Consider the following 54,022-nt stretch of genomic DNA (forward strand, 5'->3'; position numbering starts at 1 on the left):
AATTGGTTAGTGTTAAGGGGGAAATGAAACCCCATCTATTTGCTGATAGTAAAAATAACTAATAATTGGTGTCAGAACTGAGATTTGCTAGACTGGCCCTGGCTCACAGAAATATGTGGTTGGGGAAGAGAAAGGATAAGAAAGTGGGAGATGAGGAAACTTTGATACCTGAGTGGCCACGTGGTCATCCACAGCATGGAAAGCAGCTGTGCTGCCGTTACTAAGGATAAAGGTCCTCAGTGGATAGTTAGAGTTGGATTCAACTCCCAGGAAGGAGTTTCACTAGATGCATAAGGCAATGCAAACCAACGGGGCAAAAAGTGAAATATACAACCCCATGATTCGCTCAGTTATTATCTGTAATGGTACGAATGAAATTTTAAAAGAGTTCTGGTTTGGACGTTGATGCTACACTAAGGTCAGATTTGGGTCAGTCTGAGTTTTGGCCACTAGCCTCAAAGCTATCCACAAAGAGTGAAAAATTACGCTAGAACAGAAAGTATCTCTAAGGCCTCTGTGGTCACCAAGGTTGTCAGTACGGGAGGAGGACAAAACCAACAAACTAACGAAACCAGGAATCGAGTTGTGAAGGAGTTGCTTCATTTTGTGGATTGGTATCATCAGCTTGTTGAAGAACTTCTACTAAAATGGCTTCTGAGAGTGACTAATTTAGGGGCAATATCTGTGTTTGTAAATTCTGCGGGGCAGAAGAGCATATTTGGGTTGATACAGGGTCCACAGTTCCCTATTAAACAGTCACAGGTGGATGTCCATCATTCAGACACACAGTTTATTCCTGGGGAATAATCCTGAAGCTACACAGGGGCCCACCAAGAGTCACCTCGTTAGCATCAACCCAGATGTAGTTGAAAGGAGCTTTTTATGAGTAACAAAAGACACTCCTCTCACCCCTGCCACTTAGGAAATTCCAAGGGCTTCACAAGCTTTTTAGCCAGGAACCTGGGACAAAGACCAAATATATATTTCTTATTATATCACAATATAACCCCCCCCAGCTTTTTCCCAGAGCATTTTCAAGCACACCCCAGACATCAGTTATCTCACTCATATGTATCTATAAGTAATAAGGGCTTTAAAAAACGAACCACCATGCCAGTAATATCATAACCAATAAAATGAACAATTGTTCTTTAATTTCATAATACCCACTTCATATTCATGTCTTCTCAATTATCTCAAAGATGCTTTTTACAGGTGGCTTTTTCCAATTAAGAAATAAATAAGATCCACACATGGCTTTTGGTTGTCATACCTTTCTCTTAAGTCTCTTTTTTTCCATAACAGACCTCCTTCCCTTTTCTGTTTTTATTTTCAACCCACTGATTCAACGAGAAACTAAATCATTTGTCCTGTAGAATGTTCCTCATTCTGGCTGATTATTTTCCTCAGGGTGTTTTCTTTTTTAATATGTTCATCCATATTTAGTTCCTGTCAACTGGCAGTTAGAGCTAGATGGCAAGGCCCTTTTCATGTGGCCCCTTGCCAGCCTCCCCAGGCTGATCTCACACCACTTCCTGCCCCCCCTCTATCCTGGAGCCAGAGCTGGGAATGAAGACACCATACCCTCTCAGTGTGGAACTTCCCTGTTTGATTGCACAACTGAATCCTTATCAGCCTAAAGGTCATTTCCTTTGTTGGGGAGGACTTCCTTGATCCCAGATGAGGGTACACACCCCTGCTAAGCCTTCCTAGTGCCCTGCATGCCCAGTACAGTCACAAAAGGGCAGCCTAGGTCCCTGATGGATTGAGGGGAAATAGAACTTTTCACCACTCTCTTGGCCCGAAAATAACCTCCCTCATTTCCTGCCCTCTCCTTCATAAAACTATGAAAGCACATTGTGATCTCTGAGTGGTGGGATTACTCAGGGTTTGTTTATTTGTTTTATTTAGCTGTCCTGCTCATTTTTCTTCCAGGAACACACAGCACTTTAGTAATACAAATGTTTAATTCACAAATTGTATTCTTTACTAATTCACTTACTAAATATTGATTGAATGCACACATGGCTTTGAGTTAGACTTGCAATGGGGAAGAGACAAGAGAGTGGTCCCTGCCAACATGAAGTTTACCATCTACTGCAGGGGTCAGTAAACTATAGCCTCTGGCCAAATCCAGCCCACCACCTGTTTTTGTGTGGCCTCAAGCCAAGAAATCAAAAGAGGAAATTCAAATAGCAGTATCCATAAATTTATATTGAAATAGACCTACAGCCATTTCTTTATGAATGGTCTATGGCTCCTTTCATGTGGCTACTCAAACAGCAGGGTCTGAGTGCTGTACTTGTGACAGAAACTATTTGGCCAACAAAGCCTAAAATATTGACTAATAGGCTCATCATAGGTTTGCTAAAACAAAACAAAACAAAACAAAAACCAAACAACAGAAAATTAGCAACAAGAAACACATTTAAAAATCCCAACAATATGAAAATAAATATATATATGACTGAAGCACTGTGCTGTACACCAGAAATCGACACAAAATTGTAAACTGAGTATATTTCAAAAAAAAAACCAACAAAACTTCATAAAAATTAGTCAAGCTGTAAAAAAAAAGAAAAGAAAAGAAAAAGAAAAAAAAGAAAAAGTTTTGCTGACTCCTGGTTCAAGACAAGATTTTCAAAATGCAGGTTTATGAGATTTTTGTGGGGGACATAAAATCAACTTAGTGGGCCTCAAACAACATTCTCTTTTTATTGAAATAAAATTAAAAAGATTAGGTGTGTCACATGTAGTAAGAGCAAATATTGTTTTGTGAAACATTTGTTCCACTTATACACACAATACATGCTTCTATGTGTGTATGTGTTGCATCACGATATAAGATATATTTCCTACATACCATGGTCAAAACATCTGAAAGTCACTGGCTTGGAGGGAGGCCTAGAAGAAACAGAGAAGTAACAGGAAAATTACACTACAGTATGACTGGGTGATGATGAAAGACTCTTGGAGACACAGAGGAGGCAGATAAGACAGCCCTAGGATATCAGGGAAGGCTTCCTGGAAGAAATTATATCTCAGCCCTGAAGGACAAGTAGAGTTAGCTAGGTAAAGAAGAGATAAAAATAGTAATAGCCTGTGCAAAGCCCCTGAGGCAAAGGTAAGCAAGGCACTTGGGAGAAACTACATGATGTTCAATATGGTTGGAGCTTCGAATGAGATGGGACTTGCTATTCCCATCACTTTCCATCACATTATTCTTTCATTTTCTTTGAGCACTTATCACAGTTATTTTATTATGTCATTCATTTATGTATGTTTATTACCCCTCCTCCTCCAACACACGCTCACAAGTAAATCCCATGAAAGGGGAGACCTTGTCTGTCTGGTTATAACTGTGTCCTAGCACAGTGCTAGGATGTAACAGCCACTCAGTATTTACTACAGAAATTTTAGAAAGATATTCCTACTATGCTGGAGGGAAAATGGACTAAGAGAGGGTAAGACTTGAGACAGATCAGCCAGGAGTTTTTAGTTATAATACAGGCAGGAGCTGATGCTGCCTTGATATTGGAGAGAAACAGGTAAGTCCTAGGGCTAATGATGAAGCAGAAATAACAGGTGATGATCAATGAATTGGAGGCAAAGGGAAGGCCAAGTGGAGGTGACGGAATAAAGGATGGCTCGTTGGTTCCTGGCCAGGGCAACTGGAGAGAAGGAAGTGGGGACCCTGGAAGAGGAGGGGGTAGAGTTAGAGTGGTCGGAAGGGGTGGGAGTGGAAGGTATTGAATTCAGGGTGGGACTTGTTAAGTTTGAAATGCTTGTGGGATCTCCTGGTGGAGATTCTGGTAGGCAGTGGACAGGGGACTCATAGAACTAGGAGAGTGAATGAGGGGCCTAGAGAGGAGAGACCTTAAAAACAGAATCCTGGTGAACATAAAGATGATCAGAGAAAGGGGAGCCAGCCAGGAGAGGGAGAAGTGCTGAGGGAAGCAAGAAAACTGGGTAGCAGAAACAAGAAAGGGTGGTCAGATTCAGTTGGGAAGCCCCATAGAAAAGACCAGCAGGACCCCCAAGCAGGGCCACTACTCTCCTGCCAGCACCATCAGGTTCCCTGGCCCAGCAGCTCTCTCACTTTTTGCCTCTGAAAAGGCTTACTTCTAGGAAAGTGGAACTTACCCCTAGAATTCTATTCGTCCATTTCCCTCAGTCCTGATTGGTCCATTCGTAGTACTTCATTTGCATGGGGCTCACTCCTAATTGGTTGTTTCTCTCACTCCTGATTGGTACAATTCCCTCACTCCTGATTGGTACATTTCCCTCATTCTTGATTGGTTATTTCTCTCCCTCCTGACTGGTCCATTTCTACAAAGCTTGTTCCTAATTAGTCAACTTTTGTTATACCTTATTTGCATATAATCCTGCAAAGTGTAAACCGGCAGCCTATAAAGCCTGTGTAAACCCACAGATACTGTCCAGAGCTTGGGGTGTTAATTCCTTTGTGTCTGCTGGTGTAGTAAACCTGAGTTCTCCACCTCTGTGAGTGCTGCTTGGTCTCTCGCCTGGATCTAGGATCCTGTCACAACTGAGCTGTAACACGTCTTTCTGCAGCAAGATCAGGGTGAAGAAGGGTACCCAGTACTTCACGAAAAAGACATGAGAGTATTCAATTGCATGGGGGTGGCCAACTTGAGAGGATAGATAAGTGAGAGAGAGGCAAACTGGACGCAACAATTGGGCAACTTACAAAATACAGAAAATACTAAAACGAAAGTTCAAATGACGCTCAATCCCAACACCCAGCGATAACCACCGTTGCCATTTTGGTGTGTTTACTGTCTCTTTCATTAGAATGTACATAGTTTTACAAACTTTAATCATACTGTACATCATGCTAACTAGTTTGCATTTTTTCTTTTTTGGGGGGTGGGTAATTAGATTTGTTGGTTTATTATTTTTAAGAGAGGTACTGGGGATTGAACCCAGGACTTTGTGCATGCTAAGCACACACTCTAGCACTGAATTCTACTCTCCCCCTACTTTGCTTTTTTCCTTTATATGCTTTTTTTTTTAATTGAAGTATAGTTCATTTGCAGTGTTGTGTTAGTTTCTGGTGTACAGCATAGTGGTTCCATTATGCATACATATATTCTTTTTCATTATAGGTTATTACAAGATATTGAACATAGTTTCCTGTCCTCTATGATAGGACCTTGTTTATATATTTTATATATAGTAGTTTGTAAAGCTCGCTTTTTTAATAAAACAGTTACATAAAAAAATTTTTTTAAATAAAAAGATAAAAAATATGTCAGGAACAGCTTTACATGTCATTAGACAGTCTCTTTTCATGGATGGCTGTGTATTAGTCTACTCTGTGAATGTGACATGTCCCCGTGGGACATTTAGGCAGTTCCTAATTTTTCTCTATTATAAATGAAGGAGGAAGTAGAAGGTATCCAAGTTTGGGACCCAAGACTTCCTGGGCCTGCCTGTTGGTGGGGAGTTGACATGCCTGAGATACTTCGCATGGAGGTTCCAGCCAAGGAAGAGGGAAGGCAGATTGTCGGGACTTGGGTAGAAGCGTAGGACGAGGGAGGCAACATGGGTCTGTGTGGAATGGTAGTCCCATCCCAGCGTGACGAACTCAGATCTGAGGCCTAGAAGAGAGGGACCACAGGAAGAGGCCAAAGGAGCCGCTGGAAAACCATGGGGCACGAACCTCACAGCACCTAGAGCCCAGGAAGCAAAGTCACACATGGAAGGGGCTCCTCTCACTTCTCTGGGAACACAATGTGGCTTTGGGGGGCATTGAGAACCCCAAAGAACCCCAAAAATGGCACTGGCACATGGATGACTGGCAGGTTTAGAAGCTGTCAGTTTCACACTGGGAGCATCACACAGGTGAGACAAGGACCAGTAAGCTACAGGTTGTTGCCCACAACGGCCCTCGTTGGTACCGACCAGCTAGTGAGCCCATGGGTTTGTTTACTTTCCAAGTGTTTGGAGACTTTCCTGTTATCCTTCTGTCAGTGATTTCTAGTTTGAGTCCATCGTGGTCAGAAAACACACTATGGTTTCAATTCTTTTAAAATTATTAGGGTTCATTTTGTAGCCTAGGACAGGGTCTATCTTGACATATGTTACATGAGTTCTTGAAAAGAATATGTATTCTGCTGTTGTTGGGTGGAGTAATTGACCAGTCAGTATCAGCTACATCCTGTCGGTTGATGGTGTGTTGAATTCTTCTATATCCTTGCTAATTTTCTCTCTAGCTGCTCAATCAGTTGCGGAGAGATAGACCATGGGTGACCAATTTGGACAAAGCTGGTTCGAACCCAGGCAGATTCAGATCCAGAACCCTGGAGAAGCCCTTCTGAGATCGACGCTATATTGGCCTAGCATGAAAAACGCAGCAGCAAATACTGATATAGTGTTTACTCTGTGCCAGGCAGTATTCTAAGAACTTTGTATCAATTTAATTCTCCCAACAAAACTGCACATTCTTATTATCATTATCCCCCATTTCACAGATGAGGAAATTGAGGCCCAGGGAGACTAAGCACCTTAACCAAGGTCAAGTAGGGTGGCCTGGAAACAAACCTAGGCAATCTGGCTCCAGAATATGCAGTTCCAACCTCTATACCCTACGGCTTCTTGGCAAACGACATCATTTCCTAGGACAGATAGAAAGGCTCATTATGAAAGCTCTTTTTCCCTTGATGATTGACCATGCAAAGAATCAGACACACCCAAATTTTCTTTAAGATACATGGAGGAATTTAAGGGGACCACAAAGACAGATCCACGATTTCCTGGTAAGATCACTATTCCGCATTCAGACAGCCTGAGTTTAAATCCAGGCCCCCCACTTACGACCTTCATGACCTTGAGCAATTGACCAACCTCAACGTGTCTGTTTCCCTTTAAAATGGGGATAGTAATAGGGTTCTCATGAGGATGAAGGAAATAAATGCACGTGCTCAGAAGACTCCTCAGCATAGTTAAGTATTCAGTAGATGCTGTATGTTGTTACCATTATTGCAAACTGCCTAAAAGTTCAACCCCGAGACAGAGACTACAAACAACTAACTACATTTCACAAAGAGACATTGTGCCATAAATCTCCTTTGACTGTAGGCACGTCGGAAGTCCACACTTATCAGGGCACCCATTGTCACCTTGACTTATCCCCAGATGACTCTGTTCATCCCTTCTTGGGTTCAGTCTCCTACCTCTTCCCTTTCTTGCCCCAGATCCTTTTGTTGGACCCTCTGGGACTTAAGATCAACAAGATCCCCCAAATAATCAACCTCTTCTCTTAGTTTTCCCTTTGCCTTTTTGGGCTTATTAACATAGCTCTCCTCCGAAGCCACTCTTCTCTGGCAACCCTTTGAAGGGGTACTTGTTTGTTTGTTTTCCCACATTCCACAGACGCTGAGGTGAGGCAGTTGTCTTTCTTACCCACTGTTTTTGCTTCCAAAAAATTTCTCCTCCCTTCAAAACGCCAGCCCCTTTGAAGTACGTGCCAACAGACCATGCCCGTCCTTGTTGCAGTCATCTTCCAGCATCTACCGGCATCATCAAGGGCTTAAGTATTTGGCTTATGTTTATGTCTCCATCATTAAGCATTGTCTTCGTCTGTGTAACTCAGACATCCACCCAGACAATCCACCCAACACCCCCACCTCTTGGTTCCTTGTACTCTTCTCTTCCATCCCACCTCAGCCACACCCTCCAAACGCCAAACCCTCGAGCCCTGTCATTGTCAGTAACTGTACCACTTCCAATCTTCTGATTCCCCAGCATCAATCCTTCAAACTTTTGGGTTCTTTAGCCCTTTGACCTCTCCACATTTTCACTGTCCATCACACTTTTCATGTCTTCACATTCCCACATCATCCAGTTTAGATCCAATTGTCCATGGCTATAATGATTCCTTTGCATACACTCTCAATTCTCTTGTCCTTCTCCTGCCATCTTACTTGCAAAACTGCAAGAAGAGTCAAACCAAACTCCACCAACAGTGAGACTTTCCCTGAGCTACTGAGCATGGCTGGGGATAAACAACTGTGCTGATAAATCTCCCCTTGAATGTGTAATGATAGATCACAAGTAGGCTCTTGGTATCCCCAACAGTCCTATGGTTTCCCTGCTCAATACGCTCTTCTGCCCTCTGAAATACCCTCTCTTGCCTCAGATGGCAACACTGCAACCCCCATCCTTAGCTCGTGATCTTAATTCTTATTTTACAGAGAAAAGAGAAGCAATCAGAAAAGAACTTCCTCATCTTTCCACCAGTGCTTCTTACAATGTCTATTACCCACAATTTCCTCTTTCTGTTTGTTTCTTGGTCTTTCTTGTTAAATGCATTCCTCAAATGTCTGGTTATACTTTCCTCTTATTCACATCCCAACCATTCTGATGAAAGGATACTTATGGAGATAAAGCACAACCAAATGGTCAGTACTCACCCTCTTAGTGGCATTTAACAGAGTTGTTAGATGCACCCCCTCCTTGAAGCACTGTGTTGGCTTCCAGGTCATCACACTCTCCTCGTTTTCCTCCCAGCTTGCTTGGGGGTCTTTTGCTGTCTCCTGCTCCTCTTGCATGTCTCTCCCTGCTTTACTCTCTTTTCTCTGAGTACACTCCCTCTCCCACCCCTGCCCCCCAACATCTGTCTTCCCCATGCTTCCTTGTGTTTATAAATGGCCCCACTTCTTCCATCACTGGGTCCAAATCTTAGAGTTCCTCCATGCACGCAACCCCTCAGCAGATCCCAATGGCTTTACGTTCAAACTCTACCCCAAATCTGATCACTCTTCCCCACCTCTGCCTTTACCCCACAGTTCAAGCCATCACTATCCTTCACCTGGGCTACTACAGTAAGCTCTTCACTCATCTCCTGACTTCCTATCTTGCCTTCCTTCAATCCATTCTCCTGTAACAAAGGGTAACAGTAAAACCTGAACCAGATCACATCAATCCCTGCTCCAGACTCTCCGGGGGGCTGCCCCATCACACCTACGACAGCCCTCAAACTCTTAACAGTGACCAAGTGGGCTAGAGCCCCGCCTCCCCTCTACAGCTCTTCCCCACTTCCCGAGCTCCAACGACTCTGGTGTTCTTTGCTGAGCCTATAGTATATTAAGTTTTCTTCCTTAGGGCCTTTGCACTTGCCATTGCCATCACTGGATCACTCTTCCTCCCAAATCTCACTTCCTTGTTGAAGGTCACTGCCTCGGAGAGACCTTCCCTGACCTCCCTAACTACACTAGCCCTCCAGACAGTATGAATGTTCCTTAAAAAACTAAAAATAAACTTACCATCTGATCCAGCAGTCCCACTCCTGGGCAAAAAAACACATGCACCTCACTGTTCATAGTAGCACTATTTACAATAGCCAAGAATAGCCAAGACATGGAAACAACCTCAATGTCCATCAACAGATGACTGGATAAAGAACATGTGTGTGTATAGAAAATGGAATATACTCAGTCATTAAAAGAATGAAATAATGCCACTTGCAGCAACATGGATGGACCCAGAGATTATCACATTGAGTGAAGTAAGTCTGACAGAGAAAGACAAATATCATATAATATCACTTATATGTGTAATCTGAAAAAAAAAGATACAAATTCTATTTACAAACCAAAAACAGACTCATAGACATAGAAAAAAAGACCTGTGGTTACCAAGGGGGAAAGGGTGAGGAGGTGTTTAGGGGATTAGGGGTTGAGTATTAACAGATACACACTACTATATATAAAACAGACAAACAACAAGGACGCACTGTATTGCACAGGGAACCATATTCAATTTCTTGCAACAAAATATAATGGAAAAGAATCTGAAAAGAAAATATATATGTGTATATATATAACTGAAGCACTTTGTTGTAAGCCTGAAACTAACAGTGTAAACCAACTACACTTCAATAAAAATTTTTTTAAAATAAAATAAATAAAATCAATATTTAAATAGCTCTCCATACTTGTCCATCTATCTCCTTATCTTGTTTTCTTTTTCTTCATAACCCTTACTGCTCCCTACAGTTGTACTTCTGCGGAAAACAAAACCCCACAAAGTCTTAGTGACTTACAAAGACAAGCATTTACTTCACCCAAACGTATATGGATTTGTTGAAAGTCACTTGATGTGGGCTGGGATCTGATCAGGGGCTTTTCCTTGTACTTTATGCCTTCCTTTTACCAGTGGGCTAACTCGGGCATGTTTCTCCATTGCAACGATGGGGCACAAGATGTCAAGTAGCAACACACAAAGCCTCTTGAGACTGAGGCCCAGAACAGGAATATTGCCAATTCTGCCCACCTTCCACTGTGCCCATAGGGTGGGAGGTAGAATATACCTCTAGTGGGAGAGGCTACAAAATGATATAGCAAAGGGCAGGAGGGATTTATGAATTGGAGCAAATAGTTCAATCTTTATCACAGGATCAGATGGTCAGGTTGCCATAAGCCATAAAGCTAAGCATCATAAACCATCTGTACAAAACCCCTCAAAGAAGGCTTCTGGGATGACAGGCAGTCTGAGGTTTCTCAGAAAGAGGCAAGGTGACAAGTTAAAGAATATTTTTGCGACACTTACAAGCAACCACTACCAGGATTTAAACCATGCCATCTAAAACACAGAAGGGATAGGAAGGGATAAATTGGGAGTTCAAGATTTGCACATACTAACTACTATATATAAAATAGATACACAAGAAGTGTCTTCTGTATAGCACAGGGAACTGTATTCAATGTCTTGTAGTAATCTGTAATGAAAAAGAGTATGAAAATGAATACATGTCTATGTATGACTGAGGCATGACGCTGTACACCAGAAACTGATACAACATTATAAACTGACTGTACTCCAATAAAAAAAATAAAATAAATAAAACACAGGAGGATGTAAAAACTTTCATAAAAAGAGAGAGAAAATTTAATGGAAAGAGACATCAGAAACAACATGGAAGAAAATATAAAACACTAAACGATACAACAGGGAGGATCAGGGAGATGCCAAGCATTTCCTTTTTTCAGATATCCTCTGATTCAAGGAATAACTTCCTCGTAGATTTTTCTGTCCGGCTCCTCTGTCTTATCAACAGGAGGAGTCCCTCCCAGATTTTGGCACTCAATTTGAGCTGTAAGCACTCACCGTTTTCCATGTCTCTGTAGCCATTTGAGAGGGCTGCTGGGACAAGCTACCTCAGAGGCCACTACCTGGACATCACTTCCTGCGTGATACCCTCATCACGTGCTCTCTGAAGCCCCCCAGAACTTCCTGCCACCCTCATCTCTCCAAGGGCACCACTATCCTACATCCTACTTGGGCCTTCCCTCTCTTTTTTGCTCCCGAACCCCATATATGAGTCCCATGCATGCAACTGTGAATCCCTATACTCTCCAGCACGAGGCCCTGTCCACAGCAAGGGCTTAATGACCTCATCTCTGTATCAGAAAAGACTTTTTATATTGCAGTTGACGGAAACACAAAGTGAGTCCCATCATCAAAACTTTCCAAGGAACAATCAGGCTTCAGGCACAGCTGGATCTACAAGTTCGATGACGTCATCAAGACTTAGTCCCTCTCCCAAGTTTCGATCGTTCTTTCCTCTGGATGGACTTCACTCTCCAGCAGGCAGGCAACACTATGCCACCAGCAACGGCAGCACCACGACAAAACACAGGACTTCAACCTCACATTGCCAACAACAAAAACCAGAAATTGGTTCTCACGGGATTGGCTTGGATCACGTGGCCATCACTGAATCAAATATGGAAGCCAGGGAGATGGATGCTTTAATCAATCAGACCTCAGTCGAGAGCCTGCCTGAGAGACAGAGGGTGGCCTCAAAAGGAGGAGGGTGCAATAAGACCAAGGAGAAACGGAAGGACGACAAAAGTCCACCACTATTTTTTTAGTCATTTTCCAGGAGGAACCTTCCCTATGGGACTAACAGAGATGATGAGGCCACAGTACATCTGCTTAGGGCATCCTTGTTTACAAAATGCTTCTCTCCATGTCCCATTTAATCCTCACCACCAACCGAGAGCCAAGGGGCATCAGATGAGGCAACGGAGTCTGAGAGACTTGGCTAAGTCTCAGAGCAGGTAAGGAGCAGACAGAGGGCCTGTGGAGAGGCGTGTGTGCAGAAAAAGAGGAAGAACACACTAACACCAGGCAACTTCCTCTGGGTGTCTCGCTCCCCCACCTCCTCCCCTTTGCCTGTGTCTTTGCAGCAGCCCCGGGTTGTCTGGTGCCTCTGTCCCTTATCATCAGCTCCTGCCAGCTGCGCGCACCTCCTCCCCGACCTTTGCTCGAGGCTTGTTTTCCTCTGGGTCCCGGGGAGCTCGGGCTCACTTTCACTCACGGCCTGTCCTGACCAGACGCTCCGCCATGTGCACGGGGAAGTGTGCCCGCTTTGTGGGGCTCTCCCTCGTCTCCCTCTCCCTGATCTGCATCACGGCCAACGCTCTCCTGCTGGTGCCCAACGGGAGGACCACCTGGACCAAGGATCACATCAGCTTGCAAGTCTGGCTCATGGCCGGCTTCATCGGCGGGGGCCTGATGGTGAGAGGGCCGGCCTGAGAGCACAGGCCAGGGGCCTGGGTGCCGTTCTCCAGGGTTCTGAACAGGAGGGAGAGGGAGAGAGGGAAAAGGATAGCTGCCAGATGGCAGTGGCTTGCTGGGGACCTGGAGCCTGTCCAGTCTGCCCCCAAACACTGAGCGCTCTGTAAGGGAGGTTCTGGAGGAGCCCCGGGGTCCTGAGCTGAATGTCTGAGGGGAAGGAGCCTCGCTGCTCTAAACAGTTACCTCCAGGGTACGGAGTATGTCCTACCTGCACCCACCCCACCCCAAGCCCCGTCCCCCATCCCCACTGCCTGGCAGATGCTGGGAACACTGGCTACCAGCGTTGAGGCAGAAGGAGCAGCTGATTGTGTGGGAGGTTGTCGGGGCAAGATAATGATGGGCTTGGCGGCGGAGGGCAGGTGCATGACAGTATCTGGAGCCAGGGAGCGATGTCACAGATCAGCTTGGTGTCACCTCCCCCGCCCCCATGTCCATTCGTTCTCAGCACACGTTCCCGATGCCCACTCTGCACTGGGCGCCATGGATAAACTCAGAACCTGGGTCCAGATGGTGGAGAAGGGTGGGTCCTGGCGGCTTCCTGGAGACTAGAATCTGTCAGCAGGAGTGGGGGACGGGGACACCCAGATTTCCTGGACTTCCTAACCCCCATTCGCCACCCCCTCCCCATTTAGGGGAACTTTTGGGAAGGTCCAGAGAATTTAATATCTTCATGGCATGAAGACAAAAAATCAACCCAGTACAGTTCCCTACTCCTCAGGATGGTTGGCTGATGAACTTCTCCGGGGGATGCCTCACCTGCGTCTCTTTTGCTGGCCACACCTTCCTTAGCTAAATGGGGAGACCTCTTCTCCGTCACTCAGCAGTCCCCTCTCACCCGTCCGTCCGTCCGTCCGTCTGTCCGGGTCTTCTCTCCCACTCCCCCTCCCGCACGGCGTTATGGCCGTTGGACTCCACTCCATGGCTCTGACTTCAACTGTCTATGAGACGTCACACTCCTCCCAGGCTGACACACTCACGCTCCGTCACATCACACCCCTTCTCCAGCCTCAGTCTAAAGCGCCACAATCTTATCAGCCTGCCTCTGGGGAGATTCCCAACAATGCCCTCTCCACTTGCTCACTCCCAGCAACCCTCTTGCTGCCACCCTTGAGAATGCTGTGTCAAATGTAGTCACATGGTCTGTGCTACCCCACAGGGACACAGGCGAGGTCCCCGCTCTCCCTGAAGCCGGTGAGCCCACTAGGGAAACACACAGCAGGAAGCGAGACCGTAAGCCCTGCTTGTTGTGTTGGCTGCTGCGCGCCTAGGCTAGTGCCTTAACCTGCGCTCTGTTAACACTGTGCAAAGACACGAGCAAGGGCCCATCTAGAAGACAAAGCAGGATGTGCTCATAAAGAACTTTGAGGGCAAGGTGGGGGCCACTTTTTATAGCATTTTCAAGAAAGGCCTAGATGACATGATGTCTGAACTGAGATCCAAATGACAAAAAGCAGGACTCGGCGTAGCAGACAGGGGGACTGGTGCAAAAGCCTGAGGCAGAAACAGGCTCTCGCAGCGACAACCAGACAGGCGGCCAGGGCAGCTGAGGTCTAATGAGACGAGATCTCAGGTGGGCAGAGGCCACAGCACCCCTGAAAGGCACAGTGAGGAACTGGAATTTTATTATAAGTACCCAGAAAACTACTGATGGACTTTTTACCTTTTTTTTTTTTTTGAACTTCTTAAACTGTGGGGGGAACTTTTTATTTACGTCATACAGACAAATGCCTAGCTCCTTCATGTACTGCTCAGCCAATTTTTACAAAGGGAACACACCCATGTACTTGGCACTCAGATCAAGACAGGGGTCATTACCAGAATCCCAGACATGCCTCCCACCAGGCCTGAACGCCCCACCAACAACGACTTCACTATCCTGACGTCTACATCGTTGATTAGTTTCACCTGTAAAGCACTTTATATAAACGGAAGCGTGCAGCATGGACACTTCTGGGTCTGGCTTCTTGAGCTCAATATTATGTTTGTAAGATTCATCCACATTATTACATATAGTCGTGGTTTATGATTTCTTATGCGTTCCATTGTGTGAATAGATCACAATTTACTTTAACATTCTACTGTTGAGGGACACTTGGAGAGATCCCAGTGTGGGTTTATTACAAATAATGCTCTCGAAACATTCCTGTAAATGTCTCTAGGTGAATGCACAATTGCATTTCTGTTGAATATATACCTAGGAGGAAAACTGTTGATTCTGAAGGTATGCAAATGTTCAGCGCTCAGAGACATCGCCAAACAGTTGTCTGAAGTGCTTATATTAATTGCATTCCCATCAGCCAAGTCTGAGTTCTAGTTAGTCCCTTTTCTATTGGACTTAAGAAGATCTCTCTGGCTACTGGGTGGAGAATGGACAGCAGGAGGTCAGCAGTGGACCCAGAATGAGGTCACTGCAGTTGCCCAGGGGAGATGTTAGTGGCTTTGGACTAGGCCAACAGCCATGGAGATGGAGAAAAGTAAACAGATTTGAGCTATAAACTCAGTGTTTCTGTTACGGAAATGACAGGCCAGCAAGAAACAAGCACCACTCAGAGTTGGAGTACTCAGACTTATTATGCCGGCAGGCTTAGAGGGGCTTGTACTCAGAAGCTCTCAGCACCTCCAAGATGTGTGCGTGAGGTTTTATAGGATTAATTACAAGCTTGGGGTATTCGGCCAATAGGCGTGGAACAGCTTTAGCAGCATCATTATCACAAAAGTAGAGGCAGGGAGGAAGCAAACCAACATTTCAAGGCCAGATATGTCTCTTTGAGAATCCAGCTGGCTAGCAAAAAAAAAAAAAAAACAAACAACATGAACAGGGAAGCAGCAAACCGCCACCAATAACTTAGATTTAGGAGTTCGCCCAGCAGAACTTAGATCAGTAATCCGACACTTGTTGCACTTGGATTTGTGAGTTAGCTTATTAGCCCAGCCCGGCTTTTCCTTCACATTTCCTCTTGCGTTTTCAATGATCCTTCTCTTTTCGATCAGAGGAGATCACAGAAAGCGAGAAAGAAATGTAAACAAGAGGAGACAAACCCTTTGACTAGAGAAGTAAACATCTCCAATGCGGAGGTCATTCAACATTGGTGAATCCAAAAGGTAACTCCAAATACCAGGGATTTCTGGATCCAGGAACTTCCGAGTAAGTGCCAGAGAGGCTCAGCAAGGAGGCCAGCACTGACCCTAGATCTGCCGTCAGACATGTGAGAGCAGGGAGCATCTGGTGGAAAATTCATTCAGTTCTGCAGGTGTTTCTGTAATGCTGCTGTGGACGCTATTATGGAATTAAACTCACTCAGCTCAGACTCAGACAAGGCACCCAAGGAAGCAAAGATCCAAACAGCTGTGGAATTTCAGAGAACTTGGCCTGGGATAACAAAGATAAGGCTGGAGCCAAAGTCAGGAGCCTTGAATTCCTGCCTCAAATTCAGTCTTGATGGGTTCCTCTTTGAGGAGACCCTAAGGGATTGGATTTGGGAAAGATCAGTTGAAAACTAAGTTTAATCTGATGGTAGTAATGTAGGATGGAGTGGCGGGGGAGCACAGGGCAAGAGCTACAGGAACCTAGTATGGAGGTTGAGCACATCATTCTCATGGGAGGCGATTAGGGATTGACGGTGGGGAAGAAGAAAGGACTGACAGATTCAAGACCCACTGAAGGAAAGGAATGTCTTTCAGGCAGGTTTGAATTTGGAGGCATCGACTTATGAGGGAACTTCTGTTACAGGGAACAGCTGATGTCCTAAGAGGGGCGGGGCTATAGGAGAAAGAAAGACAAAGAGGATCAGGGCTGTACCTTGGGGATTCCTACACTTCCCAGCAGTCTTCACTATCATGCTCCTCCACCCTCCCCCATAACCCCAACTCACCAGACACTCCAACACCACTATTCCTACCTGCTGTTGAGGGACTTTATAGTTACTGAGCATTTACCCTTAGCCCATCTTGACATCGTCAACCTGTTATTCCGTTAAGATCTTGAGAACAGCCCTGGGAGGTAGGTCTTGCAGACCCATTTTACAGAGGACAAAACTGAGGCCCCCAGAGGTGAATCAATTCATGGAGTATGCAGTGAGCACAAGGTTGGCATTAAACTCAGGCCTCCTGACTCCCGTTCCGTTGGCACCTACTGAACGTTTATAGGGGCTATAATGATATTGGGCCCTACCCTCCTAGAGGCTACAATCTGGACAGATATAAATAGGCACAGAAATAAAGAAAAATTAAAGCAGAGCTCGACAGTGCCCCAGAGATACGGCCTTCCTGCAGTCCAAAGGGCTGAGGCCATCACAGGCAGCTTCCTGGAGGCGGTAAGAACGGATACAAGTTGGGGACGTGGGGGGCTCGCTATCACATTGACTCTTCTCTCATAGATACTGTGTCCGGGAATTGCTGCCGTCCGCGCAGGGGGCAAAGGCTGTTGTGGTGCAGGCTGCTGTGGAAATCGCTGCAGGGTAAGATCCAGGTTCAGACTATCTATACGTAAAGCCACGGCCCGTCTACAGAATTCCTAGCTTCCCGAGTTCCTCTGCAGACTCCTAGGCTCTACCTCACTCCTCCCTCGCACCTGCAAATCTTAGGCTTCAGCGGGCCTGCCCAGAGGGGACTACAATCCCCATGAACCTCCGCGGCCGCTGGCTCCTAGGGTGAGCACAACTCCAAGCCCCGGGGTTTGACGAGAAATGTATTTTTATCGTGACTGGAGACGAGCGCGGTTATAAGAGGGACGGAGCCAGGTGCGGTCTAGACACGAGTGGAGAGGGGGCTACTCACTCCTCCTCGTATTCTGCATCCAGATGCTGCGCTCGATCTTTTGCTCCGCGTTCGGGTTGCTTGGTGGCATCTACTGCCTCTCGGTATCAGGAACTGCGCTCCGAATTGGACCCAAATGCTTAATGAATGACACCTGGGATTACCACTTCAAAGAGACCTTGTAAGGCTTGGCCTGTATTCGAGCCCCGTCCCTCCCATTCTCTACCTCTGCCTACTTGCCTTTCCCACGTGGGCCTGGAAACCTAGGCAGGACTCGGCTTCGAGAGAGCTTCCTCCACGTGGGCCAAAACAGCCCTTTCCATATCTGCCTCAGCGCGTGCGCGGGGCGGGGGGCGGGGGCACTCCGCCTGACCTCCTCTCACGGGGCCCCGCCCCGCCCGCAGGGGCTCTTATCTGTACAACCGCACGCAGTGGAGCTTGTGCGTGCAGCCGCCTGGTATTGTCTACTGGAACGTGACTCTCTTCTCGCTGCTGGTGGCCGCCTCGTGCCTGGAGATCTTGCTGTGTGGGCTGCAGCTGGTGAACGCGACCATTGGTGTCTTCTGTGGCGATTGCAGGAAGAAAGAGGTGGGACGGCGTGGGATGGAGCTGTCTAGGAAACCTGTTTGCTCCCTAGCTGCGTCCTCACTTTCTGTTTTCCGCAGGGCGCCCCCCACTGAGGCTCCACCGACCTGGTCCGTCGCTCCTGGACGCCCGCCTGGCCCTCCCCCGTCCCTGGAATAAACTATTTAGAGCCCTCCTCCCGGTCTCAGACTGTGCTCTATACAAGGAATGCTGGAAGGCCTCCAGATACATCGGGGCTTGGAGCTCTCTTGTTTGGGGCCCTTACACCCCGCTTGTTATTTTCTTAATAAATAGTTACTGCGCTATTGGTGCGCTGGAAATACAGTGTAAACAAGACAAGCAAGTTCTGAGCTCTTAAAAGAATTTAACATTCCAGGTGTGGAAGATGGGCAATTTTTAAAAGAAGCAATAGAGTATTTCAGTTGGTGATAAGCACTTTTTAAATGATGAGTGCACTTTTTTAAAATAAGATAAAGTCCGAGAATGTGAAATTGAAGCTGAACTCTGGTGGATGGGCTAGCTATCTGGACAGCCGGGTCAGGAAGAGAGAACAGCAAGGACAAAGGCCCTAAATGGGACTCAGTATATAGAAAAGCTACTGAGTTGTGTAGGGGGCAAAAGGAAAACTATGGGAAAGACATGTTAGCCTCTTATGCTCTAGAAAATGAAGACTTACGACTTTATAGTATTGTCACTTCCTAATTTGGTAGAAGTTTCTTAATGTAAGGTCACTGGTGGTTCAGAAAGGAAAGAGCCTGGACTCTTATTGGAGACGACATGTCTGCAGAGACTTCTTGAACTTGTACACAAAATTGTGCTTAAGTGTGTATTTTCTGAACTATGGGTTGGTAACTTTCAGGAGGCTGCTACGGACTCCTGAGACCAAACCCGAATGTGGGCCTGGCCCAGTGCTAGGTTAGGAAGACGGAGAGACGCAGTTTCCCACCCCTAGCACAAGCCAGACCAAAGCCAAGACAGAGAAGCTTTAATACCAGAGGTAAGACTAGGCTTGGGAGGGAGAGGGGGGCAATGGTATCAACTGCGGCAGCAGAAAAAGCGCGCGTCGTTTAGGGCGGTGTCATCAAGGAGGCCTTCGGGCCGCTGGATCTTGGTCTGCAAGCCGCACAAGCCTTTAGGGCACGGCTCACTCCAGCCTCCAAATTTGCCCCAGGTCAGGCCGGGCCCCTGCAGCTCCGTGCCGTCGGAGCAGCGGAAGCGCACGTTGTTCGCAGCCGTGTTGTCCCCGGGGGTCACAGGGACCTCCACGCGGAGCGAGAAAGCCACGAGGAAGCCGCCGCCGGGACACCACAGGGGCTCCCTCCACGCGCCCCACCTGCGAGGGGAGCAAAGACGAGCGGGCTCCGCGGGCGCCCCCTGCCCACCTCCAGCTGGACCCAGACCTCGGGGCTTCCCACCAGGTGCTCCAGTCACCTGACCTCCCCCGGGGTGCGGAGGGGAGGTCTTCCACCCGCTTCCCAGGTCTGAACTGCCCCACAGCTCTGGGGGAACCTGCCTGCCAGGAGGGGGTGTGTGGCGGAGGGTAAGGGGCGTACCCCCACCCTAGAGGATCCTCGGCCCCGGCCCCCCACCTTCCAGACTCCGATTCCACCACGTGAGTGTCGAGCGCCGCATTCCGCCCCACGCAGTGCAGCCGGATCCCGTTCAGAGCGGTGTCGTCTCCAAGAGCGCCTTGTGGGGGCTCCACCTGGGCGTCGGCAAGAAGAGGAGTGAGGACGAGTCAGAAGACCACATCCTCGGCTCTGAGGTCTCCTCCGAGACCTAGGCCCGAGCCCCTACCTTGAGTGAGAAGCCTCTGGCGAAGAATCCCTCAGGACACATCTCGGGCCAGGCCCAGTCGCCCCAGGGGCCCCCGTTGGTCACCCTGATGACCGACGTGTAGCCGCCCAGACCATCTGCGCTAGCATGTCTGCGGCATGTCGCCCACAGCAGCAGCAGCAGCAGCTTGGCTCCCGCACCCAGCTCCATCCCGCAGCCTCTGTGAGCCCCGGCCTCTTGTGCAGGTGTGTGCAAGGGACTCTGATTACGGAAGGGCCACCCGGATTAAGTGACGCCCAAAACTAATCCGCTCCGGAAGCCTACAGACTTGTTCTCACCTCAGGGAGACGGAGGCTCCCAGCGCCAGAGGAGGAGGGGCTGTGAGAACCGAAGACTGGAAGTAACCACAACTTAACAGAACACTTACTAGCTATAGGGCACGAATCGTGGTGTCTTGCAGGCATGTTTTGTTTAACCCTCAACAATTTTCAGGGGTGGGAATTACCCTTCCTACGCTGCAGATGAGGGAACTGGGGCTGTAGTGGCAAGCGATTTGCCCAAGGTCACAGTCAGCAAGCTGGGAAACATCCAAACATTGGGAAGCAGGGAGCCCAAGGCTAGGGATGGAAGTGATGGCTCCCAAATCCCACCGGACACAATGGGTTAGGAGCAACCCTAGGGACCTCCAAGATGTGAGGGAGCATCAGAGTGAGAGACAGGACAAGAATCCATGAACTGTGGGAGCTGGGAAGCATGTGGTGAGCGACTGGGGCCGTGACTCATTCAGAATCTGGGACACCTTTCCCCCTCAAAAGAAAATATACACAGAGACTGGAATGATTCTAAAAAGTTTATGGACAGGGGACTGAGAACAGGAGATGCTGTTTCTTTCATTGCTTCCTGTATCCTTTCCCTGAATGTTTTTCCCCCCATGACCACCAGGTGGACTCCTAATTTGGGGAGATAAAAAAAACGGGCTCAAATTTGTCATGGGGCGTTCCACCCCTGATTTGCCTGCCACCATACACATCCGTTAGTTTATTCAATATATATTTATTTAGCAATAATGTGTTTTGGCTCAGTCAATATTCTAAGTGTTGTAAATAGAAGAGTCCTGTAAAAAGAAAAGTCCCTTGTCTTCATCAGAGCTCACATTCTGGGATAGGATAGGGAATTTAGAAATGAGTGTTCCCTGGATCCAGGTGCCCCGTGCTTGAACTTAATAGGTTAAGATTTATGGAGCAATTGTGGTATTCATTTCCACTGACTGTGTTGCACATGCAATATCATTGTATGATGACTGCAAACGTACCTATTAGTATCCTCAGTGTACAGTGGAGGGAACTCAAGCCCAGAGTTAACTTGAGGCCCCCAGCACTGCTCAGAGGGGGAGCTGGTTCTGACCTCAGCGTCTCTCCCCAGTCCTCAGGCTGCCTCTTACTACAACCTCGCCATACCGGGAAGGGAAATGTAAAGACGTGTCATTGCTACAGAATCTCCCAAATCCTCTTCATCCAGTCCCTCACCCCTCAGATGCTGCCCTCTGGGGCAAAGGGCACAGGGGAAGGGGACTTCCTAGGTTAATTATTAACCCTTTGCACCCTCAGGGCTTCTCTCCCCTCCTAAAGGCAGAGGGACAAGCACTGGCTAGGGGCCGGTGAGGGGGCGGTGGTCCCCTCAGCAGTCATGGGGGTCGCACTCCCTCCGCAGGTCCCGAGGCTCTGCTTGCGTCATGCAATTCCTCTCGCTATCTTCGCGCTTCTGCTTCTTTATCTCTGGACTCGGAGCCTTCGTGAGTGGTCCCTTCCCTCACCTGCTCCGGGAGGAACCCAGGAATCCGGGCTCTGGGGACCGAAGACTCCTCCTAGAGCCCTCAATTCTTTGTCTCGTCTCTCCCCAGGCGCCCTCTCAGGCTGTGGATCGGGGACGCAGACCTGCATTGCCGAGGGACCGCCGCCTTTACAGGTACGCTCCAGGCAGGACTGGGACTGGGAGCTCCAGGTGGGAGCAGGGGCAAGTAGGCTAGGCAGAGGAGCTGGTGAAGGGCCGATCCTCCTCCTCCTCCTCCTCTCCACTCTCCCGCCTCCTGCTGAGAGTTCGGCAGGAGGGACACCAGCTAGACCCTAGGAACAATTTCTTCAGTCCGACTGGGCTGCTTGGCCAAAGAGGCCCAGCGGGCTAGGGATTCGGCTCCCCCCTTGCCCTCATATCTAACCCCCAGGTCCGGAAACAGCCGGGACCCCTGGAGGGCCTGGAAAGGGAAGAGTCTCAGTGTCTGGGCCCCCAGGGGATGCTGGGCCGCATGGTGAGGCCGTTCCACGCCAGTATGACCCCCGAAGGGGATGTGGAGTTGTCGCAGTATCTGGCAGGATGGAGGGAGCTAGTCAGGTGAGTGGTCTCCCTCCCCCAATCCAGTCCCCGCCTCTTTGTGGCTCCGTCGCTCTTTCACAAACCTTCCCACCCTTCCCACCATCACACACACAGGTTCCTAATTCCCCTCGGCTCCATCTACGCCTTCGCCACCAGTGAGGCCTTCGCCAAAGTCACTGCCCTCGAGGCTCTGGTGCATGTTCCCAGCCTAACAGCAACTCGGGGCCGCGTCTCCCTCTCTCATTCCCAGACGGGCTCCGGAGCCTGACGTCCAGACCGTTTCTCAAGGGCTTTCGCTTCCTTCTCCCGCTGGGCCGGAGACTCCGGGGCGGGGGGGGGGGGGGGGGGGTGGAGACCACGGCCGTCCGTCAGCGCCAGAGGCCCGGCAGAGGCGGGGCGCGAGGCGGCTCCGCCTCCCTGCCGGGGGTCCCACCGTCTCGAAGGGACAGTGCGGTCAGTACTGTCGAAGCCGCGTGATCGCGGGCCTCCGGCGGCCAGGAAACTCCGGGAGGCGGAGCTCCTCCGTCTACGCCCCCGCGCCCAGGCCCGAGCCTCGTCGAGGGGGCGGCCAGGAGCGTGGGAAAACGGAGAAGGAAAGCGAAAGACAGTCCCTTGGGCTTATCTAGCTCGGCGCGGGGATGCCAGCTCCCCCCGCCCTCCGCAGGTCAGTTGGCTGGACCTCCTCCCTGAGAGGCTCTCCCTTTCCTCGCCGGGGTCAGTCACACGGCCGGGGCGATCGCTGCAGGCAAGTCCGCGCGCCCCGCTGCGCAGACACTGGCCGGGGCCGCGCGGGACACGCGGGGGCGTGGCCACCCGGGAGCGGGCCGGGGTCTCGGGAGCCTGACGTCACGCCCCACCCCGAGGTATTTACCTTTGAAAGTGGTGGCGGCTACAGGTACCGGAGTAGAGGAGCGGCGGGGAGGGGCTCACCGCCAAGCCGATCCAAGCCCAAGGGATGCCCTGGCTCCTACACCCTTCTCCCACAGCCCACGGGACTCTTCCCTCCTCACCAAACCCTTTCCCATAGGGTTAGCTCTCCTCACCTCCATCCTCAGTTCAAACCCTACCTCTGACGGCTTGAGCCTCAAATTTGCAGCCTCAAATACCATCTCCTTTCTGACGACTCATCCTTAACCCTAATGACCCACTTTCAAGTCTGGCCCCCATTTCATCCCAAACTCCCATCCTCAGCCCTGAAAACTCCTTTCTCACTCCGAACACTCACCCATAGATTCCACCCTAAGGGACCCTCAAACACAGCCCGCCCCCATTTTGTGACCCAGCCCTAAACTCTCACCAGGATCTCTCCCTCACTATTTATCCCTTCCTCAGCCCAGTGTGGGCCCAGGCGCTGTGCCCCTGAGGACATGGAATTTGTGTCTGGATACCGGGATGAGTTCCTTGATTTCACCGCCCTCCTCTTTGGCTGGTACCGCAAGTTTGTGGCAGAGCGTGGGGCTGGGCGGACCAGCCTCGAGGGTCGCTGGCGACAGCTGGAGGCTCAGATCAGAAGGCTGCCCCAGGACCCTGCCCTCTGGGTGCTCCACGTCTTGCCCAACCGTAGTGTGGGCATCAGCCTGGGACGAGGGGCAGAGCCAGGCCCTGGACCTGGCCTGGGAGCTGCTCGGCTCCTGGGAGATGAGCTCCTACTCCACCTGCGAGATCTAAGCCCCTATGTCAGCTTTGTCAGCCTGGAGGAAGGAGAGGAAGGGGAGGAGGAGCGAGAGAATGGAGAGGAGGGTGTGGGCATGGAGAAGGCAGAAACAGAGGATGGGGAGCCAGCCCCCACCAGCAGGGAGTCTCCCCAGGAAGCAAGTCCTGGAGGGGAGCCAGAGGAGGCTGAGCAGGAGGCAGGAGGTGGCGAAGATGGCTGCCGAGAGGACAGGGCAGAGATGGAGCCGGGGCCTGAGAGGAGGAAGGGACGGACAAGTGGTAAGAACCCAGGGCTGGCCCTGCCCTGTGCCCTGCCCAACCCTCCTGCACCCCTCAGAATCCAGCTAGGAGTCACAAATGGGTGGCCCTCAGGCCAGTCTGGCCTGAAAAGGATTTTTTCATTGATCCACAAGGCTGTTTTTTAATTTGAGCCAACCTTTAAACATTCAAAGAAACAAAAATTTCAGAAGTCTGCAGTTCTACCTTCGCAAGAAGATGTAAAGTTCCGACTGCAGGCCCGCATTTCTACCTGGCAGCAGATGCTGGGCCTGCTTAGCAGCTGTCCCCTTCAGATGAGGCTTGTCCCCTTCACTCAGTTTCCTAGCCTCTTGCAGGCATTTGATTTGATGCCCCTGACCCCGACCATCTTTGCTGCCACCCACCCCCAACTTTTCCCTTCTTCCCCAGAGGCTGCACCCCTGCACCTTTCCTGCCTCCTACTGGTGACAGATAAACATGGCACCATCTTGGGCATTGATCTGCTAATGGATGGAGCCCAGGGGACTGCAGGCAGGGGCTCAGGGACAGAGAACCTGGCTCCCCGGGCCTATGCTCTCCTCTGCCACAGCATGGCCTGCCCCATGGGCTCTGGAGACCCCCGAAAGCCCCGACAGCTTACGGTGGGAGATGCCCAGCTGCATAAGTATGGAAACCTGGTAAAGGGTGGGGAGGCCTGGGGCCTGAAGTCCTGAGCCCCCCAGCCTGATGCTGTCTCCACCCCCACTCAGAGAGCTAGAGAATCTGGTCCCCAGACTGGGAGTGAAATTAGCCAAGACTCCAATGCGGACATGGGGTCCCCAGCCAGGCTTCACTTTTGCCTCCCTTCGGGCTCGAACCTGCCACGTTTGTCACAGACACAGCTTTGAAGTGAAGCTGACACCCTGGTGAGTAGCCTGCAGAGATGCAGTGGGAGGAAGAGCCCAAGTCAGGCAAACAGAGAGACAGCAGGCCGCTGCGGGACCTTGTGGACAGATAGGGTGAAGGACAGGGGAAAAAGATGAAAAAAGAAAACCAAACCAAGCTGTTATAGGCAGAGAGAGAACAAACAGACCAAGTGACGTACAGGCAGCTGTGGGACAGTGGCACAGCAGACAGGGGACCTACAGAGACGGACCCTGGATGTCCACCACCCACTGTGACCCCAGCCCCCAGTGTGGTGCTGTCTTGTACTGTGGAGAGGCTTGTCTCCAGACCGACTGGAAGCGGTGCCCAGATGATGTGAGTCACCAATTTTGGTGCCCAAGGCTTGCAGCCTTCATGGAGCGGGCCGGAGAACTGGCGACTCTGCCTTTTACCTACACCGCAGGTACCATAAGGAAGTCAGGATGGGGAGGGGGGAAGTGGGGCCAGATCCTTGGAACTGGGGCCCCAGGTGCCTGGGAACAGGGTCCTGGGGCTGGAGTCTAGATCCCTGGAATAATGGCTGGGTATTTGGGGCTGGGGGCTAGACCCCTGGGGCTGGAGACAGCATCTCTGGAGCTGAGGACTGAATGTGTAGGCCCCTGAGAGAGCTTAGAGGATTCGGGAGGAGGTATCAAGTACTTGCTTCTCCATTCCACCACTAACTGGTGACCTTAAATCACTTTCCTTCTTAGAGACTCAGTTTCCTCATCTGTAAAATGGGCAGACTAACAAATGTTAAAACCCATGGAACTGTTACATGGCTTCTGTGGGCTATACTGTAAACACTCGGAACTGTCAGTTCTCTCCCCGACTGAAACCAGACTCAGACCCAGGGTCCTGGGGAGAGGCTGAGGAGAGCCAAAGTCTGGAATCCTGCCCACCGGGCCCTCAACCGCTCCCCTCATCCTTCTCCAGAGGTGACCAGTGAAACCTTTAACAAGGAGGCCTTCCTGGCCTCGCGGGGCCTCACTCGTGGCTACTGGATGCAGCTCAGCATGCTGATATCAGGCCCTGGCACCCCCAGGCACCCCCGGGGCAGCATGCCATCCCTCAGCCTTCTTCTCCGTGGTACATGGGGCCTCTCTCCAGGCATGGGCCCCTCAGACTAGAGGGAAGGATGGGAAAGCAAAAAGTTGTCCAGTCCTAGATGACCCCTCCACGTAGGCACCAAATCCCACCGCTAGCCCCAGGGCTGTTTCGGGCCTTTCCCTAACCCTCAGAGAAGTCACTCCTACCCACCCCATCCAGGAGCCCCATCGCGAGGCAGCCCCCTAGTCCTCTTGCTGCTGCCCCAGGCCCTCTCACAGGGAACAGAACTCCTTTAAAAGAAGAAGAGGCAGGTGTGGATCTCCCTGACACCAGGCTCGTCTTCTTTCATCCTCTCAGGAGATCCCTACCAGCTTCTCCAGGGGGACGGGCCTGCCCTGATGCCTCCTGTGCCCCCAGATCCACCCAGGGGCCTCTTTGGTGAGCTGGAAGGGCCCTGAGGGAGCTAGGGGTAGGGAAAGGGACTGCAGGGCCAGCAGTCTGGGTGGCTGAGAAGGGGGCTATTAGACTGGAGGGCTTGGGGTCCAGGCCTGGGGCCAGGTCCCCAGTAACCCACTCTTCCCAGGCTCATGGCAGGACTACTACACATGGCGGGGCCTCAGCTTCGACTCCCCCATGGCCGTGCTTCTCACCTACCCACTGACGGTGTACTATGTCATCACCCACCTGGTGCCCCAGTCCTGTAAGCAGAGCCGAGGCCCGGGGAGGAGTGCATGGAGCAGGGGGGACGGGGAGCTGGTAGGGAACAGCAGGTGGCGGGGAGGAGACCATATTCTGAAATGGCTAGCTTGTCACCCAGTCCCTGAGCTGAACATCCAGAACAAACAGTCACTGAAAATCCATGTAGTGGAGGCCGGGAAGGAGTTTGACCTTGTCATGGTGTTTTGGGTAAGTCTCTCCGGGCTTGAAGGTTGGGCCTTTGGGTGTGGAGATGGACGAAGGGTGGGACCCAGATCTGTCCTGTCTGTCCTTCAGGAGCTCCTGGTCTTGCTCCCTCACGTGGCCTTGGAGCTGCAGTTTGTGGGTGACGGCCTGCCCCCCGAGAGTGACCAGCAGCATTTTACCCTGCAGAGGGTAAGGGCTGAGGGGGGCCCTGCTCTTCAGCTCCCTGCCTCCCCTCCCCTGTCTCACCTGTCGCATCCTCCAGTACCCTAACTTCCAGTGGCTTCCCCACCCCACTTAACTCCCCAGGATGGCCCCGAAGTACCTGTCCGCTCTGGTTCTGGGGTATCAGCACGGCTCAACTCTGGGACTAAGGAGAAGGGGGGCCGCAGAGACCTGCACATCAAGGTGTCTGCACGGCCCTACCACCTGCTCCAGGGGCCCAAGCCTGACTTGGTTATTGGTAAGAGCCTGGGGCAGAAGTGTGGGGAGGGTGGGAGAGAGGCCACAGGATCCAGCTGCTCCCTGCTCTCCCTCTGCCCACAGGATATAACTCCGGCTTTGGTCTAAAGGACACTTGGCTGAGCTTGCTGCCCCGGTTACAGGTGGGGGACGGGACAAAGAGGATCTTCTCTCACCCCCTGCCCAGTCCCTCCTCCTTTTCTGAAAGTCTCTTCTTCCCCATTATCTGTTCCACAGACCTGGGTTGAGCCCACGGGTCCTCCTGCCCCTCTCTGTGGCTGCCTCGTGCCTCCCCGGCTCCCGGCCCTCCTGGGTCCTCAGTTTTCAACCGGGGTGGCGATCCTTGTTGCTCGGGATGTCCGTGGGGGTGGGAGCCTATACCGAGAGTGTCTGACGTCCCGCACCCACCCCAGTCCCTCCGAGTGCCGGCCTTCTTCACTGAGAGCAGCGAGTACGGCTGTGTGATGGATGACCAGACCATGGCGGTGGCCACAGGAGGGGGGACCAGCCCTCCACAGCCCAACCCTTTCCGCTCCCCCTTTCGCCTCAGAGCGGCCGACAACTGCATGCCCTGGTAAGGCCTTCTTACTCCCTGGCTGTGCATCCTAAAAGGCCCACCACCTCTACCGTCGTCTCTGCTGCTTGTCTCTGCTGTCCTGGGACCGTCCTGGCCCCAGCCCCGCACTCCTCACCACCCCTCTACAGGGTCTCCACGTCGTCCAAACACCCCTCTTAAGAGCCGGCTCACAAAATTTCTCCGACTCCTGGCCCACCCCTCAAAAGTTCCTGCTGTCCTATGATTGGCCGAGCCCTAGCTCTAGCCCCACCCCCTAGAACTCAGAGCCCACAAGCCCCGCCCCTTGGGAAATCGCGGCCTCTTGGCCCCGCCCCTGACGGCGCCACGCCCCCCTCAGGTACTGCAACGCCTTCATCTTCCACCTGGTCTACAAGCCTCCGCAAGGGGGCGCGGCCCGCCCGGCGCCCGGGCCCGCGCCCCCCGCCCCGACTCCTGCGGCTCCTCCCGCCCCAGCCCGCAGGCGCCGAGGAGAAAAGAAACCGGGGCGGGGGTCCCGCAGGCGGAGCTGAGTCCGGAGAGGTAGCAGGCCGCCCCCTCTCCCAACACGTAACAGGCGAGGCCGAGGGGGAGGATGGTTGGCGGAACACAAAAAGGTAAATAAAATTACTTGTTTGAAACCACTGAGACAAACGGTCTTAATTGGGTCCTTCAACGGGGAGAGGAGAAAAGGATTTAGGGATAACATTTTCCTCCAGCTCTTTTTCAGCTCCTTGACGGCTGCCCCCTCTCTTTCTTGGGATTCCGACCCTCCTTGGTAATCCCACACTTCTTCTAACCTGTAAATTGATTTGTCAGGGACCCGACCGGAGGCAAGGCAAGACCAAGAAACAAAAAGTGGCTTCTCCCTTGGGGGCAGGGGAGGTATCCAGCTTCCTGGGAGCACACAGAAGCCTTGGCTTAGATTCAGTGAAAGAGCTCAGCCACTCAGGTGTCCAAGTTAGAAATCTCGTGGCCATCCTTGACTTCACCTTCTCCGTCCTTCACCTTCCAATAAAGAACCAACTCCAACTGACTGCTGGTCGCTCACATCCACCACTTTATGTCCAGTCCCACTGCAAACTCCACCATGTCTTGTCACCACATTTCAACAAGAATAGTGCTTCTAAAACACACGTTCAAAACATTACTCCCTGCTTAAAACCCTTCAGTGACTTTCCCCTGATTTTAAAATCCCCTTGACTGTAGACCGGGCTTAATGACTCTTGTCACAAGGTATAGAAAGGGAAACAGTGGAGAAACCTGGCAGGTACCACGTGGACCAAGTGACTAAGGCTTCGAAGAAATAAGAAGTCATGTTGACCTCATGCTCCCTGACATGATGCAGTGAGATGGCCACATCACCTCTGTAGTATTTGTCCCCAAAGCCCATAGTCTCAGTCTAATCATGAGAATGTATCAGACACATTCAAATTATGGGACAGTCTACAAAACACCTAACTGCTATTCTTCAAAAGTATCAAAGTCACAGAAGGCAAAGGCCAGAAACAGATTGGAAGAGATTCAGGGTACATGACAACTAAATGTGATGGATTGGATCCCAGAACAGGGAAAACAACGAAAAAGGAAAAACTGGACAAATTTGATAAAGTTTGCAGTTTAGGTAATGGTATTATATCAATGCTAATTTCTAACTTTTGATAAACGTGCCATGTTATATAAGATGTAACACTAAAGGAAGATGGGTGAAGAGTATTTGGAAACACTACTATCTTTGCAACTCACCTATAAATCTAAAACTATTTCAAAGTAAAAAGTTAAAAATCAAGTTCAGACTCCTTAGTATGGCATATAAGGTGCCTCTCTTTCTGTCATCCTCTTTTATTATAAACATTTTATTATCTAAGTTTCCAAATATACACAAAAGCCCAGAAGATTTAGCATAATGAATCTCTATGTACCCATCAGTCAGCTTCAACAGTTACCAACATTTTCCCAATTTCATTATTACTCCCTGTGATAGTGTGATTTTATAAGACATATATTTGGTCTGCATCCCCCATTCCTGGCACAAGAGCTTCTATAAACTGAGAGATAGACGTGAAGAGGGACAGCTTATTCATAATGAGCCCCTTTCAGCATTACCTGAGGTTATTTTAATAAGGTGACTCTAGGTGGGCTCTTACTTAACTTCAGGCTGGAGGCTGGATACTAGAGGAACCAACCATGTGATTAGAGGGCTGAAACATTCAGCCCCACTCCTTGGCCTCCAGGTAGAAGAAGAGGGGTGTGCTGGAGATTAAGTTAATCACCAAGCAACCTCCATAAAAATTCCTAAATGATGAGATTCAGAGAGCTTCGGGGTTGGTGAACACACTGAGGTACTCAGGGTAGCATACCTGGAGAGAGCGTGAACGCTCCAGGCCACCCCCAGCACACCTTGCCCTGTACATCCCTTCCATGTGGCAGCTCCGGAGTTGTGTCCTTTATAATAAACCAGTAATAATAAGTAAACTGTTTTCCTGAGTTCTGTGAGCCATTTTAGTAAATTATGGAACCTGAGAAGGAGGTCATGCGATAGCTCAATTTATACTCAGTTGGTCAGAGTTGCTCAGGACTTGCCATTAGTATCTGAAGTGGGGGCAGTCTTGTAGGATCAAGCCCTTAACCTGTAGGGCTTCTGCTCACTCCGGGTATTTACTGTCAGAACTGATTGAATTGTAGGACACTCAGTTGGTGTCAGGATATTTGGAGAATTGGTTAGTGTTAAGGGGGAAATGAAACCCCATCTATTTGCTGATAGTAAAAATAACTAATAATTGGTGTCAGAACTGAGATTTGCTAGACTGGCCCTGGCTCACAGAAATATGTGGTTGGGGAAGAGAAAGGATAAGAAAGTGGGAGATGAGGAAACTTTGATACCTGAGTGGCCACGTGGTCATCCACAGCATGGAAAGCAGCTGTGCTGCCGTTACTAAGGATAAAGGTCCTCAGTGGATAGTTAGAGTTGGATTCAACTCCCAGGAAGGAGTTTCACTAGATGCATAAGGCAATGCAAACCAACGGGGCAAAAAGTGAAATATACAACCCCATGATTCGCTCAGTTATTATCTGTAATGGTACGAATGAAATTTTAAAAGAGTTCTGGTTTGGACGTTGATGCTACACTAAGGTCAGATTTGGGTCAGTCTGAGTTTTGGCCACTAGCCTCAAAGCTATCCACAAAGAGTGAAAAATTACGCTAGAACAGAAAGTATCTCTAAGGCCTCTGTGGTCACCAAGGTTGTCAGTACGGGAGGAGGACAAAACCAACAAACTAACGAAACCAGGAATCGAGTTGTGAAGGAGTTGCTTCATTTTGTGGATTGGTATCATCAGCTTGTTGAAGAACTTCTACTAAAATGGCTTCTGAGAGTGACTAATTTAGGGGCAATATCTGTGTTTGTAAATTCTGCGGGGCAGAAGAGCATATTTGGGTTGATACAGGGTCCACAGTTCCCTATTAAACAGTCACAGGTGGATGTCCATCATTCAGACACACAGTTTATTCCTGGGGAATAATCCTGAAGCTACACAGGGGCCCACCAAGAGTCACCTCGTTAGCATCAACCCAGATGTAGTTGAAAGGAGCTTTTTATGAGTAACAAAAGACACTCCTCTCACCCCTGCCACTTAGGAAATTCCAAGGGCTTCACAAGCTTTTTAGCCAGGAACCTGGGACAAAGACCAAATATATATTTCTTATTATATCACAATATAACCCCCCCCAGCTTTTTCCCAGAGCATTTTCAAGCACACCCCAGACATCAGTTATCTCACTCATATGTATCTATAAGTAATAAGGGCTTTAAAAAACGAACCACCATGCCAGTAATATCATAACCAATAAAATGAACAATTGTTCTTTAATTTCATAATACCCACTTCATATTCATGTCTTCTCAATTATCTCAAAGATGCTTTTTACAGGTGGCTTTTTCCAATTAAGAAATAAATAAGATCCACACATGGCTTTTGGTTGTCATACCTTTCTCTTAAGTCTCTTTTTTTCCATAACAGACCTCCTTCCCTTTTCTGTTTTTATTTTCAACCCACTGATTCAACGAGAAACTAAATCATTTGTCCTGTAGAATGTTCCTCATTCTGGCTGATTATTTTCCTCAGGGTGTTTTCTTTTTTAATATGTTCATCCATATTTAGTTCCTGTCAACTGGCAGTTAGAGCTAGATGGCAAGGCCCTTTTCATGTGGCCCCTTGCCAGCCTCCCCAGGCTGATCTCACACCACTTCCTGCCCCCCCTCTATCCTGGAGCCAGAGCTGGGAATGAAGACACCATACCCTCTCAGTGTGGAACTTCCCTGTTTGATTGCACAACTGAATCCTTATCAGCCTAAAGGTCATTTCCTTTGTTGGGGAGGACTTCCTTGATCCCAGATGAGGGTACACACCCCTGCTAAGCCTTCCTAGTGCCCTGCATGCCCAGTACAGTCACAAAAGGGCAGCCTAGGTCCCTGATGGATTGAGGGGAAATAGAACTTTTCACCACTCTCTTGGCCCGAAAATAACCTCCCTCATTTCCTGCCCTCTCCTTCATAAAACTATGAAAGCACATTGTGATCTCTGAGTGGTGGGATTACTCAGGGTTTGTTTATTTGTTTTATTTAGCTGTCCTGCTCATTTTTCTTCCAGGAACACACAGCACTTTAGTAATACAAATGTTTAATTCACAAATTGTATTCTTTACTAATTCACTTACTAAATATTGATTGAATGCACACATGGCTTTGAGTTAGACTTGCAATGGGGAAGAGACAAGAGAGTGGTCCCTGCCAACATGAAGTTTACCATCTACTGCAGGGGTCAGTAAACTATAGCCTCTGGCCAAATCCAGCCCACCACCTGTTTTTGTGTGGCCTCAAGCCAAGAAATCAAAAGAGGAAATTCAAATAGCAGTATCCATAAATTTATATTGAAATAGACCTACAGCCATTTCTTTATGAATGGTCTATGGCTCCTTTCATGTGGCTACTCAAACAGCAGGGTCTGAGTGCTGTACTTGTGACAGAAACTATTTGGCCAACAAAGCCTAAAATATTGACTAATAGGCTCATCATAGGTTTGCTAAAACAAAACAAAACAAAACAAAAACCAAACAACAGAAAATTAGCAACAAGAAACACATTTAAAAATCCCAACAATATGAAAATAAATATATATATGACTGAAGCACTGTGCTGTACACCAGAAATCGACACAAAATTGTAAACTGAGTATATTTCAAAAAAAAAACCAACAAAACTTCATAAAAATTAGTCAAGCTGTAAAAAAAAAGAAAAGAAAAGAAAAAGAAAAAAAAGAAAAAGTTTTGCTGACTCCTGGTTCAAGACAAGATTTTCAAAATGCAGGTTTATGAGATTTTTGTGGGGGACATAAAATCAACTTAGTGGGCCTCAAACAACATTCTCTTTTTATTGAAATAAAATTAAAAAGATTAGGTGTGTCACATGTAGTAAGAGCAAATATTGTTTTGTGAAACATTTGTTCCACTTATACACACAATACATGCTTCTATGTGTGTATGTGTTGCATCACGATATAAGATATATTTCCTACATACCATGGTCAAAACATCTGAAAGTCACTGGCTTGGAGGGAGGCCTAGAAGAAACAGAGAAGTAACAGGAAAATTACACTACAGTATGACTGGGTGATGATGAAAGACTCTTGGAGACACAGAGGAGGCAGATAAGACAGCCCTAGGATATCAGGGAAGGCTTCCTGGAAGAAATTATATCTCAGCCCTGAAGGACAAGTAGAGTTAGCTAGGTAAAGAAGAGATAAAAATAGTAATAGCCTGTGCAAAGCCCCTGAGGCAAAGGTAAGCAAGGCACTTGGGAGAAACTACATGATGTTCAATATGGTTGGAGCTTCGAATGAGATGGGACTTGCTATTCCCATCACTTTCCATCACATTATTCTTTCATTTTCTTTGAGCACTTATCACAGTTATTTTATTATGTCATTCATTTATGTATGTTTATTACCCCTCCTCCTCCAACACACGCTCACAAGTAAATCCCATGAAAGGGGAGACCTTGTCTGTCTGGTTATAACTGTGTCCTAGCACAGTGCTAGGATGTAACAGCCACTCAGTATTTACTACAGAAATTTTAGAAAGATATTCCTACTATGCTGGAGGGAAAATGGACTAAGAGAGGGTAAGACTTGAGACAGATCAGCCAGGAGTTTTTAGTTATAATACAGGCAGGAGCTGATGCTGCCTTGATATTGGAGAGAAACAGGTAAGTCCTAGGGCTAATGATGAAGCAGAAATAACAGGTGATGATCAATGAATTGGAGGCAAAGGGAAGGCCAAGTGGAGGTGACGGAATAAAGGATGGCTCGTTGGTTCCTGGCCAGGGCAACTGGAGAGAAGGAAGTGGGGACCCTGGAAGAGGAGGGGGTAGAGTTAGAGTGGTCGGAAGGGGTGGGAGTGGAAGGTATTGAATTCAGGGTGGGACTTGTTAAGTTTGAAATGCTTGTGGGATCTCCTGGTGGAGATTCTGGTAGGCAGTGGACAGGGGACTCATAGAACTAGGAGAGTGAATGAGGGGCCTAGAGAGGAGAGACCTTAAAAACAGAATCCTGGTGAACATAAAGATGATCAGAGAAAGGGGAGCCAGCCAGGAGAGGGAGAAGTGCTGAGGGAAGCAAGAAAACTGGGTAGCAGAAACAAGAAAGGGTGGTCAGATTCAGTTGGGAAGCCCCATAGAAAAGACCAGCAGGACCCCCAAGCAGGGCCACTACTCTCCTGCCAGCACCATCAGGTTCCCTGGCCCAGCAGCTCTCTCACTTTTTGCCTCTGAAAAGGCTTACTTCTAGGAAAGTGGAACTTACCCCTAGAATTCTATTCGTCCATTTCCCTCAGTCCTGATTGGTCCATTCGTAGTACTTCATTTGCATGGGGCTCACTCCTAATTGGTTGTTTCTCTCACTCCTGATTGGTACAATTCCCTCACTCCTGATTGGTACATTTCCCTCATTCTTGATTGGTTATTTCTCTCCCTCCTGACTGGTCCATTTCTACAAAGCTTGTTCCTAATTAGTCAACTTTTGTTATACCTTATTTGCATATAATCCTGCAAAGTGTAAACCGGCAGCCTATAAAGCCTGTGTAAACCCACAGATACTGTCCAGAGCTTGGGGTGTTAATTCCTTTGTGTCTGCTGGTGTAGTAAACCTGAGTTCTCCACCTCTGTGAGTGCTGCTTGGTCTCTCGCCTGGATCTAGGATCCTGTCACAACTGAGCTGTAACACGTCTTTCTGCAGCAAGATCAGGGTGAAGAAGGGTACCCAGTACTTCACGAAAAAGACATGAGAGTATTCAATTGCATGGGGGTGGCCAACTTGAGAGGATAGATAAGTGAGAGAGAGGCAAACTGGACGCAACAATTGGGCAACTTACAAAATACAGAAAATACTAAAACGAAAGTTCAAATGACGCTCAATCCCAACACCCAGCGATAACCACCGTTGCCATTTTGGTGTGTTTACTGTCTCTTTCATTAGAATGTACATAGTTTTACAAACTTTAATCATACTGTACATCATGCTAACTAGTTTGCATTTTTTCTTTTTTGGGGGGTGGGTAATTAGATTTGTTGGTTTATTATTTTTAAGAGAGGTACTGGGGATTGAACCCAGGACTTTGTGCATGCTAAGCACACACTCTAGCACTGAATTCTACTCTCCCCCTACTTTGCTTTTTTCCTTTATATGCTTTTTTTTTTAATTGAAGTATAGTTCATTTGCAGTGTTGTGTTAGTTTCTGGTGTACAGCATAGTGGTTCCATTATGCATACATATATTCTTTTTCATTATAGGTTATTACAAGATATTGAACATAGTTTCCTGTCCTCTATGATAGGACCTTGTTTATATATTTTATATATAGTAGTTTGTAAAGCTCGCTTTTTTAATAAAACAGTTACATAAAAAAATTTTTTTAAATAAAAAGATAAAAAATATGTCAGGAACAGCTTTACATGTCATTAGACAGTCTCTTTTCATGGATGGCTGTGTATTAGTCTACTCTGTGAATGTGACATGTCCCCGTGGGACATTTAGGCAGTTCCTAATTTTTCTCTATTATAAATGAAGGAGGAAGTAGAAGGTATCCAAGTTTGGGACCCAAGACTTCCTGGGCCTGCCTGTTGGTGGGGAGTTGACATGCCTGAGATACTTCGCATGGAGGTTCCAGCCAAGGAAGAGGGAAGGCAGATTGTCGGGACTTGGGTAGAAGCGTAGGACGAGGGAGGCAACATGGGTCTGTGTGGAATGGTAGTCCCATCCCAGCGTGACGAACTCAGATCTGAGGCCTAGAAGAGAGGGACCACAGGAAGAGGCCAAAGGAGCCGCTGGAAAACCATGGGGCACGAACCTCACAGCACCTAGAGCCCAGGAAGCAAAGTCACACATGGAAGGGGCTCCTCTCACTTCTCTGGGAACACAATGTGGCTTTGGGGGGCATTGAGAACCCCAAAGAACCCCAAAAATGGCACTGGCACATGGATGACTGGCAGGTTTAGAAGCTGTCAGTTTCACACTGGGAGCATCACACAGGTGAGACAAGGACCAGTAAGCTACAGGTTGTTGCCCACAACGGCCCTCGTTGGTACCGACCAGCTAGTGAGCCCATGGGTTTGTTTACTTTCCAAGTGTTTGGAGACTTTCCTGTTATCCTTCTGTCAGTGATTTCTAGTTTGAGTCCATCGTGGTCAGAAAACACACTATGGTTTCAATTCTTTTAAAATTATTAGGGTTCATTTTGTAGCCTAGGACAGGGTCTATCTTGACATATGTTACATGAGTTCTTGAAAAGAATATGTATTCTGCTGTTGTTGGGTGGAGTAATTGACCAGTCAGTATCAGCTACATCCTGTCGGTTGATGGTGTGTTGAATTCTTCTATATCCTTGCTAATTTTCTCTCTAGCTGCTCAATCAGTTGCGGAGAGATAGACCATGGGTGACCAATTTGGACAAAGCTGGTTCGAACCCAGGCAGATTCAGATCCAGAACCCTGGAGAAGCCCTTCTGAGATCGACGCTATATTGGCCTAGCATGAAAAACGCAGCAGCAAATACTGATATAGTGTTTACTCTGTGCCAGGCAGTATTCTAAGAACTTTGTATCAATTTAATTCTCCCAACAAAACTGCACATTCTTATTATCATTATCCCCCATTTCACAGATGAGGAAATTGAGGCCCAGGGAGACTAAGCACCTTAACCAAGGTCAAGTAGGGTGGCCTGGAAACAAACCTAGGCAATCTGGCTCCAGAATATGCAGTTCCAACCTCTATACCCTACGGCTTCTTGGCAAACGACATCATTTCCTAGGACAGATAGAAAGGCTCATTATGAAAGCTCTTTTTCCCTTGATGATTGACCATGCAAAGAATCAGACACACCCAAATTTTCTTTAAGATACATGGAGGAATTTAAGGGGACCACAAAGACAGATCCACGATTTCCTGGTAAGATCACTATTCCGCATTCAGACAGCCTGAGTTTAAATCCAGGCCCCCCACTTACGACCTTCATGACCTTGAGCAATTGACCAACCTCAACGTGTCTGTTTCCCTTTAAAATGGGGATAGTAATAGGGTTCTCATGAGGATGAAGGAAATAAATGCACGTGCTCAGAAGACTCCTCAGCATAGTTAAGTATTCAGTAGATGCTGTATGTTGTTACCATTATTGCAAACTGCCTAAAAGTTCAACCCCGAGACAGAGACTACAAACAACTAACTACATTTCACAAAGAGACATTGTGCCATAAATCTCCTTTGACTGTAGGCACGTCGGAAGTCCACACTTATCAGGGCACCCATTGTCACCTTGACTTATCCCCAGATGACTCTGTTCATCCCTTCTTGGGTTCAGTCTCCTACCTCTTCCCTTTCTTGCCCCAGATCCTTTTGTTGGACCCTCTGGGACTTAAGATCAACAAGATCCCCCAAATAATCAACCTCTTCTCTTAGTTTTCCCTTTGCCTTTTTGGGCTTATTAACATAGCTCTCCTCCGAAGCCACTCTTCTCTGGCAACCCTTTGAAGGGGTACTTGTTTGTTTGTTTTCCCACATTCCACAGACGCTGAGGTGAGGCAGTTGTCTTTCTTACCCACTGTTTTTGCTTCCAAAAAATTTCTCCTCCCTTCAAAACGCCAGCCCCTTTGAAGTACGTGCCAACAGACCATGCCCGTCCTTGTTGCAGTCATCTTCCAGCATCTACCGGCATCATCAAGGGCTTAAGTATTTGGCTTATGTTTATGTCTCCATCATTAAGCATTGTCTTCGTCTGTGTAACTCAGACATCCACCCAGACAATCCACCCAACACCCCCACCTCTTGGTTCCTTGTACTCTTCTCTTCCATCCCACCTCAGCCACACCCTCCAAACGCCAAACCCTCGAGCCCTGTCATTGTCAGTAACTGTACCACTTCCAATCTTCTGATTCCCCAGCATCAATCCTTCAAACTTTTGGGTTCTTTAGCCCTTTGACCTCTCCACATTTTCACTGTCCATCACACTTTTCATGTCTTCACATTCCCACATCATCCAGTTTAGATCCAATTGTCCATGGCTATAATGATTCCTTTGCATACACTCTCAATTCTCTTGTCCTTCTCCTGCCATCTTACTTGCAAAACTGCAAGAAGAGTCAAACCAAACTCCACCAACAGTGAGACTTTCCCTGAGCTACTGAGCATGGCTGGGGATAAACAACTGTGCTGATAAATCTCCCCTTGAATGTGTAATGATAGATCACAAGTAGGCTCTTGGTATCCCCAACAGTCCTATGGTTTCCCTGCTCAATACGCTCTTCTGCCCTCTGAAATACCCTCTCTTGCCTCAGATGGCAACACTGCAACCCCCATCCTTAGCTCGTGATCTTAATTCTTATTTTACAGAGAAAAGAGAAGCAATCAGAAAAGAACTTCCTCATCTTTCCACCAGTGCTTCTTACAATGTCTATTACCCACAATTTCCTCTTTCTGTTTGTTTCTTGGTCTTTCTTGTTAAATGCATTCCTCAAATGTCTGGTTATACTTTCCTCTTATTCACATCCCAACCATTCTGATGAAAGGATACTTATGGAGATAAAGCACAACCAAATGGTCAGTACTCACCCTCTTAGTGGCATTTAACAGAGTTGTTAGATGCACCCCCTCCTTGAAGCACTGTGTTGGCTTCCAGGTCATCACACTCTCCTCGTTTTCCTCCCAGCTTGCTTGGGGGTCTTTTGCTGTCTCCTGCTCCTCTTGCATGTCTCTCCCTGCTTTACTCTCTTTTCTCTGAGTACACTCCCTCTCCCACCCCTGCCCCCCAACATCTGTCTTCCCCATGCTTCCTTGTGTTTATAAATGGCCCCACTTCTTCCATCACTGGGTCCAAATCTTAGAGTTCCTCCATGCACGCAACCCCTCAGCAGATCCCAATGGCTTTACGTTCAAACTCTACCCCAAATCTGATCACTCTTCCCCACCTCTGCCTTTACCCCACAGTTCAAGCCATCACTATCCTTCACCTGGGCTACTACAGTAAGCTCTTCACTCATCTCCTGACTTCCTATCTTGCCTTCCTTCAATCCATTCTCCTGTAACAAAGGGTAACAGTAAAACCTGAACCAGATCACATCAATCCCTGCTCCAGACTCTCCGGGGGGCTGCCCCATCACACCTACGACAGCCCTCAAACTCTTAACAGTGACCAAGTGGGCTAGAGCCCCGCCTCCCCTCTACAGCTCTTCCCCACTTCCCGAGCTCCAACGACTCTGGTGTTCTTTGCTGAGCCTATAGTATATTAAGTTTTCTTCCTTAGGGCCTTTGCACTTGCCATTGCCATCACTGGATCACTCTTCCTCCCAAATCTCACTTCCTTGTTGAAGGTCACTGCCTCGGAGAGACCTTCCCTGACCTCCCTAACTACACTAGCCCTCCAGACAGTATGAATGTTCCTTAAAAAACTAAAAATAAACTTACCATCTGATCCAGCAGTCCCACTCCTGGGCAAAAAAACACATGCACCTCACTGTTCATAGTAGCACTATTTACAATAGCCAAGAATAGCCAAGACATGGAAACAACCTCAATGTCCATCAACAGATGACTGGATAAAGAACATGTGTGTGTATAGAAAATGGAATATACTCAGTCATTAAAAGAATGAAATAATGCCACTTGCAGCAACATGGATGGACCCAGAGATTATCACATTGAGTGAAGTAAGTCTGACAGAGAAAGACAAATATCATATAATATCACTTATATGTGTAATCTGAAAAAAAAAGATACAAATTCTATTTACAAACCAAAAACAGACTCATAGACATAGAAAAAAAGACCTGTGGTTACCAAGGGGGAAAGGGTGAGGAGGTGTTTAGGGGATTAGGGGTTGAGTATTAACAGATACACACTACTATATATAAAACAGACAAACAACAAGGACGCACTGTATTGCACAGGGAACCATATTCAATTTCTTGCAACAAAATATAATGGAAAAGAATCTGAAAAGAAAATATATATGTGTATATATATAACTGAAGCACTTTGTTGTAAGCCTGAAACTAACAGTGTAAACCAACTACACTTCAATAAAAATTTTTTTAAAATAAAATAAATAAAATCAATATTTAAATAGCTCTCCATACTTGTCCATCTATCTCCTTATCTTGTTTTCTTTTTCTTCATAACCCTTACTGCTCCCTACAGTTGTACTTCTGCGGAAAACAAAACCCCACAAAGTCTTAGTGACTTACAAAGACAAGCATTTACTTCACCCAAACGTATATGGATTTGTTGAAAGTCACTTGATGTGGGCTGGGATCTGATCAGGGGCTTTTCCTTGTACTTTATGCCTTCCTTTTACCAGTGGGCTAACTCGGGCATGTTTCTCCATTGCAACGATGGGGCACAAGATGTCAAGTAGCAACACACAAAGCCTCTTGAGACTGAGGCCCAGAACAGGAATATTGCCAATTCTGCCCACCTTCCACTGTGCCCATAGGGTGGGAGGTAGAATATACCTCTAGTGGGAGAGGCTACAAAATGATATAGCAAAGGGCAGGAGGGATTTATGAATTGGAGCAAATAGTTCAATCTTTATCACAGGATCAGATGGTCAGGTTGCCATAAGCCATAAAGCTAAGCATCATAAACCATCTGTACAAAACCCCTCAAAGAAGGCTTCTGGGATGACAGGCAGTCTGAGGTTTCTCAGAAAGAGGCAAGGTGACAAGTTAAAGAATATTTTTGCGACACTTACAAGCAACCACTACCAGGATTTAAACCATGCCATCTAAAACACAGAAGGGATAGGAAGGGATAAATTGGGAGTTCAAGATTTGCACATACTAACTACTATATATAAAATAGATACACAAGAAGTGTCTTCTGTATAGCACAGGGAACTGTATTCAATGTCTTGTAGTAATCTGTAATGAAAAAGAGTATGAAAATGAATACATGTCTATGTATGACTGAGGCATGACGCTGTACACCAGAAACTGATACAACATTATAAACTGACTGTACTCCAATAAAAAAAATAAAATAAATAAAACACAGGAGGATGTAAAAACTTTCATAAAAAGAGAGAGAAAATTTAATGGAAAGAGACATCAGAAACAACATGGAAGAAAATATAAAACACTAAACGATACAACAGGGAGGATCAGGGAGATGCCAAGCATTTCCTTTTTTCAGATATCCTCTGATTCAAGGAATAACTTCCTCGTAGATTTTTCTGTCCGGCTCCTCTGTCTTATCAACAGGAGGAGTCCCTCCCAGATTTTGGCACTCAATTTGAGCTGTAAGCACTCACCGTTTTCCATGTCTCTGTAGCCATTTGAGAGGGCTGCTGGGACAAGCTACCTCAGAGGCCACTACCTGGACATCACTTCCTGCGTGATACCCTCATCACGTGCTCTCTGAAGCCCCCCAGAACTTCCTGCCACCCTCATCTCTCCAAGGGCACCACTATCCTACATCCTACTTGGGCCTTCCCTCTCTTTTTTGCTCCCGAACCCCATATATGAGTCCCATGCATGCAACTGTGAATCCCTATACTCTCCAGCACGAGGCCCTGTCCACAGCAAGGGCTTAATGACCTCATCTCTGTATCAGAAAAGACTTTTTATATTGCAGTTGACGGAAACACAAAGTGAGTCCCATCATCAAAACTTTCCAAGGAACAATCAGGCTTCAGGCACAGCTGGATCTACAAGTTCGATGACGTCATCAAGACTTAGTCCCTCTCCCAAGTTTCGATCGTTCTTTCCTCTGGATGGACTTCACTCTCCAGCAGGCAGGCAACACTATGCCACCAGCAACGGCAGCACCACGACAAAACACAGGACTTCAACCTCACATTGCCAACAACAAAAACCAGAAATTGGTTCTCACGGGATTGGCTTGGATCACGTGGCCATCACTGAATCAAATATGGAAGCCAGGGAGATGGATGCTTTAATCAATCAGACCTCAGTCGAGAGCCTGCCTGAGAGACAGAGGGTGGCCTCAAAAGGAGGAGGGTGCAATAAGACCAAGGAGAAACGGAAGGACGACAAAAGTCCACCACTATTTTTTTAGTCATTTTCCAGGAGGAACCTTCCCTATGGGACTAACAGAGATGATGAGGCCACAGTACATCTGCTTAGGGCATCCTTGTTTACAAAATGCTTCTCTCCATGTCCCATTTAATCCTCACCACCAACCGAGAGCCAAGGGGCATCAGATGAGGCAACGGAGTCTGAGAGACTTGGCTAAGTCTCAGAGCAGGTAAGGAGCAGACAGAGGGCCTGTGGAGAGGCGTGTGTGCAGAAAAAGAGGAAGAACACACTAACACCAGGCAACTTCCTCTGGGTGTCTCGCTCCCCCACCTCCTCCCCTTTGCCTGTGTCTTTGCAGCAGCCCCGGGTTGTCTGGTGCCTCTGTCCCTTATCATCAGCTCCTGCCAGCTGCGCGCACCTCCTCCCCGACCTTTGCTCGAGGCTTGTTTTCCTCTGGGTCCCGGGGAGCTCGGGCTCACTTTCACTCACGGCCTGTCCTGACCAGACGCTCCGCCATGTGCACGGGGAAGTGTGCCCGCTTTGTGGGGCTCTCCCTCGTCTCCCTCTCCCTGATCTGCATCACGGCCAACGCTCTCCTGCTGGTGCCCAACGGGAGGACCACCTGGACCAAGGATCACATCAGCTTGCAAGTCTGGCTCATGGCCGGCTTCATCGGCGGGGGCCTGATGGTGAGAGGGCCGGCCTGAGAGCACAGGCCAGGGGCCTGGGTGCCGTTCTCCAGGGTTCTGAACAGGAGGGAGAGGGAGAGAGGGAAAAGGATAGCTGCCAGATGGCAGTGGCTTGCTGGGGACCTGGAGCCTGTCCAGTCTGCCCCCAAACACTGAGCGCTCTGTAAGGGAGGTTCTGGAGGAGCCCCGGGGTCCTGAGCTGAATGTCTGAGGGGAAGGAGCCTCGCTGCTCTAAACAGTTACCTCCAGGGTACGGAGTATGTCCTACCTGCACCCACCCCACCCCAAGCCCCGTCCCCCATCCCCACTGCCTGGCAGATGCTGGGAACACTGGCTACCAGCGTTGAGGCAGAAGGAGCAGCTGATTGTGTGGGAGGTTGTCGGGGCAAGATAATGATGGGCTTGGCGGCGGAGGGCAGGTGCATGACAGTATCTGGAGCCAGGGAGCGATGTCACAGATCAGCTTGGTGTCACCTCCCCCGCCCCCATGTCCATTCGTTCTCAGCACACGTTCCCGATGCCCACTCTGCACTGGGCGCCATGGATAAACTCAGAACCTGGGTCCAGATGGTGGAGAAGGGTGGGTCCTGGCGGCTTCCTGGAGACTAGAATCTGTCAGCAGGAGTGGGGGACGGGGACACCCAGATTTCCTGGACTTCCTAACCCCCATTCGCCACCCCCTCCCCATTTAGGGGAACTTTTGGGAAGGTCCAGAGAATTTAATATCTTCATGGCATGAAGACAAAAAATCAACCCAGTACAGTTCCCTACTCCTCAGGATGGTTGGCTGATGAACTTCTCCGGGGGATGCCTCACCTGCGTCTCTTTTGCTGGCCACACCTTCCTTAGCTAAATGGGGAGACCTCTTCTCCGTCACTCAGCAGTCCCCTCTCACCCGTCCGTCCGTCCGTCCGTCTGTCCGGGTCTTCTCTCCCACTCCCCCTCCCGCACGGCGTTATGGCCGTTGGACTCCACTCCATGGCTCTGACTTCAACTGTCTATGAGACGTCACACTCCTCCCAGGCTGACACACTCACGCTCCGTCACATCACACCCCTTCTCCAGCCTCAGTCTAAAGCGCCACAATCTTATCAGCCTGCCTCTGGGGAGATTCCCAACAATGCCCTCTCCACTTGCTCACTCCCAGCAACCCTCTTGCTGCCACCCTTGAGAATGCTGTGTCAAATGTAGTCACATGGTCTGTGCTACCCCACAGGGACACAGGCGAGGTCCCCGCTCTCCCTGAAGCCGGTGAGCCCACTAGGGAAACACACAGCAGGAAGCGAGACCGTAAGCCCTGCTTGTTGTGTTGGCTGCTGCGCGCCTAGGCTAGTGCCTTAACCTGCGCTCTGTTAACACTGTGCAAAGACACGAGCAAGGGCCCATCTAGAAGACAAAGCAGGATGTGCTCATAAAGAACTTTGAGGGCAAGGTGGGGGCCACTTTTTATAGCATTTTCAAGAAAGGCCTAGATGACATGATGTCTGAACTGAGATCCAAATGACAAAAAGCAGGACTCGGCGTAGCAGACAGGGGGACTGGTGCAAAAGCCTGAGGCAGAAACAGGCTCTCGCAGCGACAACCAGACAGGCGGCCAGGGCAGCTGAGGTCTAATGAGACGAGATCTCAGGTGGGCAGAGGCCACAGCACCCCTGAAAGGCACAGTGAGGAACTGGAATTTTATTATAAGTACCCAGAAAACTACTGATGGACTTTTTACCTTTTTTTTTTTTTTGAACTTCTTAAACTGTGGGGGGAACTTTTTATTTACGTCATACAGACAAATGCCTAGCTCCTTCATGTACTGCTCAGCCAATTTTTACAAAGGGAACACACCCATGTACTTGGCACTCAGATCAAGACAGGGGTCATTACCAGAATCCCAGACATGCCTCCCACCAGGCCTGAACGCCCCACCAACAACGACTTCACTATCCTGACGTCTACATCGTTGATTAGTTTCACCTGTAAAGCACTTTATATAAACGGAAGCGTGCAGCATGGACACTTCTGGGTCTGGCTTCTTGAGCTCAATATTATGTTTGTAAGATTCATCCACATTATTACATATAGTCGTGGTTTATGATTTCTTATGCGTTCCATTGTGTGAATAGATCACAATTTACTTTAACATTCTACTGTTGAGGGACACTTGGAGAGATCCCAGTGTGGGTTTATTACAAATAATGCTCTCGAAACATTCCTGTAAATGTCTCTAGGTGAATGCACAATTGCATTTCTGTTGAATATATACCTAGGAGGAAAACTGTTGATTCTGAAGGTATGCAAATGTTCAGCGCTCAGAGACATCGCCAAACAGTTGTCTGAAGTGCTTATATTAATTGCATTCCCATCAGCCAAGTCTGAGTTCTAGTTAGTCCCTTTTCTATTGGACTTAAGAAGATCTCTCTGGCTACTGGGTGGAGAATGGACAGCAGGAGGTCAGCAGTGGACCCAGAATGAGGTCACTGCAGTTGCCCAGGGGAGATGTTAGTGGCTTTGGACTAGGCCAACAGCCATGGAGATGGAGAAAAGTAAACAGATTTGAGCTATAAACTCAGTGTTTCTGTTACGGAAATGACAGGCCAGCAAGAAACAAGCACCACTCAGAGTTGGAGTACTCAGACTTATTATGCCGGCAGGCTTAGAGGGGCTTGTACTCAGAAGCTCTCAGCACCTCCAAGATGTGTGCGTGAGGTTTTATAGGATTAATTACAAGCTTGGGGTATTCGGCCAATAGGCGTGGAACAGCTTTAGCAGCATCATTATCACAAAAGTAGAGGCAGGGAGGAAGCAAACCAACATTTCAAGGCCAGATATGTCTCTTTGAGAATCCAGCTGGCTAGCAAAAAAAAAAAAAAAACAAACAACATGAACAGGGAAGCAGCAAACCGCCACCAATAACTTAGATTTAGGAGTTCGCCCAGCAGAACTTAGATCAGTAATCCGACACTTGTTGCACTTGGATTTGTGAGTTAGCTTATTAGCCCAGCCCGGCTTTTCCTTCACATTTCCTCTTGCGTTTTCAATGATCCTTCTCTTTTCGATCAGAGGAGATCACAGAAAGCGAGAAAGAAATGTAAACAAGAGGAGACAAACCCTTTGACTAGAGAAGTAAACATCTCCAATGCGGAGGTCATTCAACATTGGTGAATCCAAAAGGTAACTCCAAATACCAGGGATTTCTGGATCCAGGAACTTCCGAGTAAGTGCCAGAGAGGCTCAGCAAGGAGGCCAGCACTGACCCTAGATCTGCCGTCAGACATGTGAGAGCAGGGAGCATCTGGTGGAAAATTCATTCAGTTCTGCAGGTGTTTCTGTAATGCTGCTGTGGACGCTATTATGGAATTAAACTCACTCAGCTCAGACTCAGACAAGGCACCCAAGGAAGCAAAGATCCAAACAGCTGTGGAATTTCAGAGAACTTGGCCTGGGATAACAAAGATAAGGCTGGAGCCAAAGTCAGGAGCCTTGAATTCCTGCCTCAAATTCAGTCTTGATGGGTTCCTCTTTGAGGAGACCCTAAGGGATTGGATTTGGGAAAGATCAGTTGAAAACTAAGTTTAATCTGATGGTAGTAATGTAGGATGGAGTGGCGGGGGAGCACAGGGCAAGAGCTACAGGAACCTAGTATGGAGGTTGAGCACATCATTCTCATGGGAGGCGATTAGGGATTGACGGTGGGGAAGAAGAAAGGACTGACAGATTCAAGACCCACTGAAGGAAAGGAATGTCTTTCAGGCAGGTTTGAATTTGGAGGCATCGACTTATGAGGGAACTTCTGTTACAGGGAACAGCTGATGTCCTAAGAGGGGCGGGGCTATAGGAGAAAGAAAGACAAAGAGGATCAGGGCTGTACCTTGGGGATTCCTACACTTCCCAGCAGTCTTCACTATCATGCTCCTCCACCCTCCCCCATAACCCCAACTCACCAGACACTCCAACACCACTATTCCTACCTGCTGTTGAGGGACTTTATAGTTACTGAGCATTTACCCTTAGCCCATCTTGACATCGTCAACCTGTTATTCCGTTAAGATCTTGAGAACAGCCCTGGGAGGTAGGTCTTGCAGACCCATTTTACAGAGGACAAAACTGAGGCCCCCAGAGGTGAATCAATTCATGGAGTATGCAGTGAGCACAAGGTTGGCATTAAACTCAGGCCTCCTGACTCCCGTTCCGTTGGCACCTACTGAACGTTTATAGGGGCTATAATGATATTGGGCCCTACCCTCCTAGAGGCTACAATCTGGACAGATATAAATAGGCACAGAAATAAAGAAAAATTAAAGCAGAGCTCGACAGTGCCCCAGAGATACGGCCTTCCTGCAGTCCAAAGGGCTGAGGCCATCACAGGCAGCTTCCTGGAGGCGGTAAGAACGGATACAAGTTGGGGACGTGGGGGGCTCGCTATCACATTGACTCTTCTCTCATAGATACTGTGTCCGGGAATTGCTGCCGTCCGCGCAGGGGGCAAAGGCTGTTGTGGTGCAGGCTGCTGTGGAAATCGCTGCAGGGTAAGATCCAGGTTCAGACTATCTATACGTAAAGCCACGGCCCGTCTACAGAATTCCTAGCTTCCCGAGTTCCTCTGCAGACTCCTAGGCTCTACCTCACTCCTCCCTCGCACCTGCAAATCTTAGGCTTCAGCGGGCCTGCCCAGAGGGGACTACAATCCCCATGAACCTCCGCGGCCGCTGGCTCCTAGGGTGAGCACAACTCCAAGCCCCGGGGTTTGACGAGAAATGTATTTTTATCGTGACTGGAGACGAGCGCGGTTATAAGAGGGACGGAGCCAGGTGCGGTCTAGACACGAGTGGAGAGGGGGCTACTCACTCCTCCTCGTATTCTGCATCCAGATGCTGCGCTCGATCTTTTGCTCCGCGTTCGGGTTGCTTGGTGGCATCTACTGCCTCTCGGTATCAGGAACTGCGCTCCGAATTGGACCCAAATGCTTAATGAATGACACCTGGGATTACCACTTCAAAGAGACCTTGTAAGGCTTGGCCTGTATTCGAGCCCCGTCCCTCCCATTCTCTACCTCTGCCTACTTGCCTTTCCCACGTGGGCCTGGAAACCTAGGCAGGACTCGGCTTCGAGAGAGCTTCCTCCACGTGGGCCAAAACAGCCCTTTCCATATCTGCCTCAGCGCGTGCGCGGGGCGGGGGGCGGGGGCACTCCGCCTGACCTCCTCTCACGGGGCCCCGCCCCGCCCGCAGGGGCTCTTATCTGTACAACCGCACGCAGTGGAGCTTGTGCGTGCAGCCGCCTGGTATTGTCTACTGGAACGTGACTCTCTTCTCGCTGCTGGTGGCCGCCTCGTGCCTGGAGATCTTGCTGTGTGGGCTGCAGCTGGTGAACGCGACCATTGGTGTCTTCTGTGGCGATTGCAGGAAGAAAGAGGTGGGACGGCGTGGGATGGAGCTGTCTAGGAAACCTGTTTGCTCCCTAGCTGCGTCCTCACTTTCTGTTTTCCGCAGGGCGCCCCCCACTGAGGCTCCACCGACCTGGTCCGTCGCTCCTGGACGCCCGCCTGGCCCTCCCCCGTCCCTGGAATAAACTATTTAGAGCCCTCCTCCCGGTCTCAGACTGTGCTCTATACAAGGAATGCTGGAAGGCCTCCAGATACATCGGGGCTTGGAGCTCTCTTGTTTGGGGCCCTTACACCCCGCTTGTTATTTTCTTAATAAATAGTTACTGCGCTATTGGTGCGCTGGAAATACAGTGTAAACAAGACAAGCAAGTTCTGAGCTCTTAAAAGAATTTAACATTCCAGGTGTGGAAGATGGGCAATTTTTAAAAGAAGCAATAGAGTATTTCAGTTGGTGATAAGCACTTTTTAAATGATGAGTGCACTTTTTTAAAATAAGATAAAGTCCGAGAATGTGAAATTGAAGCTGAACTCTGGTGGATGGGCTAGCTATCTGGACAGCCGGGTCAGGAAGAGAGAACAGCAAGGACAAAGGCCCTAAATGGGACTCAGTATATAGAAAAGCTACTGAGTTGTGTAGGGGGCAAAAGGAAAACTATGGGAAAGACATGTTAGCCTCTTATGCTCTAGAAAATGAAGACTTACGACTTTATAGTATTGTCACTTCCTAATTTGGTAGAAGTTTCTTAATGTAAGGTCACTGGTGGTTCAGAAAGGAAAGAGCCTGGACTCTTATTGGAGACGACATGTCTGCAGAGACTTCTTGAACTTGTACACAAAATTGTGCTTAAGTGTGTATTTTCTGAACTATGGGTTGGTAACTTTCAGGAGGCTGCTACGGACTCCTGAGACCAAACCCGAATGTGGGCCTGGCCCAGTGCTAGGTTAGGAAGACGGAGAGACGCAGTTTCCCACCCCTAGCACAAGCCAGACCAAAGCCAAGACAGAGAAGCTTTAATACCAGAGGTAAGACTAGGCTTGGGAGGGAGAGGGGGGCAATGGTATCAACTGCGGCAGCAGAAAAAGCGCGCGTCGTTTAGGGCGGTGTCATCAAGGAGGCCTTCGGGCCGCTGGATCTTGGTCTGCAAGCCGCACAAGCCTTTAGGGCACGGCTCACTCCAGCCTCCAAATTTGCCCCAGGTCAGGCCGGGCCCCTGCAGCTCCGTGCCGTCGGAGCAGCGGAAGCGCACGTTGTTCGCAGCCGTGTTGTCCCCGGGGGTCACAGGGACCTCCACGCGGAGCGAGAAAGCCACGAGGAAGCCGCCGCCGGGACACCACAGGGGCTCCCTCCACGCGCCCCACCTGCGAGGGGAGCAAAGACGAGCGGGCTCCGCGGGCGCCCCCTGCCCACCTCCAGCTGGACCCAGACCTCGGGGCTTCCCACCAGGTGCTCCAGTCACCTGACCTCCCCCGGGGTGCGGAGGGGAGGTCTTCCACCCGCTTCCCAGGTCTGAACTGCCCCACAGCTCTGGGGGAACCTGCCTGCCAGGAGGGGGTGTGTGGCGGAGGGTAAGGGGCGTACCCCCACCCTAGAGGATCCTCGGCCCCGGCCCCCCACCTTCCAGACTCCGATTCCACCACGTGAGTGTCGAGCGCCGCATTCCGCCCCACGCAGTGCAGCCGGATCCCGTTCAGAGCGGTGTCGTCTCCAAGAGCGCCTTGTGGGGGCTCCACCTGGGCGTCGGCAAGAAGAGGAGTGAGGACGAGTCAGAAGACCACATCCTCGGCTCTGAGGTCTCCTCCGAGACCTAGGCCCGAGCCCCTACCTTGAGTGAGAAGCCTCTGGCGAAGAATCCCTCAGGACACATCTCGGGCCAGGCCCAGTCGCCCCAGGGGCCCCCGTTGGTCACCCTGATGACCGACGTGTAGCCGCCCAGACCATCTGCGCTAGCATGTCTGCGGCATGTCGCCCACAGCAGCAGCAGCAGCAGCTTGGCTCCCGCACCCAGCTCCATCCCGCAGCCTCTGTGAGCCCCGGCCTCTTGTGCAGGTGTGTGCAAGGGACTCTGATTACGGAAGGGCCACCCGGATTAAGTGACGCCCAAAACTAATCCGCTCCGGAAGCCTACAGACTTGTTCTCACCTCAGGGAGACGGAGGCTCCCAGCGCCAGAGGAGGAGGGGCTGTGAGAACCGAAGACTGGAAGTAACCACAACTTAACAGAACACTTACTAGCTATAGGGCACGAATCGTGGTGTCTTGCAGGCATGTTTTGTTTAACCCTCAACAATTTTCAGGGGTGGGAATTACCCTTCCTACGCTGCAGATGAGGGAACTGGGGCTGTAGTGGCAAGCGATTTGCCCAAGGTCACAGTCAGCAAGCTGGGAAACATCCAAACATTGGGAAGCAGGGAGCCCAAGGCTAGGGATGGAAGTGATGGCTCCCAAATCCCACCGGACACAATGGGTTAGGAGCAACCCTAGGGACCTCCAAGATGTGAGGGAGCATCAGAGTGAGAGACAGGACAAGAATCCATGAACTGTGGGAGCTGGGAAGCATGTGGTGAGCGACTGGGGCCGTGACTCATTCAGAATCTGGGACACCTTTCCCCCTCAAAAGAAAATATACACAGAGACTGGAATGATTCTAAAAAGTTTATGGACAGGGGACTGAGAACAGGAGATGCTGTTTCTTTCATTGCTTCCTGTATCCTTTCCCTGAATGTTTTTCCCCCCATGACCACCAGGTGGACTCCTAATTTGGGGAGATAAAAAAAACGGGCTCAAATTTGTCATGGGGCGTTCCACCCCTGATTTGCCTGCCACCATACACATCCGTTAGTTTATTCAATATATATTTATTTAGCAATAATGTGTTTTGGCTCAGTCAATATTCTAAGTGTTGTAAATAGAAGAGTCCTGTAAAAAGAAAAGTCCCTTGTCTTCATCAGAGCTCACATTCTGGGATAGGATAGGGAATTTAGAAATGAGTGTTCCCTGGATCCAGGTGCCCCGTGCTTGAACTTAATAGGTTAAGATTTATGGAGCAATTGTGGTATTCATTTCCACTGACTGTGTTGCACATGCAATATCATTGTATGATGACTGCAAACGTACCTATTAGTATCCTCAGTGTACAGTGGAGGGAACTCAAGCCCAGAGTTAACTTGAGGCCCCCAGCACTGCTCAGAGGGGGAGCTGGTTCTGACCTCAGCGTCTCTCCCCAGTCCTCAGGCTGCCTCTTACTACAACCTCGCCATACCGGGAAGGGAAATGTAAAGACGTGTCATTGCTACAGAATCTCCCAAATCCTCTTCATCCAGTCCCTCACCCCTCAGATGCTGCCCTCTGGGGCAAAGGGCACAGGGGAAGGGGACTTCCTAGGTTAATTATTAACCCTTTGCACCCTCAGGGCTTCTCTCCCCTCCTAAAGGCAGAGGGACAAGCACTGGCTAGGGGCCGGTGAGGGGGCGGTGGTCCCCTCAGCAGTCATGGGGGTCGCACTCCCTCCGCAGGTCCCGAGGCTCTGCTTGCGTCATGCAATTCCTCTCGCTATCTTCGCGCTTCTGCTTCTTTATCTCTGGACTCGGAGCCTTCGTGAGTGGTCCCTTCCCTCACCTGCTCCGGGAGGAACCCAGGAATCCGGGCTCTGGGGACCGAAGACTCCTCCTAGAGCCCTCAATTCTTTGTCTCGTCTCTCCCCAGGCGCCCTCTCAGGCTGTGGATCGGGGACGCAGACCTGCATTGCCGAGGGACCGCCGCCTTTACAGGTACGCTCCAGGCAGGACTGGGACTGGGAGCTCCAGGTGGGAGCAGGGGCAAGTAGGCTAGGCAGAGGAGCTGGTGAAGGGCCGATCCTCCTCCTCCTCCTCCTCTCCACTCTCCCGCCTCCTGCTGAGAGTTCGGCAGGAGGGACACCAGCTAGACCCTAGGAACAATTTCTTCAGTCCGACTGGGCTGCTTGGCCAAAGAGGCCCAGCGGGCTAGGGATTCGGCTCCCCCCTTGCCCTCATATCTAACCCCCAGGTCCGGAAACAGCCGGGACCCCTGGAGGGCCTGGAAAGGGAAGAGTCTCAGTGTCTGGGCCCCCAGGGGATGCTGGGCCGCATGGTGAGGCCGTTCCACGCCAGTATGACCCCCGAAGGGGATGTGGAGTTGTCGCAGTATCTGGCAGGATGGAGGGAGCTAGTCAGGTGAGTGGTCTCCCTCCCCCAATCCAGTCCCCGCCTCTTTGTGGCTCCGTCGCTCTTTCACAAACCTTCCCACCCTTCCCACCATCACACACACAGGTTCCTAATTCCCCTCGGCTCCATCTACGCCTTCGCCACCAGTGAGGCCTTCGCCAAAGTCACTGCCCTCGAGGCTCTGGTGCATGTTCCCAGCCTAACAGCAACTCGGGGCCGCGTCTCCCTCTCTCATTCCCAGACGGGCTCCGGAGCCTGACGTCCAGACCGTTTCTCAAGGGCTTTCGCTTCCTTCTCCCGCTGGGCCGGAGACTCCGGGGCGGGGGGGGGGGGGGGGGGGTGGAGACCACGGCCGTCCGTCAGCGCCAGAGGCCCGGCAGAGGCGGGGCGCGAGGCGGCTCCGCCTCCCTGCCGGGGGTCCCACCGTCTCGAAGGGACAGTGCGGTCAGTACTGTCGAAGCCGCGTGATCGCGGGCCTCCGGCGGCCAGGAAACTCCGGGAGGCGGAGCTCCTCCGTCTACGCCCCCGCGCCCAGGCCCGAGCCTCGTCGAGGGGGCGGCCAGGAGCGTGGGAAAACGGAGAAGGAAAGCGAAAGACAGTCCCTTGGGCTTATCTAGCTCGGCGCGGGGATGCCAGCTCCCCCCGCCCTCCGCAGGTCAGTTGGCTGGACCTCCTCCCTGAGAGGCTCTCCCTTTCCTCGCCGGGGTCAGTCACACGGCCGGGGCGATCGCTGCAGGCAAGTCCGCGCGCCCCGCTGCGCAGACACTGGCCGGGGCCGCGCGGGACACGCGGGGGCGTGGCCACCCGGGAGCGGGCCGGGGTCTCGGGAGCCTGACGTCACGCCCCACCCCGAGGTATTTACCTTTGAAAGTGGTGGCGGCTACAGGTACCGGAGTAGAGGAGCGGCGGGGAGGGGCTCACCGCCAAGCCGATCCAAGCCCAAGGGATGCCCTGGCTCCTACACCCTTCTCCCACAGCCCACGGGACTCTTCCCTCCTCACCAAACCCTTTCCCATAGGGTTAGCTCTCCTCACCTCCATCCTCAGTTCAAACCCTACCTCTGACGGCTTGAGCCTCAAATTTGCAGCCTCAAATACCATCTCCTTTCTGACGACTCATCCTTAACCCTAATGACCCACTTTCAAGTCTGGCCCCCATTTCATCCCAAACTCCCATCCTCAGCCCTGAAAACTCCTTTCTCACTCCGAACACTCACCCATAGATTCCACCCTAAGGGACCCTCAAACACAGCCCGCCCCCATTTTGTGACCCAGCCCTAAACTCTCACCAGGATCTCTCCCTCACTATTTATCCCTTCCTCAGCCCAGT

At 49.5% G+C, this 54,022-nt stretch overlaps 6 protein-coding genes across 22 annotated transcripts in view; 4 read left to right on the forward strand and 2 right to left on the reverse strand.

The window, feature by feature from the left end:
- The first annotated feature begins 12,210 nt into the window (after positions 1 to 12,210).
- Positions 12,211 to 18,124, forward strand: LOC141573304 (transmembrane 4 L6 family member 5). Its single transcript, XM_074342374.1, has 5 exons — positions 12,211 to 12,549; positions 16,986 to 17,066; positions 17,409 to 17,545; positions 17,769 to 17,952; positions 18,030 to 18,124. The coding sequence occupies exons 1-5, from the start codon at positions 12,376 to 12,378 to the stop codon at positions 18,042 to 18,044; spliced, it is 591 nt and encodes a 196-aa protein (XP_074198475.1). The 5' UTR covers positions 12,211 to 12,375; the 3' UTR covers positions 18,045 to 18,124.
- A 793-nt stretch (positions 18,125 to 18,917) lies between these two features.
- On the reverse strand, positions 18,918 to 20,001 carry LOC141573566 (vitelline membrane outer layer protein 1 homolog). The gene is made up of 3 exons (XM_074342373.1): positions 19,747 to 20,001; positions 19,539 to 19,654; positions 18,918 to 19,282 (listed from the first exon to the last, which is right to left on the reverse strand). The coding sequence occupies exons 1-3, from the start codon at positions 19,933 to 19,935 to the stop codon at positions 18,985 to 18,987; spliced, it is 603 nt and encodes a 200-aa protein (XP_074198474.1). The 5' UTR covers positions 19,936 to 20,001; the 3' UTR covers positions 18,918 to 18,984.
- Positions 20,002 to 22,427: 2,426 nt separating this feature from the next.
- Positions 22,428 to 28,515, forward strand: LOC141573565 (zinc finger MYND domain-containing protein 15). 9 transcript variants are annotated; one of them, XM_074342370.1, is made up of 13 exons: positions 22,429 to 24,027; positions 24,436 to 24,670; positions 24,756 to 24,911; positions 25,173 to 25,333; positions 25,846 to 25,998; positions 26,317 to 26,397; positions 26,543 to 26,659; positions 26,777 to 26,865; positions 26,953 to 27,051; positions 27,169 to 27,322; positions 27,406 to 27,464; positions 27,735 to 27,895; positions 28,236 to 28,515. In XM_074342370.1, the coding sequence occupies exons 1-13, from the start codon at positions 23,463 to 23,465 to the stop codon at positions 28,405 to 28,407; spliced, it is 2,202 nt and encodes a 733-aa protein (XP_074198471.1). In that variant the 5' UTR covers positions 22,429 to 23,462; the 3' UTR covers positions 28,408 to 28,515. The 9 variants fall into 9 exon arrangements, with proteins under 9 accessions (XP_074198468.1, XP_074198466.1, XP_074198467.1 ...); XM_074342367.1 differs by having other exon boundaries at positions 22,428 to 24,027; positions 26,543 to 26,865; XM_074342365.1 differs by having other exon boundaries at positions 22,428 to 22,958; positions 23,428 to 24,027; positions 26,543 to 27,051.
- A 14,284-nt stretch (positions 28,516 to 42,799) lies between these two features.
- Positions 42,800 to 48,713, forward strand: LOC141573569 (transmembrane 4 L6 family member 5). Its single transcript, XM_074342385.1, has 5 exons — positions 42,800 to 43,138; positions 47,575 to 47,655; positions 47,998 to 48,134; positions 48,358 to 48,541; positions 48,619 to 48,713. The coding sequence occupies exons 1-5, from the start codon at positions 42,965 to 42,967 to the stop codon at positions 48,631 to 48,633; spliced, it is 591 nt and encodes a 196-aa protein (XP_074198486.1). The 5' UTR covers positions 42,800 to 42,964; the 3' UTR covers positions 48,634 to 48,713.
- Positions 48,714 to 49,506: 793 nt separating this feature from the next.
- Positions 49,507 to 50,590, reverse strand: LOC141573568 (vitelline membrane outer layer protein 1 homolog). The gene is made up of 3 exons (XM_074342384.1): positions 50,336 to 50,590; positions 50,128 to 50,243; positions 49,507 to 49,871 (listed from the first exon to the last, which is right to left on the reverse strand). The coding sequence occupies exons 1-3, from the start codon at positions 50,522 to 50,524 to the stop codon at positions 49,574 to 49,576; spliced, it is 603 nt and encodes a 200-aa protein (XP_074198485.1). The 5' UTR covers positions 50,525 to 50,590; the 3' UTR covers positions 49,507 to 49,573.
- A 2,426-nt stretch (positions 50,591 to 53,016) lies between these two features.
- Positions 53,017 to 54,022, forward strand: part of LOC141573567 (zinc finger MYND domain-containing protein 15) — a 6,088-nt gene continuing 5,082 nt past the window's right edge. For 3 of the 9 annotated variants that reach the window (XM_074342375.1, XM_074342378.1, XM_074342380.1), the window contains exon 1: positions 53,017 to 54,022. This exon is cut by the window's right edge and continues 594 nt beyond it. The gene's annotated coding sequence lies outside the window, so the exon portion shown is untranslated. The other 6 variants (XM_074342379.1, XM_074342381.1, XM_074342376.1 and 3 more) reach the window with 5 other exon arrangements.

This window comes from Camelus bactrianus, chromosome 16, assembly GCF_048773025.1.
Source record: "Camelus bactrianus isolate YW-2024 breed Bactrian camel chromosome 16, ASM4877302v1, whole genome shotgun sequence".
Lineage (NCBI taxonomy): Eukaryota > Metazoa > Chordata > Mammalia > Artiodactyla > Camelidae > Camelus > Camelus bactrianus.

Excerpts from the sequence above, each read along its gene's own strand:
- LOC141573304 (XM_074342374.1), top strand. The coding sequence starts at position 12,376 with ATGTGCACGGGGAAGTGTGCCCGCTTTGTGGGGCTCTCCCTCGTCTCC. Across the intron at positions 12,550-16,985 it reads TCATCGGCGGGGGCCTGATG|ATACTGTGTCCGGGAATTGC; the intron begins GTGAGAGGGCCG and ends CTTCTCTCATAG. Across the intron at positions 17,546-17,768 it reads TACCACTTCAAAGAGACCTT|GGGCTCTTATCTGTACAACC; the intron begins GTAAGGCTTGGC and ends CCCCGCCCGCAG.
- LOC141573566 (XM_074342373.1), bottom strand. The coding sequence starts at position 19,935 with ATGGAGCTGGGTGCGGGAGCCAAGCTGCTGCTGCTGCTGCTGTGGGCG. Across the intron at positions 19,655-19,746 it reads CCAGAGGCTTCTCACTCAAG|GTGGAGCCCCCACAAGGCGC; the intron begins GTAGGGGCTCGG and ends GCCGACGCCCAG. Across the intron at positions 19,283-19,538 it reads GTGGAATCGGAGTCTGGAAG|GTGGGGCGCGTGGAGGGAGC; the intron begins GTGGGGGGCCGG and ends CTCCCCTCGCAG.
- LOC141573565 (XM_074342364.1), top strand. The coding sequence starts at position 23,463 with ATGGAATTTGTGTCTGGATACCGGGATGAGTTCCTTGATTTCACCGCC. Across the intron at positions 27,465-27,734 it reads GCTTGCTGCCCCGGTTACAG|TCCCTCCGAGTGCCGGCCTT; the intron begins GTGGGGGACGGG and ends CACCCACCCCAG. Across the intron at positions 27,896-28,235 it reads GCCGACAACTGCATGCCCTG|GTACTGCAACGCCTTCATCT; the intron begins GTAAGGCCTTCT and ends CGCCCCCCTCAG.
- LOC141573569 (XM_074342385.1), top strand. The coding sequence starts at position 42,965 with ATGTGCACGGGGAAGTGTGCCCGCTTTGTGGGGCTCTCCCTCGTCTCC. Across the intron at positions 43,139-47,574 it reads TCATCGGCGGGGGCCTGATG|ATACTGTGTCCGGGAATTGC; the intron begins GTGAGAGGGCCG and ends CTTCTCTCATAG. Across the intron at positions 48,135-48,357 it reads TACCACTTCAAAGAGACCTT|GGGCTCTTATCTGTACAACC; the intron begins GTAAGGCTTGGC and ends CCCCGCCCGCAG.
- LOC141573568 (XM_074342384.1), bottom strand. The coding sequence starts at position 50,524 with ATGGAGCTGGGTGCGGGAGCCAAGCTGCTGCTGCTGCTGCTGTGGGCG. Across the intron at positions 50,244-50,335 it reads CCAGAGGCTTCTCACTCAAG|GTGGAGCCCCCACAAGGCGC; the intron begins GTAGGGGCTCGG and ends GCCGACGCCCAG. Across the intron at positions 49,872-50,127 it reads GTGGAATCGGAGTCTGGAAG|GTGGGGCGCGTGGAGGGAGC; the intron begins GTGGGGGGCCGG and ends CTCCCCTCGCAG.